At 36.2% G+C, this 72,089-nt stretch overlaps 2 protein-coding genes and 1 pseudogene across 2 annotated transcripts; all 3 read left to right on the forward strand.

The window, feature by feature from the left end:
• Positions 1-6,393: 6,393 nt before the first annotated feature.
• Positions 6,394-10,056, forward strand: LOC143587314 (uncharacterized protein At1g51745-like). The gene is made up of 3 exons (XM_077068635.1): positions 6,394-6,689; positions 7,467-8,203; positions 9,041-10,056. The coding sequence occupies exons 1-3, from the start codon at positions 6,496-6,498 to the stop codon at positions 9,805-9,807; spliced, it is 1,698 nt and encodes a 565-aa protein (XP_076924750.1). The 5' UTR covers positions 6,394-6,495; the 3' UTR covers positions 9,808-10,056.
• Positions 10,057-11,694: 1,638 nt separating this feature from the next.
• On the forward strand, positions 11,695-12,395 carry LOC143587315 (ESCRT-related protein CHMP1B pseudogene; annotated as a pseudogene).
• Positions 12,396-21,704: 9,309 nt separating this feature from the next.
• On the forward strand, positions 21,705-25,263 carry LOC143587313 (IAA-amino acid hydrolase ILR1-like 4). Its single transcript, XM_077068634.1, has 5 exons — positions 21,705-22,043; positions 22,752-22,877; positions 23,437-23,751; positions 24,410-24,538; positions 24,756-25,263. The coding sequence occupies exons 1-5, from the start codon at positions 21,708-21,710 to the stop codon at positions 25,149-25,151; spliced, it is 1,302 nt and encodes a 433-aa protein (XP_076924749.1). The 5' UTR covers positions 21,705-21,707; the 3' UTR covers positions 25,152-25,263.
• The last annotated feature ends 46,826 nt before the right edge of the window (positions 25,264-72,089 follow it).

The following is a 72,089-nucleotide window of genomic DNA, read 5'->3' on the forward strand; positions in this document are numbered from 1 at the left end:
CTAACTTTCATTTATGATTTCATTCTCTTACGTGAGGCGGGTTACGGGTCTTTGAACAAGTTGGGCCTTGGGTCCGGGTTTCGCTTGGGTCCTCACATCCAAGTAACCTTTTTATTAATACTCTAGTATTATTATTATTATTAATATATTTATTAAAGTATTATTATTATTAATATATTTATTAAAGTCTTATTATTATTATTAATATATTTATTAAAGTTTTCGCTTGGGGTTCTACGCATACGGGTTTTCGCTTGCCATGCGAACTATTTGTTTCGCGTAGGGAGTTTCGCATTCCGGAAATTTCGTGCGATATGGGTTTATTGGATTTAGATCTGGTTTATCATTGGTCCGTACTCGAACCGTCATGGGTTCAGCTGGGTTTGGATGGTTCGTGCTCGCCGGAATTTGTTTGTGCTATGTAGCTTTTTTTTTGTTATTTGGCTTCGATTTTGAATCTTGGCCGCACCTAATGGAACCCGGGTCTCCAGACCTGTTTTCATCAGTTGTCATTTTGTATAGTTTATTTTTTAAACACCTTATCTTTATTATTTGACTAGATTTGGTTAAAGTTTGTATATTTCGGTTCGTTTTCGCCTTTAACTTGTTCGTTATCATACTTAATCAAGAAAGGAAAAGAGAATAAATACAAATCATTTACCTTGTGGTGCGGTTGAGCTAGATCTAGGATGGATGATTTGGATTTGGAATATTTGTATTCAAGTGGTTTATGTTGTGTGGATATGTGTCAATGATTGGAATGATGATGGTGAAATGATAAGGATATGGATAAATTAGGGTTTAGGGGTTTAAACAGGTAAAGTCTAAAGGTTTTTAGGCCCAAACCACTTTTAAGTCCAATAACCTCTCCTAATCCTATCCATATCCTACATATAGTGTAATTAATATAACACAATCACACGATATGACAACTAAAATAAACCGTCTTACTTTATTTGTTTATTTAATGAAACGCGGACGTTACATGATATGCCTTGATCTAATCATAGCATATAAACTGTAGACAAATGCAGCAACGAAGCAGTAACAAAATAAGCATTGGCATAATCTACCTTCAATATAATGGTAATAGAATCTAAGCAAGTAGCAGAGGCTTCAAATTCCTTTAAGAAACCACTTGATATAATCAGCAATAATAACAAAACATCGATCCTAAACTTGTGTATCATGTTTATTCAACTAAATTCCCTAAATTAGTACCAAATTAGCAGTGCATACTTATTTTTGTTGAAGGAGGAGAAGAACCTTAGGATATGTGTAGACCAGCAACAAATTTTAAGATTTGTAGTGTATTATTTGTGTTTGAACATTGAATGGTGGCCGACCATGTGATACAGTAAGTTTCGAACCCAGCTGCGACCATGGTGGTTGACGTCCTTTGTATTGTCTCTCTCAATTAGAACCCTATATGATGATGGCTGCTTTGTCTCTCTCAATTGGAACCTTATAAGATGATGGCTGGAAACCTTTTGAACGATGGGACTAGTGGTGGTTCGTGGCAAAGAGAGAGAGAGAGAGAGAGAGATGAAACTGTCAAGCATCTAGGGCTTTCTTTTAAAAGGAACACGATTTAATCGTCATCGGTCAGTTTCAATTGGTATAGATAACGGATCGATTTACTGCACCACTACATCATTCAATTGGCACTTAAGATTCACCAATGAATTGATTACAGCCGGAGTGACAAAGAACAATTTTGATTGATTTCGCAGGTGCAATTAAATTCTAATTAATATAATGGCGTCTTATAAAAGATAGGGTGGGAGGTGGAAGGGTGCCTGTATCTGTTATAATGTAATATAGATATAGATTATTTTGGGTCATTCCCACTGATTTAGTTTGGGCTTTTAATTTTTATTAGACTCGTCGCCAACGTTCGTTTCGTGCAGTGTCTACCAAGCGTCAAAGTTTAATAAAATATCACTCACATATTTTTGGAGTTTTTGGACTAGCATAACACTATTTTAGTAAACATAATATTTTATTATTCATAACCTTTGATTATATTAGTAACGGATTAGGCTTAAAATAGCCGCGTGTCACATCACTAGAGCTGCACTCATATGATCGTTGTGAACTTATTCTTCTGGCTCCCACGTGTTAATTGGCTGGTCCTCCAAGTTATCAGCAAGACTGAGTCTACTAGCCGTTCAAGGTTGTTAGCCAAAGGGCAACCTGCAAGCATATTAGTTAGTTTAAATAAAATAAGGTTCAAGATACTAGTCAGGATCCCAATCCAGAAATTGACCCACAGCAATTGTCCCCAAAAAATATGTCAGCTGTAAACCACTTTTACAACAGTAATATTTTTTCTTAATTCTCACCCTTAATTCTTCTAGGGTTTTTCTTTTTTCTACTGCAATTTCAATCTCTAATGGCGAAGAAGAGGACTAGGTCTTCCGTATCGTCCGATAAGGATTCAGGCGAGGAGTTTATCAACCAGGAACTTCTGGCCTTTCCGAACTTAGGGACTTGTAACTTCACCGATCGTTATATCGTTCGGCTTCAAGCCGAGGAGATATTTCCTAAAGGGACCGTCATTCGTCCTTTTGAGAGACAAATGCATTCAGACCTTATCTCCAAAACCTGGGTTTGCTTTACTTACTCTCTCTTGGTCTATCTTACCCTTTTCCGCCATTTGTTTCCATGTTCTTCAAAATCACTGGTTTGAGTTATGCCCAAATGATGTCGTTGCTATGGAGGATTCTGTTTATGCTGAACCACATTATCACCACCTACATTATAGACTTCGACATCTCTGATTTAGCCGCTGTTTATCGCTTGAGAACCCATGGCTCCAACATGTTTGTGTTTCAAATTGTTCCTTGCCAAACTCATCTGATCCTGAAAATAATCAAAAATGATGGAGAATGGAATACGAAATTCTTTTTTGTCCGGAGGGATTCTATCCCGGGCGGCAAAAGTCTCCCTTTCCAGTGGGTTATTAAGGGTAGGAGTATATGAACAAAAACTAAAAGAATAATTAAATAAAGTTAATACTCATATTTTCTTTTACATTGCAGCACCGAAGTTTGAAGATCTCGCACCGCCAATGCCCGAGGCTTGTAAGAGGATTCCCGCGATTTTGAGGATTCCAGACACAGAGAGGCTCTTTCGTCACGAAGTCCCTACATCTTCTTCTACTAGCCACGTCTTAGAAAGCATGTCTGGTGAGTATCCCAATCATGATTTCAAGCTGTCTTTTCATACTTATGTGGATTCTGATTTCTTTCTCAGCCAAGCAAGGTTTTATGTTGGAGAATCTTGAGAACATCATCAAGAGAAAAAAGCCAATCACTGTTGAAGTTTCCAAACCACCTGTTCCATCTTCCAATAGCAAGCCCTCCTCATCGAAGAAGAGAAAGGTGATTGAAGCAGTTGGGCATACTGCTAAAACTCTGACCTTTGAGAATCTTCAGCCTATCGTCCAGCAAGTCAGGATTTCCACCATTCCTTATTTGCCTTGATTTGCGTTTTGAAACTAACCTGTTTGTATCTTTGCTTGAGCAGATCACAAGGATCCACGGCAGCAATGTGCGGGAGCTTGAGGTCTATAGGGAGAAGATGGATGATCTTACCAAGATCGACGAGGCTAAATCCCTTTGCATTGAAAAGATATATGAGTTATGCGACCGGCTGAAGAAGGATCTCGGGCCGATCAAGGCTACTCACGCCAAGGAGTTGCAGGAATTCAAGACGAATCTTCAACTATTTGCTGCTCACTCCATCTGCCGTGCTAGAGTTATGTTGATGGAAGAGGCTATGAACCCCAAGTTTGACACGGCATCCTGGGATCTGAAAGGTTTGAAGGCTAGGGATGCGGAGCTAAGAGCTGAGTTAGGCCTGGAACTTGAGCAGAATCCTGCTGAGGCGAGCAAGGCTGCCGAGATAAGGTCGAGGATGCTGAAGTTGGTGATGGTGACAAGCTCGTGCAAGCCGAGATGGTTGCAAGCTTTTTGGAGGGGCAATGAAGGATATTGAAGGAAAGGCTCGATACGCTCATTAGAACTTAAAAACCTAGTCCAATTGGAGGTTGCAAGCTTTTTGGAGGGGCAAGCTTTTGAACAATTTGCCTTTAAATGTAAGACCCTAACCAGTTTATAACATTTTTAGGCGTAAAGATACGCTCATTAGAACTTAAAAACCTAGTCCAATTAAAACTTTTGCAAATGACGTGATAACATGACACAACATACATAACCAGTAATAAAAACGGATAACATGACACAACATACATAACCAGTAATAAAAACTTTACGATTTATATTTATGATACAAAGACTATATTAGACTTCGGTTTCGAAAATGAATTATTATAGCGGAAGCTTGTTTGGTTCGGTTGTGTTCAGTTCTTCGACAGCTTGATCATCAATCCATGTCCTTCAATTAAGTTATAACCTGTCATGGAAATTCACCATAACTATTAGTCATACATACTTTACATCTACTTGTAATAACATAAGTATACTTAACCCATTTATTAAGACTTTCACTATCATTGTCTTTATACAATTTTCTTTTTAAACATTCAGAGGGTCTAGGTGTTCTCACGTAGTACTATCCCCTTTATTGTCATTCTTTCATATTTGTCATTTTAGTATTTACAACCAAAGATTAGGATTTGCACGCTCATGCACAAAACCTTAGACTCTACGACCCCATGGGTCGTTTATACATCATTTTACTTATCCGGATTAATCGTACGAGTTAAACGGTTTTAAAATTACATATTTTACCCAACGAGCACGAAACCAGTAATTGTACACTGGCACTCGTGTATCATACGCCGAGGGCCAGCGTACCACACGCTGATCACAGCGTATATGTCAGTGTACCACAGTTGTTTGGCGTACCTGGTTTGCAAGGCCAGCATACCATACACTGAGGCCAGCGTATGATACGCTGGTGTCTGCACCAACAGCCCATTTGCACCCATTTCTCATTTCCCTGTTATCCCGCTACCCTTTTCCCACTACAACCGTATTGTAGCCGGCAACTTCATGGTTCCTGAATCTAATCTTCACGACCCCGTTATTCATTTTTTTGACATGTATGACCAGTTCATGTATATACCCATTCCGGGTCACTCCTTTTTATATCCAAATCTTACAACGGGTTATTACCAACACAGTGATTTAACACCAATTTACCCATAGTAACCCTTTATGACTTGGTCTATAAATCACACCCGATAACCATTAAAATCCTTGTCCCATATACTAGGCCTTATGGATCATTTATTCATCCAAACCGGATTATTAATTACAATTCTCATTTGGCCTGTTTGGACCAATTTGAACCAAGTCTCTAACATTAAATATTACAACCCTATCCCGAGTTGTACCCTAATACCCAAACTTCGAAAGCATGTTAGAGCATTAGTAACCACGGATCTTATGGATTTTTTTTTGAGTAACCGCAATGTTTGTCGGACTTCACCTCTACACCAACGGCAGGTAAAATCTAAATGCGGTTTAAAACCAAAGAGGATATAATATGACAATATACAATGCGTGAAGGCTAGTGATTACAATTAGGGATGAATTTAGTGATTTCAGTTTTATACTTGATTTAAATTGTGTTCTATATCTGGCCTGACACCTGTTGAGCATTCATTGATCGAGTAATTAACCGTTAGGTGTCAATAACACTCACGAGCATTGGGCATATCTTTTACTTTGTAAAAATCTGCATCTTGAAATTCTCAAAATCTTAAAATAAATGAATTAGTAGATTTACTTTATTACCCAAAAACAGAAAAAAAAAAATGAACGACCATAGTCCGGGTAAACAAGTATTTATATTTCATGTAAACAGGTATGCATATTTTAGTTAAATAGATGAGGTTTTCCGTTTTCCACCAACCCGTCTCAAATATTTCAGATTTGATTCGAACCCGTTCGAGATCCATGGGCTGACAGATATCTAAGCTGAAATCAAAACCCGGTTTGAACCCAACTCAAAATGTAACATAAACATCAAATAAAATAAAATAAACCGAACAATCTCTCTCTCACTCACTCACACAAACACGCACACAGAGTGACTCTGTTCTTCCGTATTCGGCATAAAGATACTAAAAGGTACATCCCAACCCATCAACATCCCAACCCATCAACATCCCAACATTCATCCATGACAATCTTCATCTATCAATCAAACCGGCTCTCTCGTTTCATTTCATCACAATAATCTTGTAAAAATTCCATTTTTTTATAAAGTTATTTGTAAAATCCCAAATCTTAATTTTTTATGTTCTGTCCATCAATTTTTCTTGATTTTTTTGTTGTCTAATTCAAGGGTTTTGTCTTTGCATGCAGGATTGCGGATATTTATTTAATTTAATTTAATATTTATATAATTGTTTTTTAGGGTTTTGGGGCAAACCCATTGGGTCATCTGAATTTAGGGTTTTAGGGATTTAATATTCTATAAATCTTTAATTTTGATATGGTTGGATATTGAATTTGGGGAATGGGGAGTTCTTGTAAACCAAATGGTCAAAGTATTGACTCGGCCGTCGGTGGGTTGGTTTGGGTTCGCCGGAGAAACGGGTCGTGGTGGCCAGCTCAGATATTGGGGCTTGATGAGTTACCGGAAGGTTGTTTGGTGTCGACTAAAAGATCGGGTACTCCCGTTAAGCTGTTAGGAAGAGAGGATGTCAGTGTGTAAGTTTCGGTTTATCTTATTTCGGTTAACGGTTAATTTAGGGGTGTTTTGTATAATCAATTTCTAGGGTTTGGTTAACCTTTAAGGGTCAAATTAGCTAATTTTTTAATATTAGATTATGGCTGCCGCTGACCAGACACCATGTATCTTCTATACGACTCGTATAGGTTCAACATTTTGGCAGACATTGTTGATAGTTAAATATACGAGTTGCATAGAGGTATTTGAGTCGTATAGACCTACACAAGTCACATAGGCCTATACAAGGCGTATATGGCCTTACGAGGCGTATAGGTCATGGACGAAGACTATCCGAGACATGTAGGGTCTATACAGTTCTTTAGTGATGAACTTTATGCATCTCGCACTTTATAGACCTATACCAGGTGTATAGACGGGTCAAACTGTAGGTCTGAAATTTCTGTACCGTTGTCGTGCACGGTGCACATGATCTCTATTTGACTCGTATCGGCCTTGATGAATTGGTCTCTGCAAGAAAGGGCTGGTGTCTGGTTATCACCTCCCTAGATAATAATTTCATCTTGTTAATAGACATCTAATATGTCAAACGGGTTAGAATTCAGTAGTCAACTTAAAGGGAAATGAGTCAAATGACCTGGCTGTTTAAAAGTATCCCGAAACATATTCGGGGGTTTATGTTCTCCTAGTTTGTTTCATTACAAAAATTCGATTTTGACAATATTAGTTTTTTTAAACATATTTAAAGTTTTAGTTATCTAAGTTCAAAAAGTTGTTTGTTTGTATATAAAATGCAGGGACTGGTATAATCTTGAGAAGTCTAAACGTGTAAAACCGTTTCGCTGCGGTGAATATGACGAATGCATTGAAAGAGCTAAAGTTACTGCAAGTATTAACTGCGGTAAAGCATCAAAATATGCACGCAGGGAGGATGCAATTCTTCACGCTCTAGAGATCGAAAACTTCCAGTTATCAAAGAATAATAATCTCGAACATGTGTCTGATAAGTCGAGTGGCCTGGATTTCATCTCAGTTTCTCCACAGGAACTATCACGTACTGCCGCTTCACCAGATGATTCCTTAGAGGATATGATGCAGGAGACCCAGAATGAGTCAGAAGATGGCGAAACAGAAGGAAGTAAAAGACGCATGCGGGGATTAGAGGACCTTGGTGTTGGAGGGGCAGTTTCGCCATTTAAGAAAAAGCGGTCTCGAGTGGTGCACATTCATGATTTTTTAAAGAAGAAGAGCCGTCGTTGTCAGCTGACTAAAGTTATGAAGAGAACTGAGATGGTAACAATTCCTGTTATGAGTGAAGGACTCGCGGATCTTAACAGGTCGGGCTTTCCTGATGCTGAAATGTGGGAAATGGAATATAAAGAAGTAAAAGGAAGTTTTTCTGACGGTACCAGTGATGCTGCTAATAAGCAAAAAGAATTTGAGAATTCTAGTGTTTCTGAGTTACTAGAAACTGATGATTCCTCCGGAAGGTTGTTTGATGTTCCTTTTATTAAAGAAGAAAAGCAAACTGCAGGTATTATTTTTTCTGTACTTTTTTTAATCATAATTTAAGCATATTATTCTGATTAATGTGACTTGAAATGGGTAAGATCAGTTTTAATGCTTTTGGTTAAGTGGTTTTAGTTATCTTTAGATGTCAAGTCATTAGTTTTAGCAATTTCATATTCAAAATTGCAGAACATAATATTTCGCCAATCAAAACAGTTAATATCAAATATACCTGTTAAAAATAATGAGAATTTCATACTTACCCATTTCGTTAAATGTAATTTATCATATGACCATTATACCCTTGTTTTTTTTCCTTACAGTCTAAACTCTCATATCCTAGAGCAATCTTTGGGAAGACTATAAATCTCATAAATTTGAAAATGGGTATTTTTTATTCAGTTATTTTTTAATTGGTAATTATGATATTATATCAAGTCTTTACGGGGATGTATGTAACTGTCCTTAAGAAAAACTACTAAGTTATGTAAATGTTTACTTGAAGTACTTAAAATCTTTGTAAATGCAAGGTATAATGACCATATTACTCTTCTTATTGTTAGTATGAGGGCGGGAGTTATAAAAGTTTTTGTGAATAAAATTTCTATTATGGTTGATGGGAATAAATTATAGTTTAGTATTATTTATTGAACAATAAGTTAGGAAGTCTTATATGTTCATTTTATCATAAGTTGCTTATATAACCAGAAGTTGTCATCCACACAAAGCATTATGTTCGATTATTTTGACTTGAAGTTGCTACACTTAAATTTCAATATTTGGATTATCTGATCATATACTAATCATTCAGTATTACATAAATTAGTTTCATTGCACTGATGCCAAATGTTTTAATCACCAGGTTCTTCTCCTGCATTGGAACCTGAAACGGGCCTGGTCGGTACCCAACCTAAGTTCGGACAGAGTAGCCCCGTTGAAACCGTATCGGTGGTACCCAATGAATTCCAAGAATCCAGTTATATAAGTTCAGGTGCTGACATAAGCCATATAATCGATAACAACGGTAGTTCAAAATGGCAGCATAAAGGCAAAAGAAAATCAAGAAATAAAAGCAAAACAAAACCCATCATGAGTTTTTTGACCCCAGACGACGAGTCAAGAGAAGTCAACGGCACGGTTGAGGTAACAGCCCCACAAAAATTCATGTTTATTCATCAGCCTTGTTCTGCGGGCTCCCTTTATGATATCAATATCAAGGTTAAATCGGACAATTTTCCTCGGCATATTCCATACATATCTCTTGCGAGTAACCTTACAGGCCAACGAGTAACGGGCCATTCGGTTGAAGTCGAGGTCGTTAACGATGTCGTTTGTGATCTTTCGTTTAATAGTTCCGAATGCCCTAGTAGTAGCTGCGAGTTAGGTGGGGTCAACATGGTCAACGGGGATGCCGAGATGGTTCCAGAAGCTTTGAAAAAAGTTAGAAAATATGGGCCTTTATCTAAAAAGAAGACCCGGAAGCTATCTTCATTAACGGCTTCCAAGAGACCGAGTGAAAGTGGGATGCTTAAAAGGCCCGATGTAGCTTGTGTTCCATTGAATGTTGTTTTTGGTAGGATCAATGCAGTATTGGGCCTTACTTCGGAAGATGAGGGTCCCACTCGATGAAATTTTTTATACGGGTCGTGGATGGTGGGCGTGTAGGATTAGAAAGTTGGGATTTTAAGTCATTAAGTTATTTTGTTTGTGGACCGCTGGGCCCCGGTTGTATAATACTGGTGTGGCCATGGTTTGGTGAACGGTTGAGGTCTTTGTATAGGAACGGTGTAACCTAAGATGTAATCATTCTCGGGTTTAAAATGTCTGTTAAACTATTATTGAGTTATAAAGTACGATGGTGGTAAACTTTTGCTTATTTTGGTACATGTTTGTTTTTGTTTATGGGTTTGTTGGTGTTAAAACTTAGTAAGAACTGTTGGGTATGGCCTAACCAATTTGGCTTGGGCTTGGCGGCGGGTCAAAGAGTGTTTTGCTCAGTGGCGAGTCAAAAGGTTTTCGTGAGTGAGCCGATAATAGGTAAGGCTAGAACGCGGCGGGTTAAAAACCGGCACTAATTGATAGTACTAAAAAGATATGCAAGAATGACATGAAATGCTACTTGTTTTGATTGTAACATGCTTTACTTTATCTTCTATAATGGAACAATCGAATGAATAGTAATGAACACAGACATAATTTGATTTGAGTATTAAGACTAAATGATTGATTTAGGTATTTCTTGGTTATAATGCGAGAGAGAAATGAAGGGGATTGTGGTCAACATGAGCGTTTCACACGTTGTACATAGATTCGTGTCAAGTATGCAAACCATATAATCAAAAACAAGGCATGCCTGTGTAACATAGAATGTGTTCATTTATTTAATTATGATTGTAACCGAACGTGAATAACTAAACAAACAAATATTTATGTTCGTCCTTAAAAAGTGAACATTTTCATGTTCGTTTATGTTAGTTCATTAAAATTCTAAATAGACAATTCACTTTGTAAAATGTAAATGAACATAATTAAACAAACATAAATGAATATAAATGAACAAACACAAACAAACACCAAACATGTAAAGACCATATGAGTAATTAGGGCTTTTAATTTTTAGAGTGTTAAGCAGGAAATAGATATGAGCTGAGTTTTTATTTACTTAGCATATCATTCGTTTTTAATATCTATAAAATTACACAGTTAAATGTGTTAAAATGAACAAACGTAAATAAACAAACATAAACCAAAAAATATGAACAAGCATAAACTAACGTTCTTGAACGTAAAGGAGCGAACGAAACATAGTATTCATGTTCGTCCATTTATCTTTTGGAGGGATTACTCTATAGAATTTTTTCTAAGTTTTGAAATTTTTCCAATCAGGTTGCTTATAAAATATTTTGTTCCAATCAGGTTACTAAAGTTTTCTTTGTATTTTAATCATAGATATTTTACCTGGATAGCAAGTTATGTAGGTTTTTTTTTTAATTTTTAAATAGTTTGACATTTCAAAATATTTTTTTAAAAATTCAAAAATTTAGTAAAAGTTGAGAAAAATAATTTTTAAATTGCGAAAAATTGCAAAAAAAAATCTAAAAAACTGAAAAAAAGGTAAGAAATCACCCTTTTTAAGTTATGGGTTTTCTATAAGAAACCACATTTTTTAGAAAACTTTCAAAAAAAGATAGTGATCTGATATTAAAATATTTAATTATAGAATTATTAATTGATTCTGTAAAAAAAAAGAGCATATTAATTATATTGTATTTTTTCGTAATTTTGCAGGGTTTTTCTTTTTTTCTTTTTTTTTTATAAGTTTTCACAATTTAAAAATTATTTTTCTTAATTTTTACTATTTTTTTTCAATTTTTTAAAAAATATTATGCAAATCACCTACAATGTAAACCCAAAAAGTATCAGAACCATCCTACAAATTACCAATCCCATTATTATTATTATTATTATTATTATTATTATTATTCCATTTCCTTAACGAAGAAACAAACACGCTGAAACCGAAACCCCCAAATCACCACCAATACCAAACCCTAGCTCACAAAAACCCAAATCCAATCGATCGATCGATCAATCAATCAATCAGCATGGGTCAAGCCGAGAAGCTAATGAACCAGATCATGGAACTCAAGTTCACCGCCAAAAGCCTCCAACGCCAAGCCCGCAAATGCGAAAAAGACGAGAAATCCGAAAAGCTCAAAGTCAAAAAAGCCATCGAGAAAGGCAACATGGACGGCGCCCGCATCTACGCCGAGAACGCCATCCGCAAACGCAACGAGCAGATGAATTACCTCCGCCTCGCCTCCCGCCTCGACGCCGTCGTCGCCCGCCTCGACACCCAGGCCAAGATGAACACCATCTCCAAGTCCATGGGCTCCATTGTCAAGTCCCTCGAGTCCACCCTCGCCACCGGCAATTTGCAGAAGATGTCCGAGACTATGGACCATTTTGAGAGTCAGTTTGTCAATATGGAGGTGCAGGCCGAGTTTATGGAGAGCTCGATGGCGGGAAGCACGTCGTTGAGTACTCCGGAAGGCGAGGTTAATAGTTTGATGCAGCAGGTTGCGGATGATTATGGCTTGGAGGTCTCTGTTGGGCTGCCGCAGCCGGCTGCGCACGCGGTCCCAACTAAGAGTGCGGAGAAGGTGGATGAGGATGATCTGTCAAGGAGACTTGCGGAACTTAAGGCACGCGGGTAAATCGAAGTACTGGTTTATGAGTGGTGTTTGTTTTTATGTTATCTGCGAAACCAGAATAAATGTGTATATTTGACTGTTTATTAAAACTTTAAGTCTACTGTGGGTGTTTGATATGTTTTAAGATTAAGAATGTGTTTATATACTATGGCTATATCTATATATGTGATATTACTGTTGGATTTATATGTTTTGGTTTTATAGTTTATAGCTAGTTAAGCTTTTTATGTGCTCTGAGCTTGATCATGTTAACACCTTGGTTGTGATAATGTGATTGGATTGCATCACTAGGGTTGACTAGTGTTTGACCAAATTAGACAGACGATTGCGATGGGTCTGATTTTTCAAGAATTTAAGTCTGATTGAACAAGTTTAGCTATTGATTGGGGAACAGGTTTGAGTTTTTGAACAAAGATGATGATATATTTAAGTGTTTTAAGGTTAACAAGCTTAAATATTACCTATAATATGTTTCTTAGTACCTTTATTTATTTATTTAATAATGAACGGGTCACATGCGTGATGGGTACATTGGATTTTGGGATCAAAACACGTTGGAGCGCCCCAAGCTTTTTAAAACCAAGGTTAACATCAAATTGACTTAATTACTTTTATGTCTGCAAATGCTGGAATAAGTCTTTTAAGTTGACTGTAAAAACTGTTCCTGTGCATTGCTACATTTTGTTCTGGCATTGAGCAAAGGTTATTATCTGGTTTTATTCTAATCATCTTTGATTATTGCTTCAATGCCCTATTGTTGTTGCATACTGGTTTTAAACTAATCGTCTGTGAGTATTGCTTCCATGTCCTGTTGTTGTTTCATGATGATTCTTGTAAAGATATCTGAATTCTAAAGTTAGAAACTTGGCTGTCTGGATTTCATATGTCAAAAACTTACAGTGTTGACCCATTTAAGCTTGTTATGTGCTGGATCATGCTAACACCTAATTGACTTGGATACTTTCATGTCTGCAAGTGCTTGAACAAATCCTAAACCATAAAAACTGTTCCTGTGCATTGCTACATTTTTTTTACTCTTAGGCATGGATGCTATGATCTGGTTTTATTCTAAAAGCCTTTAATTATTGCTTCCATGCCCTATTGCTGTTGCATAGTATTTGGTCTCTGATAAAATCTGATTCTTGTAAAGATATCTAGAGTAAGAAGATTGGTTGTCCGGATTTCATATATGGTTTCATATAGCAGATAATAGTTGGAAGTTTTTTAAGATGCTTTGCTGTTTTATTAAGGCCAAATTCAAAGTAGATGTTCGCATGATACTGTCAGTTAATTACACATATTAGAATTGTGTGAATTTTGGTGAAATGAAAAGCCTTAGGAGCTCTTTGATCATGAATTTAAGTCTTAAATCACCAATTCACATCTATTTTGTGGAAATATAAAAAATAAAAGTAAATGACAGAGAGTTCTTACCAGAACACTTTGTAATATGTTTAAACTTTAGTCGAAGAATTGCGTAACAATATATATTTGAAAATGAAGAATTGCGTAACAACATATATTCGAAAATGATGTACGAATCTAGTATATAAACTGAGTTCCCTTATTTATGGTACTAACCTGCGGCCTATATCTTTATGTATAGTTGATCCGCCCTTGTTGGTTACTTGCATAGTCAGCACGCGCATGTGTGAGTTTTTTGTATAAGGGTTTAGAAAGTTGTTAAGTGCCCGTAGATGGGTGTTTGAAGAGTGGACACAAATAGGTAGCTCGCTACTTAAACAAGTGGACTCTAACTGATTTTTATAACAAAAGAAATGAGGTGGCACATTAGAACAAACACATGTACGTGAGATTCCTAGTCCGCTCGTTGAGTAAGGTTGCCTGTAGTCTGACTAAGCTCACATGCCTAGTGGACTTGTAGATAAATATATTCTCTTGCAAAGTTTGCTTATGTGTACAGTATCGCTGTGTTCTCGAGTCTCATTTAACAAGGGGAGGGAAGGAAAAGAAAGAAAAATATTAAAAAACCATGTTTTAAGGATTTTTTTAAGAAGAGATGGGGAGGGGAAATGAGGAAACTATTGAAAAATTTGAACATATTATCATCTTTCCAAATTGGAGAGATTAGAAGAGAATATTTGTGTGTAATAACAACTTTCTATTAATTCCTAAATTACCCCCATATCTAACTCCTTAATATAGTTTACTTAAAGGATATAATAGAAAAATTATATCTTTCTTTTCCTTTCCTCTTAACTTAGGAACACCTAAAATGTTTAATTTCCTTTCATATTCATTAAACTCGGGAACACGAAATAAAGTCGCACATTTTTCTTCCCTTACCTTTCATTCTTGTCCTAATTCTTTTTTCTTCCCCTCCCCTCGTTAAATAAGACTCGGGAACACTATTGTACATATAAATGAATAACGAACACACATGACATTTGCATATGTTCTGATCTGATTGTTGGAATGCAGTGTCATTTCCGTTTATGAACTGCTATAACTTTTTAGGCATAATGTTGAACACTTGCCCAGCAAGATGATCAGCAACTCCTCACTCCTCACTGGATGGGGTTGGTGGATTTTCATTTTACTCCCAAATTTTTTTGGCTTAGGGTCCTCCCACATCACTTGGAATCCTCACACACCATTTTTTTTCTATACGGCTCGTATATAGCTATATGGTCATATAGCACATGAATTATGTCAGTTTGTGTCGGAGCTTGTCGGTCATTGTTTGTAGTGCCTCGTATAGCCCTATACGGGCCGTATAGGGCTATACGGGCGTATAGACAATTTTTTGGACACAATTTTAAATATTAATACGTTAATATGACCGTATAGACCTATACGGACGTATAGACAATTTTTTGGACACAATTTTAAATATTAATACGTTAATATGACCTATAGACTTATACGGACGTATAGACAATTTTTTGGACACAATTTTAAATATTAATACGTTTTTATCTTACATTTTAATGTATTAAGTACATAACATACTTGGCTAAATATGATATTTTAGAATAGAATAAACTGTATATTAACATTTACATAACATACTTGGCTAAATAATTTGTAGTTGTACCCCGAGAGCATTTGGTTAAGATTATATTATGTTACAGTTTATAATAGTCTATAACAATAATCAATCAATGACTAAGCAAATAAGAAAACATTTAGCCAAAACATACTGATAAATATCTGGTCCACATACATAAAAGAGAAAATTACAATTTTTGTCCCTGTGGTTTTAAGGTGGAGGCACAATGAGTCCCTAAAAATTTTTTTGAACCAGTTAAGTCCCCGTGGTTTCAAAAATGAACCATTTGAGTCCTTGCTATTACTTAACTTTCAGAGTTAAACTTTCATTTTACTGAAACCACAGAGACTCAAATTGTTTGTTTCTGAAATCACAGGGACTCAAATGGTTCGTTTCTGAAACCACGAGGACTCAACCAGTTAAAAATTTTTTTCGAGGACTCATTGTGCCAGCGTCTTAAAACCACAGGGATTCAAACAGTAATTTTCTCTACATAAAAATAAAAGCGCACCTCAAACATTTGGCAAAAGTTTTCTATACAGTCGTATAGCCATATACGACCGTATAGGTTTTATGGTGTGTCAGCTAGCAATACGAGTCATTTAACACCTATACGGCTCGTATAGGTCTATACGGTCGTAGAGGTTGAAAAAGTGTTTTTTTTGTCCCGCTTGTCAGTCATGCGTAGCCTATACGGCCGTATAGGCATACGGGGGGGGGGGGGGGGGTGTATAAGGATCACATTCCATTTTTATTCTCTCTCTAATTTTGTTAATAACTAGTGGGTTCACCCGTCGCGATGCGGCGGAGTGAGGTTGCCCAACAGATTTTATGTGTGTTTTGGTGACGGATACACACATATTAGGCAAAGTCCATATTGGTTTTTTCTAATATATGTTGCACATGCTAGTATGGGCTACATAATATCGGAAGACATTTTGATACCCAAGTTGCCCTATTAAGTTGAGTATTTTTTTGGGTTTACATAGTAAGTGTAGGTGTTTTTACACAAAAAATACGGCCTTGCGCTCTTAAAAATTGTGCCTACACTTTACCTTCTCAAAACCAATTCTAATTTAAACAAAAAATGACAACCATGCCTTCATTTTTTGACTTTTGTTACTGAATCCACTTAGCAATGCCATCACTCTTGCATTTACTACAGAAAGATCAACACATATACATATATTAGTAATTAGGCAACAAATTGCTATTTAAAAGAAATAATAACATCTAGTAAATCTGAATATTATTCTCTTTTTCCGAACCGCATTAATGATAGTCTAAATTAACAGTTACTTGGTTTCTAAATGAACTAAATTCACAATCAGTCATGGAAACTACAACTTCAAAATCCTAATTTGTAATAAGCAATTTCAGTTTATATGTTTTATGAAAATAATTCATATTTAAAGGCTAAAGCGTCATTTCGTAAATAAAAAGTAATCGTTAAGTCAAGTCGAGAGGCTCATATCGGTATCACGGTAGCAGCAAGCATTGCTACGCCAAAATCGAATGTAATAATAGCCATTTACAACAGGTTCAGCTCCGCATCACGCTTGAACGAAACATTATGACAACTATAAACGAACACCATTAGATTCATAATGAGGCGGTCTTTCTTTCATATCGACAACGAAGCCATGTCAGTTGCCAATCCAAGTCAATACAGACTCAGATACACATCATTGCCTAGTCAAAGTAAATTCCTTCGAATTATTCAAGAAGCTACAGTTAAATGACAATGAAATTCTTTCAAAGTCACAACAGAGCAGCACAAATTGAAGTTCAATTTGTAAAAAGTCAAGACAGACCAGCACAAAAAGTGCAGCTCACCATGTTACATTGCTTGCAAGTAATCATCGGAGAGCAATCGGCTGTTAACTCAAGCGTATGTCTTGACAAAAGCAAAAAATAGCACAAAAAGCAAATGCCGGGTTAAGTGTAAAGCCTACATCACGCGTGGGGCATCCTAACATGAATGGAAAATGCACACCGACAGAAACCAAAGATGCAAAACTTATAAGCACTATTATAAAAAATACTAAGTGATTTAGAGAGTGATAAGATTAAATTTAGTCATAACCGATGCGGCCACCTCCACCACCATAGACGGCTGGAAACCAGCATTTACCGGACCACCACCGCTACCTAGGGTTTCCAAATAGAGCCCGGCAGCAGTAGGTTAGCCGTGATCACCCAACCCACTAACGCGTATCCGCAACACTAAAAGATTAGAGGCTGGAAAACACCACCCGATCACCAAAAAAAAACTAAACCTAAGCCAAGCAACTAACAAACATAACCTCCGTAACACTAACCAACGGAAAAAACAAAGACTGACAACCGTAAACATTTCATCGAACAGTTGGAGTGCAACACATCAAGCGAACATAATGATCCTAAAGTCTGAATGCAACAAAAGAAAGACAAAGAGTTTCATAATCATTACTTAACATTATCAAACATAAGCGAGTTGCTTAAGTTTCCATTGTAGGTAAGAGGAATCCATTTTAAGTTTTGTAACGGTGCAACTAAATTGATAACCAATTGAACATATATATTGACTAACCTCTCAACTACTCCTCAAATTCATTAGTGGTGCTAATGAAATTGTAATATATATATATATATATTACAATTTGGGAAGCACCAGAACTCCTGAAATTGTAATATATATATATATATATAACTTACTATATTAAAAAGTGGATACAGAAATTTTGATACATAAATAATAAAATAACTTCTTTTAATAAAACTATTTATGAGGTTTTGAGGCTTTCATCTACTTAGCAAAATTTTTGACTCGATTAATAAATGAAAGTATGCTTTAGAGTTTGATTAGATCTTCTATCTTTTCTTTATCTTTGTTGATCCTTCTTGTAAGTTGTAAGGTTTATCTTAAAATTTCGAAACAAGGAGTATGTAATGATTATAAAATTGTGTTTCTCCTTGCACAAAATTAATCGGAAACAGATCATGAACCGTATCTCAAACAAGCATAAACGTAACCACAAAATACACAGTATTTAATAACTTGAAGCTATTTTTAAGAACATTATATATAAACACTTTTTTTTAACTAGTCATAGTTTTATGCTTTTAGAAGAACGATTTTGTAAGCTAGTTCCAATACTTTTGTAAGGGACGTTTACGGTCTGGCTCGACCGGTTTTTGATTTTTCTTGGTAGAACTAGCAATGATTTTTCGAGCAACTAAACAAAAGTGGTTAGTCGACCGAACTGACCAAAATAGGTTTCCGGTTAAGCCCCCCTTTTTTTATTTTATGTTCGAAAGTTCAGTAAACAATATGTTTAGAAAGACCAAGCATTTATCTTTTTAAATAATAAAAGATTTATGAAAAAAAGTAGAAAGAAGAGGCCAAGAGCATGAATCTGATTACATTAATAATCTATACATATTATTATAAGTAATACTTATACATATTATAATTGTTAGATTCCTATACCTAATAAAAATATTTTAATATTTTTACAAATATAAAAAATGTCACATCCAAAAGGTGGGCGAATGACTCATTTGGTCTACAAAACGAAACCATGAGCAAAATCATAATATCACAAGAATGGCTAAAACATTAAATAGAAAATAAACATTGTATCTCAAGCCAAACTAACCAAATTATCTTAAAAGAAATAAGTCGTATCATACAATCGGATACTGTCGATTTTTATCTGTTTATCACAGGATTCACAGCCTATCGTGTAAAGAGACGTGAAATGGTTACACGTAGGGGTGGCAACCTTGACCCAAACCATTCCAAGTGGGTCAATTTGGGTTGTTTTAAAATTCAAATGGGTTGAATTGGGTCATAGGTTTTAATTAAATGGGTCAAAATGGGTCACTTGAAATTCCACATTCTTATTTTTGGGTCAAAATGGGTTGACAAATTTAACTACATGGGTCGATGTGGGTTAGTGTATTAAGGAAAAGTGACATGTTTGGGTTGAAATGGGTTTTAGATTGAAACGATATCGATTTAGGTTTCGGCTCGGATCAGCTTTCGTGCCGACACGAGTTTTAGCACTGGACGGGTTGGGTTTCGGTTTCTTTCGAGTTTTCACACTAGACGGGTCGATTAAGGTTTTTGATTCGTTTTCGGCGACATTTCGGTTTCGGTTAATTTGTCGGTTTTTTTTTTTTTTTTTGATGAACGAGGTTAACGGTGAAAATATTTTGGTTTTTTTACTTTTTTCGTTATTTGTTTATATTTTAAGTTATGATTTTTTATTTGTTTTTTTTGAATTTTTTTTGAGGGATTTTGATCTTAATAGAAATCATCAAAAAATATTTAAAAAAATTAATAAAAAAATCATAACTCAAAAAATAAAAAAAAAACAAAAAATGTAAAAAAACTAAAACGTTTCGTCCGTTGTCCTCGTTCAAAAAAAATCGACAAATTAACCGAAACTGAAATGTCGACAACAACGAAACAAAAACATGCTGAAACAAGCTGTTAAGTGATGAAAGGAACTGAAAAATCGCTAAAGCAAGCTGTTAAGTTCTGAAACGAGCTGAAAATCGCTTAAACGAGCTATTTGATGCTAAAACGAACTGAAAAATCGCTTAAACGAGCTGTTACGTGCTGAAATGAACTGAAAAATCGCTTAAACAAGCTGTTACGTGCTGAAACGAACTGAAAAATCGCATAAACGAGCTGTTACGCGATGAAACAAACTGAAAAATCGCTTAAACGAGCTGTTACATGATGAAACGAACTGAAAAATCGCTTAAACGAGCTGTTACGCAATGAAACGAACTGCAAAATCGCTTAAATGAGCTGTTACATGATGAAACGAACTGAAAAATCGCTTAAACGAGCTGTTACGCGCTGAAAAGAACTGAAAAATCACTTAAACGAGCTGTTACGCGATGAAACGAACTAAAAAATCGCTAAAACGAGCTGTTACGCGCTGAAAAGAACTGAAAAATCACTTAAACGAGCTGTTACGCGATGAAACGAACTAAAAAAATCGCTAAAACGAGCTGTTACGCGCTGAAACGAACTGAAAAATCGCTTAAACGAGCTGTTACGCGATGAAACGAACTAAAAAATCGCTAAAACGCTAAAACGAGCTGTTACGCGCTGAAACGAACTGAAAAATCGCTTAAACGAGCTGTTACACGATGAAACGAACTGTAAAATTGCTTAAACGAGCTGTTACGCGCTGAAACGAACTGAAAAATCGCTTAAACGAGCTGTTACGCGCGGAAACGAACTGAAAAATCGATTAAACGAGCTGTTACGCGCTGAAACGAATTGAAAAATTGCTTAAACGAACTGAAAATTCGCTTAAACGAGCTGTTACGCGCTGAAACGAACTGAAAAATCGCGTAAACGAGCTGTTACGCGCGGAAACGAACTGAAAAATCGCTTAAACGAGCTGTTACACGCTGAAACGAACTTTAAAATCGCTTAAACGAGCTGTTACGCGCTGAAACGAACTGGAAAATTGCTTAAACGAACTGAAAAATCGCTTAAACGAGCTGTTACGCGCTGAAACGAACTGAAAAATCTCTTAAACGAGCTGTTACGCGCTGAAACGAACTGAAAAATCGCTTACACGAGCTGTTAAGCGTTGAAACAAACTAAAAAATCGCTTAAACGAGCTGTTACGCGCTGAAACAAACCGAAAAATCGCTTAAACGAGCTGTTACGCGCTGAAACGAACTGAAAAATCGCTTAAACGAGCTGTTACGCGCTGAAACGAACTAAAAAATCGCTTAAAAGAGTTTTGACCCAAACCCGTTTTGACCCGTTCCAACCTTGACCCGTTATAACCCGAACCTGTTGACCATAACCCGTTCCGACCCGAACCAAAACAACCCTTTTTTTAAGTGACCCGTTTCGACCCTAACCCGTTTCAAACCTAACCTGTTCCGACCCATGACCCGTTTTGACCCAACCCAACCCAACCCATTTGCCACCTCTAGTTACACGTGTCAGAACGGTCACGGGTCATATCAGTCATTTAGTCATTTAACATTTTGTGTTGCTCAAGCATATTATGTGGGTCATCTATATAAAACCATTTGTGTTACTCAAGCATATTATGTGGGTCATCTATATAAAACCGGCCAACCTAATCATTCAGCACGTGCGTTTTCCGTGCTGAAATTGTGTGCATGATATATATACGGCGGAGATGACCAGGGTGTGTTCTGTCTTCATCACCTACTGATTTTCTTTACAATTTAACTTGTCACTTGTCACTTGTCACCCTTCAATTTCATCATCGAATTGGTTCCCCACACCAAAAAAAAAAAAAATAAAAAAAATGAATCTTTCGAGATGGGTTTCGATAATATTGATCGTTTCCGTTCTTAAACCTCAAATCTCAAATGGGGTTTCTGAGATTTCACAGCAGTTTCTTGAATTAGCGAAGAAAGAAGAAGTGTTAGAGTGGATGGCAGGGATCAGGAGAAAGATACACGAGAATCCTGAACTGGGTTTTGAAGAATACGAAACAAGTAAGCTTATCAGAGCTCAACTGGATCATTTGGGGATCTCTTACAAACACCCGGTTGCAGTTACCGGTGTTGTTGGGTTCATCGGCTCCGGTGAACCTCCGTTTGTTGCTTTAAGGGCAGATATGGATGCTCTACCATTGCAGGTTTATATATTTTATTAAAGCTTAATTTGAGATATTAATTTCACTTTTGATGTTTGAATTTGGAAATTTTGTTATAATTAGGACCGGTAAATGGGTCGGGTCGGTCCGGGCATGCTCGGGTCACAGGTCAGAGCGGGCCGATTCAAAAATGGGTTATTTTGGTTGGGGTTGGGACGGGGTTGGGCCAAAAGGGGTAAGGTCAAAATGGGTTCGGGTCTGAACAGATGCTGACTTGGGTCAATTTTGGTCAAAATTCTGGACCGAATTGCTAACTAAGGTTTTGTGAAAAGGCAAACCAAACCAGCCGGGTTAGTTAGAGGATCCGGTTTGGTGGTTTAACGGTCTGGTTTTGATGGTTTTGTGTTTTGAACCCTTTTTTTTTTAATTTAAAATCTCTAGTTTCTGTTTAAAACTGATTATCTATTATAATGCATATGCATAACTACATATCCTAAAAATGTAAATATGAAAGAAGATATTTAAACAATAAAGGTTTAACGCCTGTTCCAAATTTCAAACCAGACCAAACCGCAAAACCCAAACCTGCTGGCTTGCTTTAGTTTATACTTTAGAGGGTTCAGTCGGTTTCAACAGTTTTTAAAACAATTGACCCGACAGTTTACAATTAAAAGGGTAGACATATCAACAGCACATGCATTGAAAATGTTGACAAAATTGATTAATAAGGCTTTTAATTTTTGTAATTAGGAAATGGTTGAATGGGAACATAAGAGTAAAGTAGATGGAAAGATGCATGCATGTGGTCATGATGGCCATGTCACCATGCTTCTTGGGGCTGCCAAGATTCTCAAAAACCATACTCATCTTCTCAAGGTATGTAATATGTTTATATATTTTATTATTTTTCTATACTAACTGAAATGGACTCAGTTGAAATGAGTCGTTTTTGAAAACAAGGGTACTAAATTGGTTTCCCCTGCCATATTTTGGTGATGACGACGAGGTGCGGTGGGGGCTTGTGTTTGGATGTGGGCCTAAACTGTTTACTTAACTAATCAAAATTTTGCTTGGTGATTAGTTATAGTCAAACTAATAGTTTTGGATTCTTAACTAATTAAAGAGTTGTAGGAAAGCTGATTATTATTCTAAACATGAAATTACCAAACTACTTATAACTTTAAGTACCTATTGTTACTCTTATTTATATTTTCCTAGATATACACGAGTAAACATGCATACCAACGTCATACGTAACTTTCAACCTGTTTGACATGTTCTCTTTTTAGTTTTTTTTATGAAGGGTTGACTTGTACGAGATAAAGCATGACTGAAATGGGTTGATATGTCATCTCTATCTCATATGGATACAATATATCTAGGACTATACACATATTCTTACATAAAAATGTCTATATATGCTACCCGTTGGCAGGGAACGGTGGTGCTGGTTTTCCAACCGGCAGAGGAAGGCGGTGGCGGTGCAAAAGTGGTGGTGGATAGTGGATCTCTTGAGAATGTGGAAGCCATATTTGGTTTACATGTTTCTCCTGAGCAACCTTGCGGTCAAGTTTTCTCTCGATCTGGTACTTTAATGGCGGGTAACGGTTTTTTCGAAGCGGTCATAACCGGAAAAGGAGGTCATGCTGCCATTCCTCAGAACTCGATCGACCCTATTTTAGCAGCCTCAAACGTTGTTGTCAGTTTACAACATCTTGTGTCAAGAGAAGCCGATCCTCTTGATTCTCAGGTGACTTTTTTGCGGCTTCAAATCATGTTCCGTTTACATATAAACATGTCGATTCAGGTCTTTTAACCTGTAACTGGTCAACTATGATGGTTGAACGGGTGAAACCACAAACCAAATTGTCGTGGTAATACTTACAACCGACTAAATCAATTTGTAAAGAAACACCATTTGTTTAACTTTTTTTAATCAAAATTCAGACTGTGTTTTAGGGCATTCTGACCCAATCCGACTCATTTTGACTATTTACCAAAACTTTTGGAAGTCACTGTGGTTTCATTTTCATTTCAATTATAATTACGCGCCTAGCATTGTTCACCTTTTCCATTATAGGGACTATTTGTGTAACTTACTAATTAATTTAGTATTTGGAGGACTATTTGTGTAATTTATGCAAAATAATAAATAATTAAAGAAACATCTTAAACAACATATAGTTGGAGGACAATTTCTGTAATCATATTTTAAACGCCCGTTTTTAGAAAACCTGGTTAAAAACCCATAACAAAAAGCAAAAACGAAAAGAACTTGTATGATTTCCAAACAACTTATATTGGCAAGCAAATAAGCACTTTCTAGTAGCTTAGCTAAATACCCTCCTAGTGTAAGGATATACATATGATAAAGTGTTTGTTTATATTAAACATCGACACTCTCGCAGGTTGTTACAGTTGCCAAGTTTCAAGGAGGCGGTGCATTTAATGTTATCCCGGATTCTGTCACCATTGGTGGAACCTTTAGAGCTTTCTCTAAAGAAACTTTCTTGCAGCTCAGGCAACGAATTGAGGAGGTACTGAAAATAATTTAAAAAGCTAGAACCTTGAGTTATTTCAGAAACTAGAGTGTGTCAAGATGGGCGGGTTGGGTAGGAGTCAAAGCGTACTGGGCCGGTTTTGTTGACCTGATTTTGCTCTTTTACTTAATTTTTTAAAGATAAATACTGCATTAATTACGATCACAAAGCACTATTGTTACAGTCGTAATCATAGTTTTATTTTTGTGAACAGGTGATTGTAGGTCAAGCAACTGTACATAGATGTAATGCAACTGTCGAATTCGCTTCAAAAGGTAAACCTTTTTACCCGGCCACCATAAACGATGCGGTCTTGCACAAATTCTTCCAGAAAGTTGCAGGAAGTGTTCTTGGTCCCGGTAATGCTAAAGAAATGTCACCAATGATGGGAGCAGAGGATTTTTCTTTTTACCAAGAGATTATTCCTGGTTATTTCTATTTTATTGGAATGAAAAATGAAAAAACTGAAAAACCTCAATCACTTCATTCCCCATTTTTTCAACTTAATGAAGATGTTCTTCCTTATGGGGCCGCAATGCAAGCGTCTCTGGCTGTAACATACCTGCTTGAAAGTCAAAGTCAGCATCTCGAGCGCAAGGATGAACTGTGAAGAGTTTTCTTTAAGTGACATGTTATTGATGCTGCTGCTAACAAGGAGTCTGTTTTAAAGTTGTAAACAAATAATGCTGTTTAGAGTGAGGTGTGTGTTTAGCCTTTATTATTTGCAACCAGTTTTAACTTCCCAAATATCAATTTTAATTAGTGAAGTTGATCCTTAATTGATTCCGCATTGAATTACGACCCTAAGGTTTGCAACCTTGCTTCTCTAGCCCGCTTCGCTCCACGATGGTGGGTCTTGATCGATTCCCACATCCTTCTTGGCGGTTTCTTGATCATCAACTTGCATTAGAAATGACTCAGGCTCCGTTTGATACAATAATCCCATTGGGAGATCGTTCTTTTCTTGATCGGTCGAACTTGGTCCAGTTACTTCGCAAACTTTGTGAAGACGAAGAACGGTCTTCATATGTAGGGACAAAAATGTTGTAGTTCGCGGGTGAAAGCATCAGACGTTGAATGGATGAAGGTCCAAATTCTTTACCTTTCGGTGGTGGAATGTTGTACGACTCGACCTTGATCAAACTGACTTGTTCGATAATCTTGCTTGGTTGACAAGGTGATGGCAGCACTGTTTCTTGGCTATGATGTAACCTCGATCAAAACCGAACTTGTTTGATCGATGTTGGTGTTTGATGGCCCTGGTTATCCACGACAATCACGGTCACGATTGTTATATGTGGAATTTTTGGTACCCTAATGTTAGGGCTCGGATTTCGGTATCCTTAGCAAACAATATGTTCGGGATAACTCCAGGATATGGTATCCTTCAAGGTAACATGTATCCTAAATATATTGTATAATTAACAAATTGTTCGCTATTTTTCTTATTTACCAGGTCAAGAGAAATGACCACGATTCCCTAAAGACTCAAACTTGCAGCTAATAGAACGTGTTCAAAAAGGAAACGTGGAAATCAAACGGCTAATAGGAAAGAGTACATTATCTCCGGAATTATAGGAATTCTTGTTAGCTATTTACTTGTATAAATATGGCTCACTTGATCATATCACACACACTTATTACTCGAGACTTAGCAGTACTCGCATTCTGTAATCACAATCTAGATTGAGCTCAACCACTCGTAACCGATTTTTGTTTTTAATAAACCGGTGGTGATAATTTTCACCACCCAGGGTTTTTTTTCTTGTTATCCTCAGGATGACGGGTTTTTTCCTCGCAACAAATCTCTGTGTTCTAGCAGTTTTACATTCATTTCAAGCAATCACCAACTCCCATTCACTAATTTGGTTGTAAAATCACCTTTGTTAATTTTTGACCAAAACAATTTGGCGCCCATCGTGGGGCTATCGGTGCTTTAATCCTTCAAATCCGTTTATTTCACACTCAATCATTTTCATCCCTTTATTATGGCCTCACAACCAAAAACTAGTTCTGTTTTTGCTCCAGCGGTCACCACTGCTTCAAGTGTTAACTCTGGTCCTCCACCAGTCCAGAAGAAAAACACTCAGCCCAGAGGAGAACTTCCACCATACGCGGGAACCTCTACACGGGTAGATCCGGTTATTTCTAACAGTGACATTTTTGCATTGATGAAACAGGTCAAAGCTCACATGGAGCAGCAAGAAAAGACCAACTCAAGGCTATTTAAGGAAATTGAAGGGATCTAGAAAAAACCAAGGCAGGAGGCTACTCCAATCATGCCTAGGGCTCTTGATTTTGGTTATCCAGGATCATCTATACTTCAGAATCCCGGATCCTTAGGGACACAATCAACAAGGACTCCATCTCAGCAGCAGTCAGGATACTGAGGAATTTACCTTCGGTATCCTCGGAGGTACCCACACCAACGATGCCAGACTCCATCAACATGCAGCCTCGTTCAACCATGCCAGCCGGCATATTCTCATCAGGATCTCCTATGGTGTCCTCTGAAGTGCATGTTGGGGATGATATCCCTATGCAGACGTCACTTTATCCTGAGGATACCCTCAATGGAGGAACTAGTCGTCAAGGCTCAGGATACCCAAGGCCTAACCATGATCTCGGTAACAATTTATTTAATGCAAATTTATACACTAACCGAGGATCTGTGCAGGATAAGGGGATATCCCCTGAAATAGCCAGGGAATTGTAGAAAATGAAGGATATGATTTCTAATATCCCCGGAATAATACGTCCCATAGCAGAAGTTCCAGTAGGCAGTCACAGGTTATCCAGGTTTACTTGGCCTATATGCGACGTAGAGATCCCCAAGAAGTTTCAAACTCCCAGCATGAAGCTATACGATGGCACTATGGATCCTGAGAAACACGTAGCTCAGTATAGAGAAAGGATGGAGATCAACCCCATCCCCATTGATATCAAAGAAGCCTGTCTATGCAAGGGATTCGGTTCAACGTTAACGGGACCGACCCTCAAATGGTTACTAGGTATTCCTTTCAATACTATTATTTCATTTGCTCATTTGATTAACTTATTCAATAATCAATTTTCTTGTAGTAGATCTTTTGAGAAAATGACAGGTGATTAATATAGAATTGTTCAGCATAATAATGAATCCTTAAGGGATTACATAACTAGATTTAGCAGGGAAGCTTTGTATATCCCCAACCTTGATATGGCGGCTGCTGTTGAAGCTCTCAAGATGGGATTAAAGAAGGATTCTCCTTTCTATGACGATCTTGTCATGACTCCATGCAGGAATCTTGATGAAGTCAGAAACAGGGCTCTAAGATACATTAGGCTAGAGGATGACAAGAAGGCTCATGGAAATCTAGTTATCCCGAAGTATGAGTCTACCAAAAGAAAGTCAGACTCTCCACAAAAGTTCTCCAGGCCCAAGCCTTATTCCAAACAAGATAATCCCAGGATAAATGCTGTGGAAGAAGACGAAGATGATGAAGAGTATCCTAAAATCTCTGAATATTGTTTTAACATTGACATTGGTGGTGTTATATGTGCCATGCAGGATCTAGGTGACAAGGCTAGATGACCCAAGATAAATGAAAAGCCTGGATCCAATAAAGACAAATCCAAGTGGTGTGCATTCCACGAAAACTTTAGTCATCGCACTGATGATTGTATAGCACTCCGGAAAGAGATAGGATACCTTCTCAGCAAAGGATACCTGAAGGAACTATTTGGAAGGAACAAGGATAAAAGTCAGGATCCTGTCAAGATACCTGAAAGGGCACCTTCTCCACCACTCGGAGCTAAAATTGTTTCCTTTATCTCGGGAGGATCCGACATTTGTGGAACCTCATACTCGGCGGCCAAGAAGCGTTACAAAGAAACGAAGATGGACAACGGAGAAAGACCTCTCCGCACTTTCACGCTGACAACTCAAAGAATCATATCCTTCGATGAGGAGGATTGATGTGATCTTGTGGATCCCAACCATGATGGTTTGGTAATTACTTTATGTATCGCTAATTGTTTTGTGCGCAGGATACTTGTTGATGGAGGCAGCTCAGTGAACATCATCCAACTGGATGCATTGAAGAAAATGGATATTCCTGAAGCAGAGATTATCCCAAACTTCTCAGTCCTTGTAGGTTTCAGTGGCAAGACTAATGATACGTTGGGAGAAATCAAACTTCCAAAATATATTGAGGGAACTAACTCCCTACAAAAATTTTGTGTTATTGACTCATTGTCTTGTTGTAATGTGATATTAGGCAGGTCCTGGATCCACAGCATGAAGGCAGTACCCTCAACTTATCATCAATGTGTTGAACTTCCAAGCCCATGGGGAGCCATCAAGATTGAAAGCGATCAGCAAGATGCCAAGGAATGCTATGCTTCATTAATGAAGTGGACTACAAAGCCTACTCAAGCATAGCAATTACAGAAGCAACCAGGGGAGGTTCTGCAAGCCAGGGACCAGGATGTGAAGGAAGTATCCTTGGATCCTCAGGATACCGAAATCAAAGTTTTGATAGGATCGGGTATGTCTGAGGATATCGAACAAGGATTGGTATCCTTCTTAAAGAAAAGAGCTTCTACCTCCGCCTGGAAACATGAAGATAGGACAGGTATCTCCAAATCTATAATTACTCATAAACTTGGTATAGATAAATCTTTCAGGCCGGTGCATCAAAAGCGAAGGAAGTTTGCCCCTGAAAGAAACATTATCATACAAGAAGAAGTGCAGAAGATGCTCAAGACCAAGATGATAAGAGAGGTCCACTATCCTAGATGGTTGACCAATCTAGTTGTAGTCTAGAAGAAGAATGGAAAGTGGAGAGTGTGCGTGGACTTCACAGACCTGAATAAGGCCTGCCCAAAAGACCCATTTCCACTCCCACACATTGACTCGATGGTGGATGCAACTGCTGGCCACGAACTGCTAACCTTCATGGATGCATCCTCAGGATTTCAACAAATTCAAATGGAGCCTTCAGATCAAGAAGACACAGCCTTCATGACTCCCACAGGTATATACTGTTATATTGCAATGCCTTTTGGATTAAAAAATGCAGGTGCAACATACCAGAGGCTAGTCAACATGATGTTCAAATACCAACTGGGGGACACGATGGAAGTCTACATAGATGACATGGTGGTAAAGTCAAGGAGGGCTGAGGATCATCTCAAAGACTTGGCAACAACATTTGATATCATGGATGAGTATAACATGAAGTTGAATCCAGCCAAGTGTCATTTTGGAGTCAAAGTAGGAAAGTTCCTTGGGTACATGATCACCAAGAGAGGAATAGAAGCAAGCCTTGAGCAGATCAAGGCCATCCTGGATATCAAATTGCCAAGAAACGTCAAAGATGTCCAAAGATTGACCGGAAGAATTACAGCTCTCAACAGATTCATCTCAGGATCTTCAGAGAAGTGTAAAGACTTCTATGATATCTTGAGGAAGAATCAGAAATTTGAATGGGGAGAGAAGCAAGAAAGGGCTTTGGTATCCTTGAAAGAATACTTATCCTCAGTGTCTCTCCTGATGAAGCTAGTTGATGGTGAACCATTATCCTTGTACTTAGCCGTTTCTGGGAGTTCAATAAGTGCTGTCTTAGTCAAGGATCACGAATGTCAACAACATCCGATATATTATGTAAGTAAAAGTCTACTAGATGCTGAATACAGGTATTCTTATCTTGAAAAATTAATTTTAGCACTTATAATGGCTTCTACTAAATTAAGACATTACTTTGAAACTCATGCTATTCATGTAAAAACTAACTATCCTATGAAGGTTGTTTTGAGAAAACCAGAAATTCCAGGTAGGATGGCAAAGTGGGCTGTGAAACTTAGTGCATACGAAATTTTGTATGAACCAAGAACAGCCATCAAATCTCAGGCACTTGCCGACTTTGTGGTTGATTTTAGCCAGGATATACTTGAAGAAGTAGAAAAATAAGTTCAACAATTGGAGGTTAAGGAGAATTGGACCTTGCATACAGATGGTGCCTCTAACATAAGAGGAACAGGTCTAGGTATCCTGCTAAAATCGTCACAGGGGACATTATACCTCTATCTATATCTTGTGAATTTCTGGCCACTAATAATGAGGCTGAGTATGAGGCCCTAATAGTTGGTTTGCAATTAGCTAAGGATATGAAGGTCAGGTATCTTCGAGTTTATGTTGATTCATTATTATTAGCTAACCATTTTAACCGCTCTTATGCAGTAAATGCAGAAAACTTAGCAAAATATTTAGAAATAGTTAAGCAATTAGCTATGTGTTTCGAAACATTTGATATAGAACAGGTACCAAGAGAAGAGAACGCTGAAGCAGATGCCTTAGCAAATTTAGCATCAACTCTCAAGATACCGGATGACATCAAAATACCAATCGTGCATATCTTGACTCCAGCAACAAAGGAGAACTACGAAGTCATGGAGACTTCAAACCCGAAGACGATTCAGTATCCTGGACCCGTCCCATAATACGATATCTTTAGGATAACGAGATAACAGAAGGAGAAAATCCCAGAGCTTTCCGAATGAAGGTAACCTAGTATATTATCCTAAATAATGTTTTGTATAGAAAATCACTTGCAGGTCCATACTTGAGGTGCTTGGAACACCATGAAGTACAAGAAGTCCTCAAAGACATACATGAAGGTGATTGCGGAAATCATACTGGGGGTAGAGCCTTAGTATCAAAGATACTAAGGACAGGTTATTTCTGGTCGACAATGAAGAAGGATGCAATGAACTTCTCCAAGAAATGTGATGCTTGTCAAAGACACAGCAACATTTTACATCAACCAGCTGAACCCTTACGTCCAATCATAGCCCCGTGGCCATTTATGAAATGGGGAATGGATATTGTGGGAAAGCTGCCCAAGGCTCCTGGTGGAAAAGTCTTTATGTTGGCCACGACAGACTACTTCTCCAAGTGGATCGAAGCTAAGGCGTTTGTCCAAGTTAAAGAGAAGGATGTGATCTTGTTTATTAAACGCAATATCCTGACAAGATTCGGTATCCCGGCAGAGATCATTAGTGATAACGGTTCACAGTTCATCGGTAGCAGAACAACCAACTTTTGTGAAAGTTGGGGGATCAAGATGATGACTTCAGCTCCAGTATATCCTCAAGCCAATGGTCAAGCAGAGCCTAGTAACAAGATCATCATCAACAATTTGAAGAAGAAATTGGGGTCCAAGAAGGGAAAATGGGCTGAAGAACTACAATTCGTTCTTTGGGCTGATAGAACCAATTCAAAAAATGCAACGGGTCAAACACCCTTTTCTTTGGTGTTTGGGGCCGAATTTGTTATCCCTACAGAGATGGTGATCCCCATAGCAAGAACCAACATCCAAGATACTGAATTCAACAACTAAAGCCTTACTGAAGACCTAGACATTATTGAAGAGCTCAGAGATCTTGCCAAAATCAGAATGGCGGCCTATCAACAAAGAATAGCCAAGTCATACAACAAGAACATTCAAATTAGAAGATTCCAAGTAGGAGATATGGTGTTAAGAAAGGCATTTCATAATACCACTAACCCGGCAGATGGAAAGCTAGCTCCAAAGTGGGAAGACCTTTACTTGATTGATTCAGAAGCAGGCAAAGGGGCCTACAGATTGATCACTATGGAAGGTGTTCCTGTACCAAGAGCTTGGAATATCCATCAAGGCATATTTTTGTTAGTATCCTTAACTGGTATGTTCATATCCTCAACATATTAGGATAAAGGTATGTTCCCTATTCTATTTTTATATATTTAAACTTTATTGTCTCTTTATCAAATTTACTGACTTAAGCATCGGAGGGGTGTTAGCCAGGCTAACACCCACCCCTCATCAAGAGTTTAGAGTTTTGTAGGTATCCTAAGGTGTGAGAGCATGTGACGGATCTAGATCTTGTGATTGCGACGATGATCTCGTTGATTATCCATACGATTAGGCTAGTATTACTTTAGTGTGTGTACTGTGTGTTTTAAGAGAACAAATGGACAGAGTAACGAGAGGATTCAAGGAATAATCAGAACTGTTATAAATAAAATAGATTACAGGGGTATATATAGGAAGATGACCCTATTCGTTAAACTTAACTTAACGAATAGGTCATTCGTTACAAAAACCTTAACGAATAAACAAGCTTACTCGTTAATACATTAAGTGATAGCGAATGGCCATCATTCGTTATCTCATTCATTAAACAGGGTTAACGAATGAGTTTACATTTAGACGAATGTGTTACATTCGTTACGAGGTAACGAATGTAACTTACAATAGAGCGAATGGCCTTTTAACCATATTTACATTAAAACCCCTATACTTTAATCTATTACATTAAAAACCCTGATAAAGATCGAGACGTACAAAACATGTATTAACAAACCCCCCCTGGAACATCTTGGTCTTCCAGTCAACGCAACCGTGAATCTTGTATGCATAACAGACTCTAACAACCTTCTGAAACTGCATAGCAAGCTCATAGTCACTTACGTTAGCAAATCTGATCTGACTAGTAAATAGCGCATCATTGTCAGACTCGGATAAGTTAACTAGCCACATTGGGTCAATCACACGTATCGTTTTCGTGTTAGAACCATGACCATATACAATAATCGCTTCACTTGTATGATTGTCGTAGTACCAATAATTAAATGAGGTGAACAAACTCTGAGGAAATGTCTTCATTGGAACCCTCTTCATCGTCTTTGGCGGTTTTACCTGTAAAATTAACTTTCTCCAGCCTGTGCGAGTATCAATCTCATCAATGTACTTATGAGTAGGCACCTGTGGCTTGAAGAACTTGAAACCAAAATGGGTTTCATGTAATAACTGCTTATAGAACCAACTAGCCCACTTATCGTCTCTACGATTCACAAATGGTCGATTAGCTAGTGTTCTCACATCCCATCTGGGCATAGATAAGATATCGTGTGGGCGTTTGAAGTAATAAATACCATGCTCCCACTTCACGATATATACCTTAAGATCTGAATCATACTGCCATGCCACCAAATCACCTCTCACATCTTTAGCTGACTTGTACTTCTTCATTTGGTATGCCGATGCTCGAGCCTTTTCAACTTTGACTTCTTCTCGTTCGTGATAACGAAAAATCTCGATCATCTTGTTCATCTTTGCAACATTATGTTCAAACATACCATCCAAAGCACGTTTACGCTTCTTATCAGTAACAGAGACATGACTTGTTTCAGTAGCTTTAAATTTATCTTTTTCTTCCCGCAAACGACGTTCTGCTGCATCAAAGTGCTCAATAGTGAAAAATGGAATACCTGAGTCGTTGGTATTGTTGTCGGTATAGAACTCAGGGTACTCCTCGGCAGTAACGTCTTCAACTTCTACTTTTTCAAAATCAGGCACATTCCCATGAGGAATACCTGTATTATCATTCTCTTCCATTTCCACATCCATACTCTTATCCAATACATCCACCTCATCTTCATTTAGATCAAGAAGCAAGGCAATTTGTTCTTTTGTTAATGAGTGATCAATAAATTCACCTTCTTCGATCTCATTTGCATTCACCATACTGTACACAATCCCATCCATACCTACAAACAGAAGCATGTTAGCCGGAATAACATCTATTGGCTTGACTCTCGTGTAATCTTTGTATGGAACAATCTGTAGATTACTAGCTTCAAAACCACCAGCACTCGCATCAGTCTTATTTCCCGCTGACGGTGTGGAACTTCCGCCCGGTTGCTGATCTATCCCACCCCCTGCACCATCTTGATCATCTTCATAATTCTTTAATTTCTTCAATTCATCTTCTTTACAAGTCAACTGAAGAATGATCTTATCCTGTTTATCCAATCTCTCCCCCCTGAGCGGCAATCAGGGCTCGAAGCTCCCTGTTTTCACGTTGAGTGAACTGGATATGCCGCAACAAATTCCTTTGGGCTAACTCATGAGCAGCTCTATCTGCTTGCATTTGAGTATGCTGTAAATGCAACAGATTCATCATGTGAAACCATTGAGCTTGGGGAGCCATAAGATAGAAATTCGGATGCACTGGTTACATAGGACCCTGAGGACGACTGAATGACATAAAGGAATGCTCAGGTCTTGGCAACGGCGTCGGAGTAACAGGAGTAGCAGGAGTAGTTGGCTGTGGTGTAGGTATCCGTGCCAATACAATTTGTAATATGTTTCCAAAATGAGGATCAGGCCTCACAGTAGTAGCCAAGGTCAGAGTTGGAGGCATTGGAGAAGTAGGCATTTGCACAGGTGTTGGAGAATGAGGAAAATCTATTAAGTAGGAGTAGGAGATCGTGGAATTCTCTGTTGAACTTGAGAAGTAATAGCAGGAATAACTGAAGCAGAAACAACAGTAGATGGTACGAATGGTTGACTCGGTATCTCTATACCCGAACCCCTTCTAACTCGTTGTTTCTTGGGTTTCTCCCCCTTTTCCATCATCGGTTTTTTTCCTTTACGCTTACGTTTTTGTTCATAACTTAACTCGGCTTGTGGTCCAGGACCACCATCACCACCATTCCCACCACCACAATCTTCACGTTCAGAATCGGAATCATCATGAATCCAACGATCATTAGGTGGTGCAATATAATCAATATTCACCAAGTGACCAATCAAACGCTTGAACTTTGGTCTATCTGCAAGACTCTGACCTCGCTACGATCTCAAACGTCTCATGGTCTCCTCATCCATATGCTTAAACTTCATCACCTCATTTTGATCTTTAATCAGCTCAGGTTGAAGATCATTGATTATCATCTGGAGGAATCTTGGATACATTAAAAACTTATGGCGGCTCGTCAAGTTCTCCTTCAAGTGATAATAAACCATTTCAGAGAAGTTAAATGGTTTATTCAACACCAAGGCAACAAAAGCAGATTGCAACATAGCTCGAAACTCATCAAATCCACCTCTTCGTCCACAAAGACAGTGTATCAATACATGTAACAAGTACTTGTATTGTTCACATAAATTAGCCTTGTTGTACATGGACCTCCCCAGATCACCATTATACTTTACACGGCTGAATAACCCTCTAATCAAATCCTTATCGAACTCACATGGATCGTCGATTGAATCAATAAAGCCCAACGAGTCTCGAATAACATTAACATCGATCACCACTTGTTTGTCTTGAATAACAGCCTCGATCTGATTCTCTGCTTCATTCAATTGAGCTGTATCCCAGAATGCACGTATAATCTTCTGATATGGCCTTGTAAATTCTTGATCGGATCAAGAAACTGATCATCCCGCCAAAAATCGGTGTATCTTCAAATTGTGGCTCGAGATATGCACAAATGTTATGACTTTCACTCCAAGACAAGAGTACTGGTGCATGTGCAGGTTCAGCTTCAGCAGGGTTAACCATTGGGTTTTGCTCTGGAGTAGGATTTTGAATGTTTTTGTCGGCCATTACTGTTAAAAATAACAAATATAAGTATAATATTCAATACTGATTAACAAAGGATTATCTCATTCGTTAAAATATTTAGACGAATGAGACATTCGTTATACATTATAATTTTCATTCGTTGCCTTTAACGAATGAAACATATTCGTTAACATTCATTGTTTCCATTCGTTGCTTTTAACGAATGAAACATATTCGTTAATAGTAATTGTTTCCATTCGCTACCTTTAACGAATGAGACATATTCGTTAACAAATGTTATACGAATGAGCTTGAACTATCTAACGAATCAACCTTATTCGTTATACCTCATTCGTTACCAACTTAGATAATCATTCGTTAATAAATTTAACGAATCTGCATATCATTCGTCAACAAATTTAACGAATATGCATATCATTTGTTAACACTTAACGAATCTATTCTAATTATCACTTTGACTATCAGGAGTCAAACCTTATACATTATTTTGACTTAATGAAGTCAAAGACGACAAACATCATCGTCGAACCCTTTGATTCTTTAACAATTTACACAATTAATCTTAATAACAATGATCGAATATCAGTTTCATACATTAATCTATGATCAATAATACTAATCTCAATCAGAATATGGGTTTAATGAATTGTTAACTATTCGATTAATATTCCAGTTTCAATTAACCAGTTAACCCTCAAATCACCAATGAAATCTCATGAATTTTGTATCATTTTGATCATTAATACCTGTAGAATGAGAAGATATCAGTAAATTATGAAAACAAGCAGGTATGAAATTTTGAAAAAAATTGCAAAAGTTTGGTTAGGTTGATGGTGAAATAGGAAATGGCGAATGGAAGGTCATTCGTCTGTCATTGGGATTATAAACCCAATAATTTCACACAACCCGAGGTCATTCGTTCAAAATTTGAACTAACGAATGGCCTCATTCCTTAAATTATAATCCAGATTCGTTAAAATTTTAAACGAAAAGATCTCTAATTCGTTAAACTTTAACGATCATACGTTATTCGTTAATGTTTCTAACAAATGAGAGTGTCATTCGTTAAAACATTAACGAATGATAAATTAAATTCGTTAAGGATTACACGAATGTCTTCCATTCGTTATGCACAACGGAAGCGAATGTATTTACAACGAATGAGAATCTCATTCGTTATGATTAAATAACGAATGGATTTACATTCGTTAAACCATTTAACGAATCACCAAGTTTTCCTTAGCGAATGAGATACAAATCTCTTAAGGAATTAAATAATATTTAAAACCAATTTAGGGTTTTAAACAAAGAATTAAATATTCAATTAAATCCAAATTATGTTTTAATTGCATACATTAAAAATGCCCGATCACCATTGATCGGTAATTCTTAATTTAAGTGGATTTTTACGTTAAAAACACAACTGATACCAGTTGTAAATACATTAAGCACGATTAATTTAAAACTTTTTGGGGATCAATTCTTTTCCTTTTATTTTTGAATTATTCGCTAGCTTGGTAAATCGAAACTAAAGCAGAATTGAAAAAGAAATAAAAATCTTTTTGGATTTTTAAAATCATATTCAGATAACAAGTAATGAACAAAAAAAAAAAAATACTAAACGACTAAACTATTAAAGCAGTACATATTTTTGTGAGTTGAGCAAGGAATCATATTGACGAAAATATCACTAAGTAACACTTCAATTTCGATGATTATTATACACGTAACCCAACGATGATTGCAGATATAATTGTCCTTTTAAACTTTTCACAGACTTGTCGGAAACTTTACGATATGCTTTAATTTGGTTCAATTAGGCACACAACCATATGTGGACCCCATCAATAAGATATAACATTTCTATCTCTTATACAGTGAATATCACATGTACGTTTTTCTTTGATTTTCTAAATTTTGATTAACTGTGACTCATGCAAAAATAATAAAAAGAAAATAAAGCAGAATGTTAAAATTTTCCCTTAAGATCGGTATTACTACACGCAGATAAGGTTCCATTTCAACAAAATAAAAGGATAAAAATAAGTTGAAGTTGCATAAAATCTTAACTCTTAATTAGGATAATCCCGTATTATCGCGCAGAGAAAATCCAAGAATTCATACGAAACACCAAGAAAATAAAGTAGAATACTCAAATATTTACCCTCAGGTCGGATAATCTTATCGCGCAGGAGGGGATCCAATATTTGAATAAAAATAAAGAAAAAATAAAGTTGAATTTCTTTGCAAAATAAAATAAAACAAAGCAGATTTTTCTTCAAAAATGAAAGCATGCACACACAGTAATCATTTTGACTTTTGACTTTTCTTTAAATCAGATATAGTATAAATCTTTCAAGATGTAATTCCACTAGGTTCGGCAATCATTATCTATATATCTTATCAGTCCCTATATAGTCTGTCAAGCCTATCTTCGCATATCATATTGCTGGCCTTACGGTAATTTTTAATCTAGTTTATTCATGTACTAGATCAATCCCGTCAATGTACTATCATTTTCCCTTTTTGCTTCAAAACTCATTTTGAGGAGCATGTTTTCAATGTTTTTGAAAATTTTTCAATATTTGAATGTTTTTGGAGTTTTTAATTTTCTCTGTACAAACTAAAAACACAATGTTTTTGGATTTTATATTTTATTTTCCCCCCTTAAAAAAGACAAAAATCGAAACAAACAAGAAATAAAATGATTTAATCACGCTTTTGAATATCTGTTAAAGTTTTTAAACCATTTATACCCAACAATTATTGAAAATGTGTTTTGTCAAACGCTTTGGTATAAAGGTCAGCCTTTTGAAAATCCGTATGAATTTTATCAATGGATATTAATTTCTTTTCAAAACTATCACGTATGAAGTGATAACGGATTTCAATATGTTTGGTTTTCGAATGGTGAACCGGATTTTTGGTGATTGAAATTGCAGCAGAATTGTCAATATAAATGGGAGTAGTAAGAAACTTCAAATCGTAAGCCCGCAAGTGTTGCTGGATCTAGAGATCCTGTGAGCAGCAACTCGAGGCCGCCACATATTCCGCTTCGGCTGTTGAAGTTGAGACCGTTGTCTGCTTCTTACACTGCCAGGAAACAAGCCGGTTTCCTAAGAATTGACATCCCGTTGATGTAGACTTGAAGTTGATTTTGCATCCTCTGTAGTCCGAATCAGTAAAAGCGGTGAGATCGAACTTATCGTCTTTGGGGTACCATAACCCGATGTCTGGATTTCCCCTCAGATAATGTAATATGCGCTTTACTGCCGCCAGGTGAGTTGCTCGGGGACTCGATTGGTACCTAGCACCCAAACAAACAGCAAACATAATATCAGGTCGCGATGCGGTCAAATACATAAGAGAACCAATCATAGCACGATATAGGGTTGGATCAACGATATCCTCCAATTCATCTGGTGATAAATTGTGACCCACGGGAAGAGGTGTTGAAGGAATTTTGCCATCAAATATCTTGAATCGGCTCAAGACATCGTTCACATATTTCGTCTGATGGATAAAGATCCCAGAATCAGACTGGTGAACTTGCAATCCTAAGAAAAAGTTCATCTCTCCCATCGAGCTCATCTCGAATTTGGTTTGCATCGTCTTTTCAAAATCTTTACACAAGCTGTCGTTCGTCGAACCAAAAATGATGTCATCCACATAAATTTGGACGAGGAGCAAATCATCACCAATGTTTTTATAGAATAACGTACAATCCACAGTCCCCCTTGTGAATCCACTTTCAATCAGATGGTCAGCCAACGTGTTGTACCAGGCTCTCGGGGCCTGATGTAAACCATAAAGAGCCTTATTTAACTGATAAACATGCTTGTGAAAGTCTGGATCCTCGAAACCGGGAGGCTGCTTCACGTATACTTCTTCATGAATAGCTCCGTTTAAGAACGCCGATTTCACATCCATTTGATAAACCTTAAAATTCTTATAAGCTGTATAGGCAAGAAAGATATGTATAGCCTCCAGTCGTGCTACCGGAGCATATACTTTAGTGTAGTCTATGCCTTCTTGTTGATTATATCCAAGTACGATCAATCGTGCCTTGTGTCTCACGATTACCCCGCGGTTGTCCTTTTTGCACTTAAAGACCCATTTAGTTGGAATCGCCTTCTTTACGCGATCGGGTTTATCTATTAAGTCCCATACACCCAGTCGAATGAACTGTTGCAGCTCCTCCTGCATAGCTTCAACCCAAGACGGTTCATTGAGTGCCATTGCGACACTTGTCAGTTCTATCTGTGATAGGAAGCAGGTGTATTGTGCGATACTGAGGATACCCGAAGAGTGCAAATCCGCATAAGCACAAACTATCGAATCCTCGGTAGGAGATACATTACGATCAACTTGATCATCACATACATTAGCTAATTGGTGTCTTGTGCGAACCCCATCGTTCACATCACTAATTATCTGTTCCTGCGGATGACTCGAATGAATCCTTAAGGAAGGATTGGCAGGGACAGATACGTTATTACCCAAATTGGTAATATTTTTCTCCGTTGAATCTAAAGAGACAGTCGGTGAATCATCACCAATTAGAATTGGCTCAATTGTCTCTGGAGCTTCATCTAACATAACAGACGATAAGTCCACAAACTCAGCATCATCTGAAGATTCAGAAACTTCGTTCGACGTTTCTGATACATTAGGAGAGTTATTTACATTAACTGAAGAACACCTAGGATTCGGAAGACATTGTTCCTCCAAATAACATCTAATGAGATCTTCAGGGACTTCTTCGACCATTAAAGTAAACGAATTAAATAATCCATCGTAATCAAATATCCAGTCGGGACCAGTACCAGTTGGCGGAGTAGTATAACTTAGGCAATCGACGTGATACCATTCTTCCACACATCCTGAAGAAATAATGAATATCCGCTTCTTAGGAGAGTTGTATCCCAAGAAATAACCCTCAAAAGCTTTCTCATCAAACTTTCCAGCATCTCTCTTCAAAACAGTACACGGACACCCGAATGGCTCCAAATACTTTAAGTTCGGCTTACGATTATTCAGAAGCTCGTAACTCGTCTTCTTGAGCTTCTTTACAGTTAGTACGCGATTCAGTGTGTAGCGTGCGGTATTCACAGCTTCGTTCCAGAATTGAACAGGTAGCTTTGAATCAGCGAGCATCGTTCTTGCAGCTCAATCAGCGTACGATTCTTTCTTTCAGATACACCATTCCGTTGAGGAACATAAGGTGCACTGAATTCCCGATGAATTTCTTTCTGAATGTAAAAGAAATCCAATACATTATTCCTGAATTCAGTTCCGTTGTCACTATGAATTCGTCTCACTTTCAGTTTGTAAAGTGATTCGATCTTTGTGATAAGATTCTGAATAAAGACAGGAGTCTGATCTTTCGATCCCATAAATAACACCCATGAGTAACGTGAAAAATCATCCGTTACTACTAAACAGTAAAAATCTCCAGCAATACTGGCACGGTTCACCGGACCGAAGAGATCCATATGAAGTCGTTCCAGAGGAGTAACAATCGTGTTTAGTGACTTGCTTAGTTGTGATTTCTTCTTTTGTTTCCCCTTCTTGCACGCGACACAGTAATCACTGAACTTGAAGTGATTGAGGGTCACACTATCCACTAAATCGTTTGACATAAGAAAGTTCATCTTTTGTAAGTGAATGTGTCCCATACGTCGATGCCAAAGAATAGAATCTTTTTCAGTAGCTTTTGATACGAAGCAAGTAGCTGAGGGTAAAACTGGTACATCATAACTCATGTCAAGTATATAAATATCATTTGATTGATGTAATCGCATGACAACCATGTCTTCAGGAATCGTGTATCCCGGTTGAAGGATGACACATTCCTTGCCGGTGAAAATAGTGTTAAATTTCTTATCACAAATCTGTGACACGCTCAACAGATTATGATCCACCTTTTCACAATAATTAACTTTTTCAAACATCATTTTCCCGTTTGAAACTTCTCCCTCCTTCGTAATCATCCCACCATGGTTACCAGCAAACGCAACATAACCCCCTTGAATATCTTTGAAGTTATTCAGAAGATCCAGGTTGCCGGTGATATGCCGAGAACATCCACTATCCAATATCCATTTGTAATTAGACACGGATCTAGATGTACCCTGCACAGACAAGTAAAATGATTAGTTCAAAAAGGCAGCCCAAGCCTCAGTCTTGGGCTCTCCCTTTGATACTTTCGGAGAATATGATAACTTAACACTTGTATTCGGTACTTGAGAATAAGTGACAAGTTTCTTGTTTTTCTTCTTTAAGTATCCCATCACATATTCTACCCGAATCAGTGTTTGAACAAATTGGTTGAGCAAGGTCAACACATTTGTTTGCTACATTATCCAAATCAATCCGAATAACTTTCTTCGGATTAACATTAGAATACATTATAACACACTCATCAACTTGATTTTCGTTTATATTTGGAAACAAATCAGTCTTTCGAGTAAATGAGCTTTTGATATCATCTATCTTAGTTTTACATTTTTTAGAGACATGCCCCGGTTCACCACACTTAAAACATAATCGAGAGTCCAAAGATTTTGATGGTGAAGCACAGGTAGTCTTTGATAGCAAAGATTGACGAATATCATCTTTGGGTTTCTCAAACGTTACCGACTTTAGAACTTCATGTTTTAAACCCTTTTTGTTTTTATAAAATTCAGGATTTGTTGAATTCAAAGAATTTTCCTATCCTGAAGATTTGACAAATTTAATGGGTTTAATTGTGGTGCTTTTTGTCTTTTCTCGAACATGTTTATATTTGCTTTTGTTATATTGTTGTTCAAGTTCGGTAACTTTTGAAGTATTATCCTGAAAAACACTTTCTATCATTTCCGGATTTAGAAGATTCAAAGGAACTTCCTTATCCGAAAAAACTTTTGAAATACCTTTAATTTAAAAATCTTTCCACTTGAAGATTTTGGTTTAGGATTAATGAATCTCATCAACTCCTCATCAGATACTGAAGGCTTGTCTGATTGAGATACATTCGATGTTACCTTAGAAATTACCTTAGGAATTTCTGAAGTGTTTGATGAAACACCCAAAGGCTTTGAACCATACACTGCTTGTTCAAAATCTTCGGGTTCACACAGAATGTGATTGTCAACTGGTATATCTTTGTTTTTGACAATCTCATCTGGTTCAGTCAACTCCTCGATTGAACCATCCAATTCATTTTTGTTGAAAATTTTTTTACTTTTGACATGAATTGGTTCACGAGTAGTTTCAGTTGTATCAACATTCTCAGTTTTAACAGTAGACATATCTGAACATTTTTCCACATCGGGAATGCTACTTTAATCATGCTTAAAAGGAGGTGGAATTTCAACATATCCTAAACCTTGTTTTCCATTTCTTATGTGAATGGTTAACTTCGATTATTTCAGTTAAAAGAAATGAAGAATCTCTGAATTTTCCAAGCTTATTTTTAAGTTACATTACTTCATTTTCGAGATTGGAAATACAAGTTGGAGTCAAAGAATCTCCTTAAAATGTTGATTAACTTCGATGATCTTACACTGAACCTTAGCTTTAAGATCATGATTGCTTTCAGAAAGTTTTTGAATTTTAAGAGTTGATTGCTCTAGCAATTTTGTTTTCTGTTTGTAGCATTCATTGATCATAAAGTGATCTTTTGTGGGAGTGTTGTTCTGATTTAAGGTTGTTTCAAGTTTGACTTTAACTACAGCACATTCAACACAAGCAATCACTTCAGTTAAAGATTCAGATACATTAGTTTGAGGTTGAACACATACCTCATCAATCTTAGCCATGCATGCATAAGATTCAATTTGATCAGGGATTGATTCAGTTTGAGACGACAGGTTTTGATCAGTATCAGTCTCAGAATCAGATGAATCAGTTCCCTCAGATACATTATCACTGCTAGCATCTTCGAATTTCTCTACTGGTTCAACAATTGCCACATTTGCTTGATTTCCCAACAAACGTTGAGACCAATCAACAACTTCATTAACCACCAGAGCCTGAGTAGCAGGAGACTTATCTTGTTCACCACCAGATACAGTCGTTTTACTCTTATCCCCACCAGATGAATTCTTCCCTGAAGATCTTTCTGAATTGCGTGGCCCAGAATATTCTTTTCTTGGCTTATCACATTCTTTGGCAAAATGGCCAAAGTCCCCGCAATTGTAACATTTCCCCTTCAGTTTATCAAATCCGACCCTTTTATTCAAAGCAAGAAGATCTTTCCCAGTACGCTGCACGAATCTTTTTACTTTTCTAACAATCATAGCCATGTTCCACTTGAGATCCATTAATTCAAGATCATCCGGGTCAATTTGATCATAATCTTCATCTGTTAATTCACTTGTGGCAATCTTGCTTCCAACAAGCTGTTCATAAGAAGTCATGAAAGCACACAAGAATGCAAACTGTTGTTCAGCCTCTTGCAGATTTACTTTAGGCAAGCTTGATGATGGAGCACTTTTGTTTGCATTAGCTCCATTTGCCATAAAGCATACATTAGGAGAACAGTTTACATTAGGATTTTCTTCTTGAGATTGAGCAAAGAAAGCATTGATTGGTACAGAACCTGAAGAATGATTTGCTGGCAAGGCACCCCCATAGAGTGAAGGGTTTTGAGTTGAAGATTGCTGGTTTTGATTTTCTTTCAACGAGTTTTGACATTTAAGATCAAATTCCCTTTCTTCAATCTTGTTGATGAATTGCATAGCTGTGAGCTCGGTGTTTCGAAAAAAACCATTTTCTTTCAATACAAATAGAAAAGTTGAATATGAAGGAGGTAAAGCATTCTTCAGTGTATCAATCTTATCTGTTTCAGTTGGCTCAAGATTGACACTTGACATCTCCACAATCAAATGACTAAATCGGTTAATCATCTCTTCAACTGTCTCGTTCTTCATCAAAATAAAATTTCTAAATTGAAATTTTACGAGCGTCTTCTTACTCTCGAGTGTGTTCCCCAAACTTCTTGTTTTCAAAGTTGTAAACAAAGAAGCACAAATCTTAATTGTACTGTATTGATGAAATATTTGTTCCGGTAATGCCATAGTAAGAGTTGAGTAGGCTTTAGTTTCACTCTCAAAATCTTTCAATTCTTGAGTTTCATACTCTTTGAATTCCTTTGGTGTCCATCTCATATTGTCACTACCTACCAAAGGTGCCACATACACGTCGTCTAGAAAACGCACACTACTTGGATGCACGGATCCCAAGTGAGCACGGAACCTTGGTTCCCAGCGAGCCAAGTCTGACAATTTCAACAATTTAGGACATTTGTTGTGACTTCCAATTTCATTATCCATGGTTAGCATCTGCTGCAGTAATACATTCTGAGAGGCTAATGCATAGTAAGACATGTTTTGCGAAGTCATGATGAAACACTGGTTAAACTTCAAGGATCAAAATTGTTAAACCTTTAAAGTTTACTGTTACTGTTTATTCGAATGAGTATGATAACGAATGAGAAAGTTTCTTTAACGAATGAGTGATATTCGATAAAAGAGAGTTACTTTAACGAATGAGAAAGTTGCTTTAACGAATGAGTGATATTCGTTAAAAGATAGTTACTTTAACGAATGAGTGATATTCGTTAAATGAGAGTTACTTTAACGAATGAGTGATATTCGTTAAATATTTTCACGAATGAATGGCTTAACGAATGGATCAATATTCGTTTAGCGAATGAGTTTTAGCGAATAAGGTATAACGAATCAGCTTGAAACGAAAGCGAAAGGATTAACGAATGAGCAGCTAGGTATGAACGAATGGACAGTTAGATCTTAACAAATCAGTCTTCATTATAACGAATGAGTGTTCAAATCTTCATCCAATCTGAAAATCAATTCAAACACAAATCCGTCCAAATCAAGCTTAAATCACCCTAAACCATTATCAAACTGTTCCCAAACCAAATCCGAACCTCACTGAACTAGTCCGAACTCACAAACAACCATCAAACTTGTTCATTTTCTCATTCCACATTCATACCAATCTTAATAATGAATCAATACACTTATTTCAGTAACTTTGAATCGATTCTTCCCAGTCTCTGTAACACCCGTCAATTCCGTTTCAGGAATTAAAGCTTGTAGAGTATGTATAATTCTCGAGATTTATCCGACGCTTCTCGGAAGCCTTTACGTCATCCCGGTACGTCTAATCGCTTAACATTTCTTCCAAGTTGCATCATTATTAAATTCCGGGGGCTAGAATGAAAATGTTTTATAATATAACACTAAACAAGAAACCCTAAACCCTATTTCAGCAGCCGATCGCAGCTATGACCCCCCCTGCTCGTTTTTCTTCTGCCCAGCCAAGTTTCGGCCATGGAAACTTCAATTCAAGGTCAGTTTTATGATTCCCCATGTCTTTTACACCTTAATTGATCATATTAACGCGCTTATTGGTCGTTAAGGTTGAGTTTTGATGATAACAGTTTGCTGACAGATTCGTATACATTTATTGTAGGGTCTGTAACGCGATGGTATTCCATGGTTTTTGATCGATTCTTGATTCCATGATGTTCTACTTTGAGTTTAGTTTCCAGAAATGTATAATACGTAATTTTTGGACGAGATTTGAATGGTTTTTATGAATTTATAAAATCGAGTGTCAAAGCTGATGAGGGATGATGGATTCTGGTCTGTCTTCCCGACGTCATAACCTTTTTTCAACAGGTCCAAAATGGTTGGTTCCACTTCTTGGAGTTATATTTTGAGTTAGGAACCAAACCCAATTGGAATCGTTTAATTTGGTTCGGTAATGAATTTTATTAAAATAAAACCATTTTATTGCGCACTGAAATAGCTGCACGTACCTTGCTGTGTTGGAGGAATTTTTATAATTTTTGTGTCCAATAGAAAAATATAATAAAAATATTTTTATAAACCTAAGATATTTATTAAAGTTTGGTAAAAATTTAATAATTTATTTCAAAGGTTATCCTATGTAATTAAATGCATCTTCGCATGCTAAAATCTACACGTTTTACTCGTTATTAATCGATAAGTTCATTTTAGGCTTAACCGGTGGATTTGTTTAGTTGAAAGGTTTTAGGGGCTGAGGTAAAGTTGTTGGGCCTTGGGCCATAGTGTTGGGATTGAATAGCTCATTAGGCAAGAGTGTTCTTATGGTCTAGTTTAGTAACGTGTTGTGTATAATTTACAGGTCCTTGCTTGTGATTGTGCACTTAGGGATTTTCCTAGCTCGTTGCAAGTGTTCGATTGATTTCAGGTGAGTTCATGATGCCCCTTTTTAACTCTTTTACTTTTGGGCTAGCATGCACACCTAAGTGTTTTCTTACATGATGAAATGTTTTAAACGAATTTATATTGGCTTGCTAGCATATGGTAGGCCTTGGGATGTTAATTATATATATATATATGTATATACATTATTGCTTGGCCTATATCTGGCGATGTTGTAGTCGTTTCGACTACTGATGTTGTGTATGCCTACTTTGTGTTTGCATGCACTGATGTTACGTGTTTGGGTTGTACGTTTGCTCGACCCTGATGTTATACGTGGATGTTATATATATATACTATGATATATATAGAGATGTAATTGAAAGGATGTTTACATATACATTTTGTATATGTATATATGAGGATGTTTAGTTTTCGGTAATGATGATTTGATGGATGCACCCTTTTACTTTTTAAAACTTTTGGTTTGACTATCATAACTATTGCTACTGATATTATTTACTTAAAACTTGAACTCACTCAGCTCAAGCTGACTTTGTGTGCATGTTAGTGTGAGTTTCAGGTTAGGAAGAGGATGCCTTATCGCTTGGACGTGCACGAAGCTACTTGGACGGTGAAGGGCATACGGGAATTGAAGTTTTACTATTAAACATTTATTTTTTTAAAAAAGTTTTTATTTAAAGATAACTATGTTGATTTTGGGCAAAATTCCCGGGTTTTAGGGAACTTACTTCACTTTTTATGTTTTCCGCTGAATTTACACTCTGAGATGTTTGTTTTAATGGAAGAAACCGTTTTCAAGTTTTAATTATTTTAGTAAGTATTTTGTATGAATACCAACTGTGGGGCTCCCGGGGTTCGGGGCCTTACAGTCTCTGTTTATTGAATTTCAATTCATACTCAATTAGTCATGAAACTAATCGAATACACACTCAATTATACTCTTAACTCAACTATTAGCATCGAAGATCAGATCCCGTAGCTCTGATACCACTTCTGAGAGCATGTGACGGATCTAGATCTTGTGATTACGACGATGATCTCGTTAATTATCCATACGATTAGGCTAGTATTACTTTAGTGTGTGTACTATGTGTTTTGAGAGAACAAATGGACAGAGTAACGAGAGGATTCAAGGAATAATCAGAACTGTTATAAATAAAATAGATTACAGGGGTATATATAGGAAGATGACCCTATTCGTTAAACTTAACTTAACGAATAGGTCATTCGTTACAAAAACCTTAACGAATAAACAAGCTTACTCGTTAATACATTAAGTGATAGCGAATGGCCCTCATTCGTTAAACAGGGTTAACGAATGAGCTTACATTTAGACGAATGTGTTACATTCGTTACGGGGTAACGAATGTAACTTACAATAGAGCGAATGGTCTTTTAACCATATTTACATTAAAAACCCTATACTTTAATCTATTACATTAAAAACCCTGATAAAGATCGAGTCGTACAAAACATGTATTAACATAAGGATACGTCGCTAGTAAATGGGCTTTATCGACAGAATTATCTAACTTTGTGTTAATAGATCGGAAATCGGCCAGGTCACTAAGTGTAGAGATGTTATTAAGTTGTTTTTAACTTAGCAAATTCCAAAAGCATGATGCACAAAAAGATCAGCAATTGGGGACATCGTGTGTAAGTTTGTTAACTTAATATCAGCTGTAAAGGTACACTTTATGCTTAACTTTCCCTTTGCATTTTATTTGAAATATGATCTTTTGACTTAATTGTGTAAAATCTCACTTATAGAGATTTTAAACATGTATTTTCTAAATATATTATTCTTGAGATATTTTTCTAAGTGTATAAAGGACGTGTTTTCTACACATACAATCCTAAAATATTGTACTTTTAAATATGATAAGTTTGGGAGATAAATTCTATAGATATATTATCCTTGACAAATCTTACTTTAAGAAAAGTCTAAGTCCATTTTGGATGTGTTATGTTAAAAACATATCAAATTGATTTCTCCTAAAAATATATATCAACGCTCTAGATTTAAAGGATATATTATCCTTAAGATATTTTATCTCAATACATAATGATGTGGTCTAAAATATACATATTATTTACATAAATATTTCCTACACTTTTAAATACTTTGAGCTAGGTTTTTATTGAATATTACACAAGTGGCTCATATTTATGTTTTTTGAGTCGATGCTTATTACATGATCCTTTTACTAATATTATTGTTTTAATTTATTAGTTAACACATATATGATGAGTTTGAAATATAATATGAGAACTAAATAAAAGAAAAGAAATCTTGTTATGTAATACGTAGATTTGAATAACTTTAATATGCATTGATTGGTTTAAATATTGTGTGCATTGTAATTATTTTATTTCCATATTTATGAACAGATGTAATCAATTTACGTGGACTATAGTGGGCTGTTGAAACAAAAAACGAATGGGCCTCAACAACATGCTTATCGGAGGTTAAAAGGTAAATATTGTGGGAATTATAAAGAGAAAAAAAAAAAGGCAGACGAACTAGAGAGGAGGCCGCAGAAGGAAGAGGGCAGCCGACCACAAGAAAGAGAGAGAGAGTAAGCCTTTGGTTCGAGCAGAGAGCGTTAGGGTTTTCAACACCAACTCATCCAAACATCCTTATTATTGGTTTGAATTTATTGCTTTCGTTATGAACTCATTATTTGAACTTATTTATTTTGGGTTGTTTTTTAGTATGGTTGTTGGCTAAACCCTTAGACCGCCTAGGCTTTATGATGAACTTTTGTTGACGTTGGATTTTAGTTTGGACTTTGCTTTTGTTATGGTTTATGATTAAGTAAGAGGTTTCTTGTTATTTATTCGATGCATATGTGTGCTTAGGATTGTTTGACAGGTTTTATTGTTCCATAGTTTCCTTGGTGATTGTCTGTCATATGATAGGATTCTGTTAGGTCATCTACTATGTGTTTTTGACTGGTTTATGGTTGATTTGCAATAAAGCCATAGGAACAATATTAATAAATCAAATAGACCTAAGTGTGCTGCTAATCTAAATAGCTGAGAGGTGATAGATTATATGATAAGTCTTGGTTGTTTAAGATGATTTAGTTCTTCGTAAGGAGTCCATCTAGGTTTGATTTTTCAGCCTTGTTTATCAAGTCGAGTGAATACTTTAAACTACCTTTGATTTCCGCGCTGTAAGGTAGGATTTCTTATAGAGGTACTTGTCATAAAATAAATTAGCGACCGTAAGCGAGTCTAATTTAACTGGTGTTTTTAAGAGATTAATAGAGACCCATAGGTGTCTTCTTGAGAAGGGTCAGGGGTCCTGTTCGGGTTTTCTTTAAGTGAATAATTTAAGATCCCAGTTCCATAACTTAGCATTTTCCTACTATTTGATAATTGATACATTAGGGATTCTAGCCTAGGTGATTGTTTGTCATCATTTGAATTAAGTCTAGGTTTAAGTCATCTTTAAGTCTTAGTGATTAATTTAATATTAGTTTTTAGTAAAACCCCCCAATAATAATAAATAAATAGTCGCGTCTGTAGTTGAGTCTAATTTAGCTAGTTTACGTAATTTAAAGAGTCTCGTGGGTTCGATATCCGGACTTATTTAGTTGTACTAGAGTCGACCGGTTCACTTGCCGATTAGTAGTTTTAGTTAAGTTAAGAGTCTAGAATTATTACTTAGTGTCTAGATTAGCGTTTATTTTGTTGATAAATTAGACTACTTTTAGCACGTCACATAATAAGACTTAAAAAACATAATTTTTAGATATACGATCCTTAGAATACTTTTCTAAAATATGAAGAGTTTAAGAAATATGTTTAGGATTTATTATCCTCAAGATATTCTATTTCAGCAACTTAAAAATATTTCACAAGACATGTGCTAATTGAAACATATTCAGATGAATTATCTAAGATGACATACAAATCAAACACAATGCAAAAACCAAAAGGTTATGTCATTACTAATATTAAGTGCAGGGAAATAAAAAGACAATACAGGGGCTTCGTCTTGAAAAATCAAGATCCCTGCACCCAAGTATTGCTAGATGTCCAAAAGTCAGGATAACACGGGCTTCGTCTTGAAAAACCAAGATCCCTCCACCCGTGCATCCTATTATCCTAAGCATAATTGTTTAAAGACAGGAAAGTAAATTGTTCAACAAACCATTACAAACAGGCACCTAACCATCACAAACAAACAAGCCATAAAAAATTGGGCTCAGGCCTTTTCTTTACCGCCCTCATCGCCCAATTGTTCGCCACCACCAACTGCCTTCCCCGATCCTTGATTGCTACCTCCACAGCCTCTTCAGCAACCTTCTCCGCTCCACTCGGACCTGGTTCTTCCAAGCCTTCCCCATTAAGCTCTGTCATTATCTTTTCCCAACCAGATACATCCCAAAAGGGGGTATCCAGACCCGCATCTTTGGCTTCCTTCGCCATTTTCAGCCGGGATTGGAAAACGTAGATGGCAGCTGACCTCTTCGCCCCCTCCGTGACCTCCTGAACCTTTACCAAGCACTCCGCTTCCTGATGAATCAAGTCCTTTTTGGCCAGTGAGAGCTCTTGTTTCACGTCCTCCAGCTCTTTGATCTTCTTGTCAAGAAGACTGGTCTTTGAGGTCCCTATCTTCACCAACTCAGCAATGCGGGTGTGGGCTTCATGAAGTTCTAGGCTCATGGCAGTAAATCGGGAAGAGAGAAACTCAAGGCCCTGCAAAGATAAGAAATCTTTAGCATTTATTATCCTCAGGATACAGGAATTCATAACAAAAAAGGAAGGATACCTGTTGTGACTTATTCATAGCATCATGGAAGTCAATGTCATGAACCTGGTCTCCTGGCTCTTCTGTTTCTTTGAACCTTTTGCACGGCTACTTTCTGGTCGAGGAATGGAGCTGGGGACAGTTTCCTTCTTGATAGCGCTTCGGGTGGATACCATGCTTTCAATGTCGTCAAGGGCAAAGACCGCAGTAGATTTGCCTACAGAAAACACAGGTTAGTATCTCTAATCATTAAATTTTTTCAACTAATGTGTCGATACTTCTTACCAGACATAGCGGAGCCCGCCGACTGAGATGGTTCTTGAAGGACTGACTGGAAATGAAAGGTCCTTTCTCCTTCGTCTAGGAGGTAGATCAAGTTTACTTTGTCTTCAGTCTCTTTGAAAGGAAGAGCAATTTCAAAAAACTTCAAAGCTGCAAAACAAGATAAAACATATCAGTTACAGGCATATCAGCATACGACTTCAAGATAACGTATCCAACTTTTGGTAACCCAAAGATATGGAAGGTTTGCAGGATGAGGAAGGGAGTCTCTCTTAACAAAAAAGAATTGCTTCGTCCATTGGTCATTGTTTTGGGTGTTTCTCAAAACAAGTGGGGTTCGGTCAGATTTGGTTTTGAGAAGATATCTTGAAGAACCATGACTACGGAGGTCATAGACAAAGACGAGCTCGGAGAGAGTAAAGTCAAGGGCATGATCAACGATCAATCTTTCTAACATGAATAGAGTTCTCCAAACCATGGGCATGGTTTGGGCAAAACTAAGTCCAGTCGTATTGAAAAACTCAGTGGTAAAATGAGGAAAAGGGTAAGAAAAGCTGATTTTAAAAGGCAAGTATGGAAAGCATATCCAGATTCTGGAGACAAGATCAGATGAAATGGCGGGATCAAAGGGCCTAAAAACAGTCCCCGGAGGGAAACAGCCTCTGGATTGTAGATTCACAATGTCGGTGTTGTTAAAAGTGCATATTTCATTCACAGGGCTTGCAAGAAGGTTTTGTGACATGAAATCCTCAATACCGAAAGCGTGAAGCTTTGGACTTATGATTTCGTGAAGATAAAGAAGAGGGAGAAAGAAGGAATTACCTGGACAGAAGAACCGGTGAATGAAAGGATTATTTATCCAGGTAGTTATAAGGAACCTAGGGTTTAGATGGTTGCTTGGATTCGCGACATGTGCAGCAGATCCATCGCATGCAGGATTCAAATTGCAAAAAATTTTACAGCTGTAATCGATATCAACAGCCGTTAAATTTTGAGGACCATTGTTAGGGCTCGGATTTTCAGTATCCTTGGCAAGCAATATGTTCGGGATAACTCCAGGTTATGGTATCCTCCAAAGTAACAGGTATCCTAAATATATTGTATAATTAACAAATTGTTCGCTATTTTCCTTATTTACTAGGTCAAGAGAAATGACCACGATTCCCTAAAGACTCGGACTTGTAGCTAATAGAACGTGTTCAAAAAGGAAAAGTGGAAATCAAACGGCTAATAGGAAAAAGTCCATTATCTCCGGAATTATAGAAATTCTTGTTAGCTATTTACTTGTATAAATAGGGCTCACTTGATCATATCACACACACTTATCACTCGAGACTTAGCAGTATTCGCATTCTATAATCACGATCTAGATTGAGCTCCACCACTCGTAACCGATTTTTTTGTTATTAATAAACTAGTGGTGATAGTTTTCACCACCCGGGTTTTTTTTCTTGTTATCCTCAGGATAACGGGTTTTTTCCTCGCAACAAATCTTTGTGTTCTAGCAGTTTTACATTCATTTCAAGCAAGCACTAAGTCCCATTCACTAATTTGGTTGTAAAATCACCTTTGTTAATTTTTGACTAAAACACCTAAATTGCGACACCTTCAGGATAATTTAAGGATGCAGTATCCTCAAAAACGACAGGTATCCTAAATATATTATCGTACTATCAATTCAATCTCCATTTTTTAATGTTCACAGGTCAAGTAACGTTCTACACGTCTTCCTGAAGACTCGGTATATTCTCAACAACCTAAACAACGTGTGTTATGGAGGACAACGACTATATTTGATTTAGTCTAGGTTTTCCTGATTTATAGGGATTTTTGTTAGTTTACTTTCAGTATATATTAATCCGATACTTGAACTAAACATACACAACAAATACGCTCAATACTTAGCAACATTCAATCATTGTAACACAGTCCAGATCGATAGATCCAATAGTTGTAATTTTTTCATCACTTAATAGATTGGCGGTGATAGTTTTCACCCTCGGGGTTTTTTACTTGTTATCCTCAGGATAACATGCTTTTTCCTTGCAACAAATCTTTGCGTTATTGCATTTGCATTCATCTTTATCAAGCACCTAACCTCCCTTACTAATTTGGTTATGAAATTACTCTTGTTGATTTTTACCCAAAACAATTTGGTGCCCACCGTGGGGCAATTGGTGCTTCAATTTTTCAAAACCTTTTACGTCATCCTCAATTACTTATATCCCTTCATCATGTCTTTGCAGCCAAAAACCAGTTCCATCTTTGCTCCAGTGATCAGCATTGCTCCAAATGTCAACCCTGGTCCTCCGCCAATTCCGAAGAAAAACACTCAGCCTAGAGGAGATCTTCCAACATACTCGGGAAGCTCTACATGGGTAGATCCTGTTATTTCTAACAATGATATTCTTTCTTTGATGAAACAGATAAAAACTCACATGGGCAGCAAGAAAAGACCAACCTGAAGCTATTCAAAGAGATTGAAGGGATCAAAAAGAAGCCATGGGAGGATATTACTCTGCTCATGCTCAGAGCCCTTGATTTTGATTCTCCAGGATCATCTATCCTCTAGAATCATGGGTCCTTGGGGGTACAACCAGCGAGGCTCTGTCTCAACAACAGTCATGATATTGGGGTAATTATACTCCGGTATCCTTGGAACCATCCAGACCTATGAGGCCAGATCCCATCCACATGCTGCCACGTTCAACCATGCCAGCAAGCTCGTTATTGTCAGGGCCTCCCATAGTATCCTCGGAAGTACATATAGGGGATGATATCCCTATGCAAACGCAACCGCTGAAGCCACTCTTACCGGAGCTACAAGCCACCGAAGCTCAGGATACCGGATACCCAGCCATGATCTTGGTTACAATTTACTTAAGGGGCATTTACATATATCCCCTTGCTAAGATGATTTATTACATATTTACCCAACCTTAAAACTCAATTACATATTTCCCCTTCCTAAACTACACATATTGCTTGTTTACCCATTTCATTAAAATTACTCTCTTAAGTTACTATTTTACCCTTATTATAAATTATGATGAATGGTTATTATCTTTTTATTTTTAAAATCAAAATACATACCCACACATATCCACACACTCATACCATTGACATAATCCTAAACACAATTACACACTCAAGCCCACTTGCAGATCCCTAGCCGGCACACCTCAAAACAACCCCAAACCCTAAATTGGAAACACCTAGCCGGAAAATAACATCGGGCAACATAGACCTCATGGTGATTCAAAGCGACAACACCGGAGACAGTTGGTTTCAGCTGGGTCTCCACCTCTAGCATAAAAGGGAGGAGCTTGATGGTCGAAAACCAGCGGCGGCATCAGAGTGTACACAAAACGGGATGAGATGGACCCGTTTGGTTCACGATGGTGAGCGTGTACGGCGATGATGGCTTATGATGGTGTTTGATTTGAAGGTGAGTAACAATGGTGGTATAGGAAAGAATAGAAAGATGATATATTTGTATTATAACTGGTTGTAGAATTTTTAAGATAGATGAAACAGATTTTGGGAAAACTGCAATGGATTTGAAACTGGTTTCATGAGAAATTTTTTAGCAATGGTTGAACTGAAATTGATTTCTGTTTAGATTAGATGGTGGAAGAATTCATAAAACATTTAAATTATAAAAGGGGTATATGGGTCATTTCACAAGAAAAGGGGAAATATGTAATTGATTTTAATGGTTGGGTAAATATGTAATAAACACTCTTAGTAAGGGGATATATGTAAAAATCCCTTTACTTAAAACAACTTTATATGCTAACCATGGATCTGTGCAGGATACGGGGATGCCCTCTGAAATAGCAAGAGAATTGCAAAAAATGAAGGATATGATCTCCAATATCCCAGGGATAATATGTCCAATAGCGGAAGTCTCCTCAGGGAGCCATAGGTTATCCAGATTCACTTGGCCCATATGCAACGTGGAGATCCCTAAAAGATTCCAAACTCCTAGCATGAAGTTGTACGCATGATGGCACTACGAATATTGAAGAGCATGTATGCAAAAATCCTAAAAATGGTCCAAAAACATGTTTTGATCATACACATGGTTAGGAACATGGTTTGATAGTGTTTTTGGCCATAAACACGGATTAAAGGGTTTAAACGACGTTTTTACGGTTTAAAAGTTCGGTTTAAACCCTAGCCGAAACCCTAAGTTCCAAGGCTGCCAAATTGATGAAACATTCTTGGTTTGTGATATAGGACCTGTACTTAGATTATGAAGCACGAGAACCCAGAAATTGGATTAGGAGAGCGAAAATGGGCGAAAACCGCAAAGGTAATGTCGAATTGCTCGATTACGGGCTGTTTAGGTTAAGGCTGTGATGTGCATGTTTTTAGGTTATAAAACTTTTCAGGGACATCAGAGAAAATATGATTAGTCCCTTTCCAAATTTTGTAAGTTTTCGACCATCCGAGAATATTTGGTGAATTTATTACCGAATTGGGACGTCTATTTGGGAAAAATACTTAAAATGCTTGAAAAATTATGAAATTTTGTGGGGAACTTATATATGGTATAATATGATTATAAATGAAATTTGGGGTCATCTGGAAAATCCTAAATATGTTTAATAGATTCGTGTTTATTAAAGTTTTCATAGTCATTTTTGGCTCGGAAAGGGTATTTGGTAAGGTTGTTAGCTTCTGGAATTTTTACAGGTTGTTTTGGGAAGTATTTTGATCACTCAGGAATTTTGGCAGATTTTTTAGAAATCGTTTGGTATAAACGGACGATTTTTGGGTTAAATATAGCATATAAAATGAATTTTTGTAAATTAATAAATCAGTAAATAATTCCATAAATATTTTTATAAAAATCTACATAATTTAATTGATAGTTGGCTAAATTTTCTTGATTTAACGATAAACAGATAATTAATTGTGCTAATATGAAGATTAAACAAATTCAATTCTAATAAAAACCGACGAGTTCGTGATTAACGAACCTGTTGGAATATCATGTCACACCCCAACCTAAGGCGGAAATACCGGGGCGTGTCCGATTGCTCACAGCTCGAGGATACTATCATAATATAAAAGTGACAATATTTAATTAATTATTTTATTCAAAGTATACACACATTATTCAATTACAACAAGCAATTTAAATACATAAATATAAGCTCAAATAATGATTATCTTGATTACAACCTAAAGTCTTGTCAACGTATCCAAACTTCAATCTTCAATACAAGCAACCTGCATATGCGTAGAAAATGGAGTTTGTCAACATAAAGTTGAGTGAGAATGTAACATCTCGGATTTTTCAAACCCGTATTCGTTTACGATTAACCCGACCCGAATCATTTTTAGATCTTTAATATTAATCAAAATCAAGTATTTATAAGTAATTAAGTTTCTAATATTCATTTTATACCCTTTAGGTTTCATACGTAGTTCATTTCTTGTTTTAATCATAAAATGTTCAATATTTGACCAATTTAGAAACTACAAGGCCCATATGTATCAAATTTCAAACTCCCAAACCATGGACTCTGGAGCGCTGCGCGGTGGCACCCCTAGGGGCCGGCCACGCGACGCTATGGGAAGTCTGGGCAGAATCCTTGGTTTGATTTCGTTTATTAGCTCGTTTATGGTATAAAATCGATTATATTAGGTATGTTTGAGAGAAGTAAGGATCAAGTAATCATAATATAACTAAAATACAAGTTCTAATTTGTTTTCCCTTGCCCAAGATCAGATCTTTATGAATCTTTCCTTAAAACCATATTTACTTGCTTAAACGAGTTATAAGTCCAAATATAGTTCGTTCTTGCTTTTTCTATATAAACAAGATCATATTCTTCTGCCACAAACTTCCCTAAACCATAAATATTCATCTCCCATCCGTCATCATCCTCTGGCCTTCATCCTCTTGCTCGGTTTTGATTATTTGTTGAAGATACAAGACTCGAAGTTTGACTTTGCTTATGCACCAACCTTTGACTCATCGTTTCTGTTGATCCTTTCACTTTCCGGGTAAGTTGTAAACATAGGAATCATTCATACATATTCCCTAGTCAATAACCTTCAATCAATTTCAGTGGTTAAAGGGTGTTGACTGGTCAATTCGTCTAGAACTCGTTAAAGGGCAAATCAGTCAACAAGTTTGACCTTACGTTTTCTCATGCTTCTAGTCGGATTCAACGTTTGGTCTAGAAGACTTTTATTCTCGTAACATGATTTTAAGGATATTGGCCAAAACCCGACTTTCGACTCGCTGTACAGATTCTGGTCATTACCAGCTCGCTTAAATCTTAAATTCAACATAACTAGAGTTCTACTCGTCTATTTGGATTGATTCCAACGGCATTAAGTTCGTTTTATTTATAGTTTCGTATCACATAGTTTCAGGTTCTGATCATTAATATCGTTTGACGTGTAGCGGACGATTCGCTTATTCGTTAACTCGTTTATCGTATTTATTAATCGTTTGCCTTCCATCTAAGGTGAGTTTTATCATTCCCCTATTTCCCTATTTTACTCAATTTTCACAATGTTTTGGGGACATATGCGTATATCAAACTATATATATATATATATATATATATATATATATACCAAAAATAGCAAACGTGTAATTGTGTGTGATTAATCAAATATACTTGTTATTGTATGCAATCGCTTGACATATCCCCTTGGAGAGGATTCTCATATTATTGACCACAGCCCGATTCGCTTGGTAACGGCCTTATTATTATTTGCTCATGGTTGATTTACCGGCGCCCGATTCGCTTGGCGATGGTTTAATCGACAATTTATTTGCTCATTGTTTGATTTCATTACCGCATTTATTACGTTTTGCTTATTTTTCTTATGTTAACATTATTTTACTGCAAAATTGGTGATAAACTCACTCAACATGTGTTGTTGACAAACTCTGTTTTCTATGCTTATGCAGGTTGCTTGAGTTGAAGTATGGACACTTAGAAAGACCTTAGGGTTATAATGAAGACAAACATGGATTTAAACTTGTTATATGTATTTATTTGAATTGTTTTGTTATATTTGGATATTTTGTGTGTTATTTGAATAAAATAATTAATTAGATATTGTCATTTATATTTATGATAGTATCTTCGAGCTGTGAGCAATCGGATCACGCCCCGACATTTTCGCCTTAGGTTGGGGTGTGACAGATTGGTATCAGAGCCGAAGGTTATAAGATAGGTTGTTAGAAATTGTCCTAGGCATATGTTAGGACCCTATACTTGCTTATGCAAACTGCCTTATGTGCTATTTAATGAATTGTTTACAGCTTGCTTAGATTAATTATTTTATTGTATTTATCTTATTTATTTATTAAAATGCACATACACACAAATTCCGAGGTTACGCCTCACTTTCAAAATATTTTTAAATCCTCTTATTTTTGGTAGATTGTCTTTCATTGTCGGAAATTCCTTAAGAATTCCCGTGTTTTGTTTTGCTCTTTCACCTTGAAGCATGGGGGCATGACAAATGTCATATAACTATAACTTTAAGTGGTACCCGTAATCGGCTAAACGGTTGCGTGGTAAACATAACCGGCTAAACGGTTGTACTTCCAAATTGTGTTTCTAAATTATTTTAAATGCTTAGTTGGGTGAAAAATCCACGGAAATCCATGGGCACTCCAACTATCCATTTCTTAAACCATTTTCGATTTGATTTTTGGGTTGGAACGTATTGTCCGGGATGGTTCCCGAGATACACCAACTACTTATATTTGATTCGTTGATTCAATATTTAGTTGGTTCTGTTAAATGTCATGTAACGCTCATGGTCCGAACAACTTCATTGATTCGATAATTCGTTAATTAGTTGGGTCAGTTAAATGCCATGTACACGCTCATGGGCTGACTAACTCAATTTTTTATTACACCTTATTTGAATTGGGCCAACAAGTTGCCATGGAACGCTCATGTGAGGCCAATTCACAAACTTTATGTTGCTTAATTTAGTTGGGCCATTCAAATTGCCATGCTTGCTACCATTGTGGAGATCCTACCCCTAAAACCACTACTGCCCCGTATGCTGAAACCGGTATTCCTAATACCCGTGCTTGCTACCATTGTGGAGATCCTAGTCATCTTCGTAATATGTGCCCTCAACTAATCCGTGTTCGCCAAGCCCAAAGTAGAACTGCACCCTACACTACCAATACTTATCAAGTCCAAACCCATTAGTCTTACACTCTCCAAGCTCTCCCTGTCAACCAAGATCCCTCTTACTTAGCTCCACTTTAACAAAACCCGTACCCGCAAGTTCAAGTTTACCAAGCCTACACCACCCAAACCTCACTTGTGTCATCCTTTCAAACTCAACCTACTCCAACTATCCCAAATCCATCCACCTCGACTGCTTCAGTTATGGTAGACTTTTGAAGATGCTTGAAGACTCTGAAGATTTTGCCTTCACTATTTCTATCTTAAGTTATCTTATCTTTTCGTTTATGCATTGTATCGACTCTTTAGTTATTCATGACATTGGATGATTTCAATTTGAACTATTTAAGCATTTCATTTCATGAACAAAGTTTCCTTTATCGAAGTTAACCTATTAGAATCTTGTACCTCTATTCTCGATTATCTTATTAACATCTGTTTCACAGAATTTGTTTGCCTTAAATTTAAAAAAAAATGTACTTTAAAAAAATGGCAAAAGGAGTTTTAGAAATTTCACGTTTTATCAATTCAACTTGAACATGTATTAATTATTTTTCGAAGTATATCATAACAATTGTTTTCTCTTAAAAATTTTATTTAAAACGTTTTATAACCCACATGATGGAGCGGATTATGCGGACCATCCGACAATAAGAGTAATTATGGATGCATACATAATTATTCAAGTCCTCGCATGGAAATCATAATACGTACAATTGTGTGTCATAATCTAGAACCAAAGGTAACTTGGGTAACGGTATGAATGATGAGATGATAAGGATATGGTGGATACGCCGCTGGTACATCCTATATATAAGTGCCCTTATCGGATTGCCATTTGAAGCGTTGCTTCGGTTATTGAAAGTTCTATGTTATGATATTTTCCTTAAAAGTTTAAATTGTATTCAAAACGATGATGTTGTGGTTTTCCTTAATTTCGGGACGAAATTCCCTAAAGTAGGGGAGACTGTAACATCTCGGATTTTTCAAACTCGTATTCGTTTACGATTAACCCGACCCGAATCATTTTTAGATCTTTAACATTAATCAAAATCAAGTATTTATAAGTAATTAAGTTTCTAATATTCAATTTATACCCTTTAGGTATCATACGTAGTTCATTTCTTGTTTTAATCATAAAATGTTCAATATTTGACCAATTTAGAAACTACAAGGGTCATATGTGTCAAATTTCAAACTCCCAAATGGACTCCAGAGCGCTGCGTGGTGGCACCCCTAGGGGCTGGCCACACGACGCTATGGGAAGTCTTGGCAGAATCCTTGGTTCGATTTCGTTTATTAGCTCGTTTATGGTATAAAATAGATTATATTAGGTATGTTTGAGAGAAGTAAGGATCAAGTAATCATAATATAACTAAAATACAAGTTCTAATTTGTTTTCCCTTCCCCAAGATCAGATCTTTATGAATCTTTCGATGATTCTTTCCTTAAAACCATATTTACTTGCTTAAACGAGTTATAAGTCCAAATATAGTTCGTTCTTGCTTTTTCTATATAAACAAGATCATATTCTTCTGCCACAAACTTCCCTAAACCATAAATATTCATCTCCCAGCCGTCATCATCCTCTGGCCTTCATCCTCTTGCTCGGTTTTGATTATTTGTTGAAGATACAAGACTCGAAGTTTGACTTTGCTTATGCACCAACCTTTGACTCATCGTTTCTGTTGATCCTTTCACTTTCCGGGTAAGTTGTAAACATAGGAATCATTCATACATATTCCCTAGTCAATAACCTTCAATCAATTTCGATGGTTGAAGGGTGTTGACTGGTCAATTCGTCTAGAACTCGTTAAAGGGCAAATCAGTCAACAAGTTTGACCTTACGTTTTCTCATGCTTCTAGTCGGATTCAACGTTCGGTCTAGAAGACTTTTATTCTCGTAACATGATTTTAAGGCTATTGGCCAAAACCCGACTTCCGACTCGCTGTTCGGATTCTGGTAAGTACCAGCTCGCTTAAATCTTAAATTCAACATAACTAGAGTTCTACTTTTCTAGTTGGATTGATTCCAGCGGCATTAAGTTTGTTTTTATTTATAGTTTCGTATCACATAGTTTCAGGTTGTGATCATTAATCTCGTTTGACGCGTAGCAGACGATTCTCTTATTCGTTAACTCGTTTATCGTATTTATTAATTGTTTGCCTTCCATCTAAGGTGAGTTTTATCATTCCCCTATTTCCCTATTTTACTCAATTTTCACAATGTTTTGGGGACATATGCGTATATCATACTATATATATATATATACCAAAAATAGCAAATGTGTAATTGTGTGTGATTAATCAAATATACTTGTTATTGTATGCAATCGCTTAACATATCCACTTGGAGAGGGTTCTCATATTATTGACCACAACCCGATTCGCTTGGCAACGGTCTTATTATTATATGCTCATGGTTGATTTACCGGATTCGCTTCGCAATGGTTTAATCGACAACTTATTTGCTCTTGGTTTGATTTCATTACCGCATTTATTACGTTTTGCTTATTTTTCTTATATTAACATTATTTTACTGCAAAACTAGTGATAAACTTACTCAACATGTGTTGTTGACAAACTCTGTTTTCTATGCTTATGCAGGTTGCTTGAGTTGAAGTATGAAAACTTAGAAAGACCTTAGGGTTATAATGAAGACAAACATGGATTTAAATTTGTTATATGTATTTATTTGAATTGTTTTGTTATATTTGGATATTTTGTGTGTTATTTGCATAAAATAATTAATTAGATATTGTCATTTATATTTATGATAGTATCTTCGAGCTGTGAGCAATCGGATCACGCCCCGACATTTTCGCCTTAGGTTGGGGTGTGACAGATTGGTATCAGAGCCGAAGGTTATAAGATAGGTCGTTAGAAATTGTCCTAGGCATATGTTAGGACCCTATATGTGCTTATGAACTGCCTTATGTGCTATTTAATAAATTGTTTACAGCTTGCTTAGATTAATTATTTTATTGTATTTATCTTATTTATTTATTAAATGCACATACACACAAATTCCGAGGTGAGTTTTATTATTGTATTTAATTGCACCAACTTCCGACTCGCTGTTCGGATTCTGGTCAGTACCAGATCGCTTAAATCTTAAATTCAACATAACTAGAGTTCTACTCGTTCGTTTGGATTGATTCTAGTGGCATTAAGTTCGTTTTTATTTATAGTTTCGTATCACATAGTTTCAGGTTCTGATAATTAATCCCGTTTGACGCGTAGCGGACGATTCGCTTATTCGTTAACTCATTTATCGTATTTATTAATCATTTGCCTTCCGTCTAAGGTGAGTTTTATCATTCCCCTATTTCCCTATTTTACTCAATTTTCACAATGTTTTGGGGACATAGGCGTATATCATACTATATATATATATGTATGTATATATATATATATATACCAAAAATAACAAACGTGTAACTGTGTGTGATTAATCAAATATACTTGTTATATGCTTACTTGTTATTGTATGCAATCGCTTGACATATCCCCTTGGAGAGGGTTCTCATATTATTGACCACCGCCTGATTCGCTTGGCAACGGTTTTATTATTATTTGCTCATGGTTGATTTACCGACGCCCGATTCGCTTGACAATGGTTTAATCGACAACTTATTTGCTCATTGTTTGATTTCATTACCGCATTTATTACGTTTTGCTTATTTTTCTTATTTATTATGTTAACATTATTTTATTGCAAAACTGGTGATAAACTCACTCAACATGTGTTGTTGACAAACTCTATTTTCTACGCATATGCAGGTTGCTTGAGTTGAAGTATGGACACTTAGAAAGACCTTAGGGTTATAATGAAGACAAACATGGATTTAAACTTGTTATATGTATTTATTTGATTTGTTTTGTTATATTTGGATATTGTGTGTGTTATTTGAATAAAATAGTTAATTAGATATTGTCATTTATATTTATGATAATATCTTCGAGCTGTGAGCAATCGGATCACGCCCCGGCATTTCCACCTTAGGTTGGGGTGTGACATAGAATATCACCAGTTTTGCATGTCAATATAAATAAGCATAACGTGATAAAAGCGGTAAACATAATAAAATCATAAACAAGTATGTAGACCGTTGCTAAGCGAATTGGGCATCGGTCAATAGCATGAAAACCCAATACATGGGAGTATGATGGACCCCTCCGAATATTTGAATGAATGAATATTAACACAATATACGAATGAATGAATATTAACACAAGTAAGCATGTAACACGTATATTTGATTAAGTCACTCACAATTACATGTATGCGTTTGTTTGATATATATACAGTATGAAATACATATAGGTACGCATATGTCCCTAAAACATTTAGAAAAGTTGGTAAAATAGGGGAATGAAAAACTCACCTTAGATTAAAGACAAACGAATATAAATATGAATAAGCGAGCTAACGAATAAGCGAGTCGTCCACTACACATCAAACGATATAAACAATTTAGAATCTGGAATTTTGAGTTATGATAATATAAGTAAAAACGAACTTGTTGTCGCTGGAATCAATCCAAATGGACGTTTAGAATTTAAGTTATGTTTGTTTCAAGATTTAAGCGAGCTGATATTGACCAGAATCTGAAAAGTGATTTGGAATTCGGGTTTTGGTCAGCAGCCTTAAAATTTTGTTATGACAATAAAAGTCTTCTGGACCGAACGTTGAATTCGACCAGAAGCATGATAAAATTGTAAGTCAAACTAGTTGACTATTTTGCCCTTTACCGAGTTTTAAACGATTTGACCAGCCAACACCCTTCAACCATCGAAATTGATTGAAGGTTATTGACTAGGGAATATATATGAATGATTTCTATGTTTACAACTTACCCGGAAAGTGAAAGAATCGACCGAAACGATGAGTCAAAGGTCCACACGTAAGCAAAGTCAAACGAACAAGCTTGTATCTTCAACAATAATGCAAAAACCGAAGGATTTTATGAGTCATAGAGAGGGCTGACGGCTGAGAATGATTCTTAGGGTTTAGGTAAAGTTTGTGGCAGAGATTATGAGTCATGTTTATATAAGAATATCAAAAATGAACTATAATTGGAAGATTTACTCGTTTAAGTAACTAAATACGATATTAATGACCAAATCAATGAAAAAAGTTGTAGATTTCGTGCATGATCAGTAATTTATAAATATGGACTTGTATTTTAGTTATAATCTTTTTCTTGGACCTTAATTTACTCGATTTATGCAAAAAATAAGCGATTTGGATGCTAAAAACAAAAACAAAATAAGCTATTTAATAAGAAAATCTAGTACAATAACTAACAAAATTTGGCTTGGACACCAAGACAACGAAATTGGACCAGCGATAACATTTCTTGGAGTTTAAGTTTCGCTAATTTAATCAAATATAGGAAAAAATTGACAAAATTAGTCAATGTAGTTCCCGAAAACGCGATTTTAAGCCTTTTTAAGCGATTTAAAGGTTTCTAAGAATTATTTGGCATGATTAAAAGTTATGGAATTATAAAATAAGTTAAAACAAGTTAAATACAAGTTTTAATCAGTTCAAAAGATCCGAATTACATTCTCGAATCGGTTAAACAAATACGAAAAATCCGAGATGTTACATATCAGAACATCAAGAGTGATAAAAATAAATCATACTTTTGGGTTAATTAAGTAAAAACAAACGTTTTACGAGAAATTTGAACAATTTGGGTGAATTATGTGCGTTTTTCTCCAAACCAAACTGAAAACGGAAACGAGCCCCGCAGCGAATCCAGACTCCTAATTTGTGATATTTCTTTATAACTTAATCATTTTATAAACCAACATGTTTACCTAAGCTTACATCCCCATACCTGTTTTCTAAACGCATAAACGATCAACTTGGCCCAGCTGGTGAAACGGGGAAACTGAGCCAAGTTCGGTTTTAAATATTAGACATTGAACAACATCGTAATTTAAGCCTATTTATACTTTCTGGGTGTAACAACTATACAAAGATTAGTTATACAACCCAATTTAGTACAGAAGTTATAAAATATTAAAATATTAATATTATTATAATATTGATTATAGGGACTAGTGATACGAGTCAAACAAACTACAAGCTGACGCTGTACTGAATCCCGATTAAACCCTGAGTTTCATGACCCCACTTTCTGAACTGTTTTACAAACTTTTGGGGTGAAAAGCATGTTTGCTTATATATATATATTTATATATATATACATATCTGATACGTATGATGATGTGAATTATCTAAGTGCTAACACATGAAAGTCCCCACTAACACAGTGTTTAACTTTGAGCCGGTGGCTTGTGAATAGTACTATTGGTTTGACAAACCCAGACGGGGCCAGCACGGTTTGCTGGGACCTTATCCTGTTTGCACATGTCCATAATTATACAAACCAGCTATGTAGTGTTAGGCATGGCTACTTGGGGCATATTGTGGGAGGAAGGGGGCCACAGTGGTTGATTGCGCGTGGGAAATGGAGGCACATAGGCTTCACTGTAGCTTAGTATAATTACATCACATATACACATACATACATACTTACATGCGTATATACAAACTATGACTTGTGATTACGCATAATTATTTTTCATGAAACGTGTGAAACTCCCAACTCGTGTAGTTGACCCATTTTAAACGTGCTTTTCAGGTGTGGTACCGAAGTTGGAAAATCCTTGATGTTGTGCTATCTGTTACTAAATGTGGTCGATGTGGTGTGAATAGATTAGTAACGAATTGAATAGTTAACGAACAGATTTTGTTGTATCATCTAGTTTGTAAACAAAGATAGAACAATGTAATATATTGTAAATTAGTTTGTTATGTTTCTTTATAAACAATGTGGTTGATACCAGAGGTGTCTGTTACATTCCAGTTTTACGCTTTCGCATGTTGCTAGTCGGGGTGTGACGCCTCTGTCCTTGTTCAACAGGGCTTGCCAAATGAAGTTATAAGACCCATTGTGTTGTATTAACTGGAAAATCTCCACCTTGATTGCTTGTTGGAATAGGTTAAGCATTTTCTTCTCTTTCAGGAAATCATTTTTATCACGTTCTTCGATTTGAGAAAGCCTATAGTTGATCCCATTCTCATTTTTGGGAATGATGTATTCCTCCTCAACAACAGTCCATGTCTCATAATTCAACGCTTAAACATATGTTTCGAATTTATCATCCCATGATGGATAGTCTTACATCCTAAGTAGCTTCGGTGGTTTGTTAGAAGTACCCATCTCGTTCTCCAAATTGATGTTCTGTAGCAAGGCTGAAGGCTGAGACACGTAAGCACTGAGCTTATCCATGATTAAAGACTCAAGGATATAACAAGACAAGATTTGAATACAAGACACAAGATCAAAAACTCCGGATATGTTTTGGAATGAATATGAAGTGGTCAACGGATATGTTTACTTCTGGTCAACGAATATGTTCAAACAAGTCAACCCCGTGTCCAATAGTGTTGAAATTATTTGAATTGATGCCGTATTTCTATAATTTGATGAAGCGATTCTTCAAGAAGAAATTTATCACAGTTAATTGTTCATATCCGGGCAGAAGTTTTTAAATGGAAATCCCATAATCATTTCCTGATGCTCTGATACAACATGTTAGATATCAAGAACAGTCTATCAAAGATTCAAAAACATCATTATAGGATCATAAGCAAAGGTTCAAGAAGGAAAAACATTATGTTGATTCATTTAGGGATACATCAAAAAGTAGATCATTCATTTACAGATGCAATAAATATACAGCCCTAATCCCAAATGTTGTATCCCTTGAGAAAGAGTGCGATGATTATGAGTAACCGGTGTAATAAATCCTAACCTAATCTAATTACGTTAAAAATAAGTCTAGATACATTTTAATATTTAACAAGAAATACGTACGTACAACTTTTACAACAAGGCCAATCAGAAATCAATCAGGCGTTACGAATTAAATACACGAGAGCATAATTAGATTGAAAATGTGGTTAGTGAAAATATAATCTAAGAATTTGGACTTCTAAATGCATGTTAGATCTTGGCTTTTGCCTAACACGCTAGAACTAATCCAGTTTTTCCTCTTTTCTTTTTCTTGGTGTCGACATACAACTAAAAAAGAACCGGGACCTGGACACGTATAGGCTCCTTGTCATCGAGAGACAATCACTAGGCAAATGGCGGACTAGGAACAAGAATAAGGTTGTTGACAACTAATTTGAAGGAGGTCACTGGAAGGGTCGTTTAATAAGAGACGAAATTTACCCATTTACACTCTAGCCCCTCTAATTTTAATAAAGTGTAGCTTAATCCAAAAGAAATCTAGTTGGAGTTCACTTAATTACAATTAGCATCAAGAAGTAGTTCGCTCAAAGTTTTCTTTAATCGTGTAACATAAAACTTCGTATAACAATGATGACACAAAATCGGGGTGTTACATGATAATAAAAATAAACCCAAAACAGAATTTAGTAAACGTCCTGAATATTATTAGCTCATGATAAAAAAACATATTAAAAACGACAACTAATTAGTTGGTAAACCCATGTGGTGTAGTTGCGGGTCTGAGCGAATTTCGTCGGTATCAGGTTACGATACTCAAACTAAACAAAAAAAAGTAATTTGCAAATGACAAAATACAACAAATTAACATATTTTTGAAAAAAATGCATAGTTTAAAAAACACACACAATAATTATTATCTTTTAGTTACACACAAGAAACTCCACACACATATAACCTCATGCATTTAATATATGAAATAAATGACTCAAAATATTATCAAGCATTAAATTCAGAAGATATTATTAGTATATTTTACAATTATAAATCTATAAATACATATGGAACTCTCTATGTAAACTTGTGTGCTCCATTATCACTTTTCTTTACCACTTAGAGCTTCTTCTTCTCTTCTAGTAAAATCATTCAAAACTGTTTCCATGAAGAATTTCTAGGGGTTTGTGTCAGGAGCTTAATTGCTACAGCATAATGGTGTTCATAGAATTTCATCAAATATGCATCTAACATTGCGGGAAAGTTGATGATATTCTTTGAAGATTCACCATGCTGTAGAGTATTATGACCAACCTTTTGATTACTCTTTAACTTGTGTTGGTTTTTTTGTTTTGCCTCTGGATATTTAGAAAAGTTGCTATAACCTGCTCTTGTTCATGGTATTTAGTCAATCTCAACATAGTTTTGAAAGATTGATTAAATACTATGAACTATGAGCATGTTGTGGATTACTTTCATCTTTGAAGACAAATTACTTCATTAATAGTATCGCATCACACCTTTTGTTTTCAACCCAAAAATTTGTTTCAATCATTCTAAGCTTTACCGTTTTGGTTTCCAGGTATTTTAACTTAGCTTATCTTTTATAAGCAACTTTACCGTTTTGGTTTCCAGGTATTTTAACTTAGCTTATCTTTTATAAGCAACAGAAACTTAGTTTATTAACACTAAAGGTTACATGGCCTTCATTATGATCTGAATATCTATGAATACAAATGAATTATAAACTCTACTTAAAATCACAATAATTTGTGGTGTTCTATGATGACCTATGCATTCATTGTTTAATTATTTTGACCCAAAAATAAATAACTCTCACTTTATAAATAGAAAAAATACAAAGTAAACTTTGATGATTGGAAATACTGTTTAATTGTATAAATATAGAAAAAGACATCTCAGGTGCATTAATTATATATTATCTCTTCCATAAAAAGAAGCAAATTGATACATTTTCTTAGATAAAATATACCAACTAAAAATAGAGGCATTAACTAAAAGGGATATCAATTAAACATGTTATGCATTCTTTATGACTTGTTGGCACAACATGTTGCAAATATAACTTTATCAAATATTTTACCAAGTAGATGAGCGTCGACTCGTAACTATAATTTAAAAAAAAAAACACATTTATCACATAATATTACATGGCCTTCATTATAATTTAAAAAACACATTGCTTTGTAGAAACCGAGTCATCTTTGAGAGGACATATACACAATTTTAATAAGAAAACTGTTTTACAGATTTTGTAACTTTACTTACCTATAACCTATTTTGTTTTCTTGTCAATTTTTATGGAAAAAGTGTTTTTCTTTAATTAGAAACGAGGTTATATTTGAGAGAATATATACATAAAAATAAATTATTTTCATAATAAGAGTTAATATGCTATAAAATTATATGGCCATCATTACAGCGTTAAGTGTTAACTAATTCATTACATTCTCTTTGAATTACTAACAACATAGATACATAAAATAAAAATATAAATCCAACTAAGATATAAATGTGTACACAAATACAAAGAAATTTGAAATAAATTAATTAACTTATGAGTCACTAATAGTCGAAGATATTATAGTGGATATCAATATATTGTGGATATCAATATATGCTGGAACAATGTAAATCGGTCAATGTTATAGAATGTGGCTTCCCAACAAAGCTCTAGAAATTAAAATGGGCATGCACGTGTCAACGGTTATATGAATCTATATATATATAGATTAATTTTAGATGAAATGGTTTTTGGGTGTGGCTCTAGATTTGCTATTACCTTTTTTGTTTGAAAGGGCAAATTGATTAAAAAAAATGAAACAAAGGGAAGCCTCATAAGAATCAAGACCCCCAAACATACAAGGAAAAGAAAAATGACCACTAGCACAAACAAAACCTTCAGCACCAAAGAACTATAGAGGAAAGTTGACAAAATTGAACTCACACCACTTCTTCCAATCTAAATATGCTAGTTTGCTCCTCGTTTGCTCCTGTGTTTAACCCATAAAAACAAAGTGGCTATAATGTTGTGGATACTTTACCATGTCCACAGGTTTGTTATTGAATATAAATCATTTCTTGTATACCAAATTAACCAACAAGAAACTACCATTATTGCTTGAGTACCCAAACATTCCTCTTTATTCTTCCTGTATATGCTTGGATACTCCAATACTTCTTTCACCGTAACTAAACACGGTTGAGGTACGTAACTTAAACTAGTTATAGACAATAGACCATATCCTTTTAGTAAATAGACAATGCACCTAAAGATGTAATGATGTTTCCTCGGCTAAGCCACACAGTACACATTTAACGTCTCTAAATAATCAATAACGCTTTTTTTTTGTAGCAATTCGATCCAACATGAGTCTCCATATGAAGCATTTAACCTTTATAGTGGGACCCATTTTAACCAAAAATTGTAGGACATGGTTTACTTTTTATTAAAATAAAATAAACGCTAACGATACTCTCATTAGTAATGGGAAATATAGTAGTACAATACCGTTTACAAAATCGAATAAAATGAATATAATATACAATATTTTTTTTTATATTCAAAATAGATAAGATAATACGCATTCATCAGGTACTTCATATAATAGCTTCATCTTGTGTCTTCATCATATTGGTCATCGACTAAGCTCCTTGAATCGCGTATTCTCGAATGATCTTTTGTGTAGTCTTCAACGAGAGCTTGATGCGTATCTTCTTGTATGATCCTTTACTACAAAAACGAACAAACTAATGTTGACGGTTAGGTTGAGGCACGTGTTAAACACGCTTCCCTTAAAACAGATTTCGCGCCTCTACGTAAGACAACGCGTCTGTCTCCTAGGATACAACAGTCGAAGCAGTTTGTACTGCCGGAGATGTCCACACGCCCGAGGTTAC

Source organism: Bidens hawaiensis, unplaced genomic scaffold, assembly GCF_021521415.1.
Source record: "Bidens hawaiensis isolate Kalapana, Puna unplaced genomic scaffold, B.hawaiensis_p1.1 tig00035450_1, whole genome shotgun sequence".
Lineage (NCBI taxonomy): Eukaryota > Viridiplantae > Streptophyta > Magnoliopsida > Asterales > Asteraceae > Bidens > Bidens hawaiensis.

Coding starts and splice junctions, on each gene's coding strand:
- LOC143587314 (XM_077068635.1), top strand. CDS start 6,496: ATGGGGAGTTCTTGTAAACCAAATGGTCAAAGTATTGACTCGGCCGTC. Junction 6,690..7,466: donor GGAAGAGAGGATGTCAGTGT/GTAAGTTTCGGT, acceptor TATAAAATGCAG/GGACTGGTATAATCTTGAGA. Junction 8,204..9,040: donor AGAAGAAAAGCAAACTGCAG/GTATTATTTTTT, acceptor TTTAATCACCAG/GTTCTTCTCCTGCATTGGAA.
- LOC143587313 (XM_077068634.1), top strand. CDS start 21,708: ATGAATCTTTCGAGATGGGTTTCGATAATATTGATCGTTTCCGTTCTT. Junction 23,752..24,409: donor CCGATCCTCTTGATTCTCAG/GTGACTTTTTTG, acceptor ACACTCTCGCAG/GTTGTTACAGTTGCCAAGTT. Junction 24,539..24,755: donor TCAGGCAACGAATTGAGGAG/GTACTGAAAATA, acceptor TTTTGTGAACAG/GTGATTGTAGGTCAAGCAAC.